The 72,089-nt window shown below is 35.4% G+C and overlaps 4 protein-coding genes, 1 non-coding gene and 1 pseudogene across 7 annotated transcripts in view; 2 read left to right on the top strand and 4 right to left on the bottom strand.

Annotated features, from left to right (window-relative positions):
- LOC132299407 (protein LNK2) overlaps nucleotides 1–8,160 on the bottom strand; it is a 14,597-nt gene extending 6,437 nt beyond the window's left edge. For both annotated transcript variants that reach the window (XM_059795976.1, XM_059795977.1), the window contains exons 1-5: nucleotides 7,920–8,160; nucleotides 3,873–4,236; nucleotides 3,656–3,785; nucleotides 2,628–2,946; nucleotides 2,395–2,481 (exon numbers count right to left, since the gene is read on the bottom strand). In XM_059795976.1, the coding sequence (XP_059651959.1) occupies nucleotides 2,395–2,481; nucleotides 2,628–2,946; nucleotides 3,656–3,785; nucleotides 3,873–4,236; nucleotides 7,920–7,943 (924 nt within the window). In that variant the 5' untranslated portion in view covers nucleotides 7,944–8,160. The remainder of the gene's footprint in view (nucleotides 1–2,394; nucleotides 2,482–2,627; nucleotides 2,947–3,655; nucleotides 3,786–3,872; nucleotides 4,237–7,919) is intronic.
- A 1,723-nt stretch (nucleotides 8,161–9,883) lies between these two features.
- Nucleotides 9,884–9,956, bottom strand: TRNAR-ACG (transfer RNA arginine (anticodon ACG)). Its single transcript has one exon. It is a non-coding gene; the product is annotated as a tRNA-Arg (tRNA).
- Nucleotides 9,957–14,892: 4,936 nt separating this feature from the next.
- On the bottom strand, nucleotides 14,893–23,173 carry LOC132301090 (uncharacterized; annotated as a pseudogene).
- A 2,171-nt stretch (nucleotides 23,174–25,344) lies between these two features.
- Nucleotides 25,345–47,500, bottom strand: LOC132299406 (CSC1-like protein At3g54510). Its single transcript, XM_059795975.1, has 10 exons — nucleotides 47,217–47,500; nucleotides 43,509–43,649; nucleotides 40,083–40,146; nucleotides 36,988–37,200; nucleotides 34,076–34,267; nucleotides 30,571–30,869; nucleotides 29,534–29,813; nucleotides 28,943–29,221; nucleotides 27,369–27,602; nucleotides 25,345–25,969 (listed from the first exon to the last, which is right to left on the bottom strand). The coding sequence occupies exons 1-10, from the start codon at nucleotides 47,498–47,500 to the stop codon at nucleotides 25,811–25,813; spliced, it is 2,145 nt and encodes a 714-aa protein (XP_059651958.1). The 3' UTR covers nucleotides 25,345–25,810.
- Nucleotides 47,501–48,855: 1,355 nt separating this feature from the next.
- Nucleotides 48,856–54,564, top strand: LOC132299405 (U-box domain-containing protein 44-like). 2 transcript variants are annotated; one of them, XM_059795974.1, is made up of 4 exons: nucleotides 48,856–50,203; nucleotides 50,472–50,772; nucleotides 52,457–53,925; nucleotides 54,392–54,564. In XM_059795974.1, exons 1-3 carry the CDS (start codon nucleotides 49,481–49,483, stop codon nucleotides 53,908–53,910), a joined length of 2,478 nt encoding a protein of 825 aa, XP_059651957.1. In that variant the 5' UTR covers nucleotides 48,856–49,480; the 3' UTR covers nucleotides 53,911–53,925; nucleotides 54,392–54,564. The 2 variants fall into 2 exon arrangements, with proteins under 2 accessions (XP_059651957.1, XP_059651955.1); XM_059795972.1 differs by having other exon boundaries at nucleotides 52,457–54,564.
- Nucleotides 54,565–56,739: 2,175 nt separating this feature from the next.
- Nucleotides 56,740–69,773, top strand: LOC132299404 (uncharacterized). Its single transcript, XM_059795971.1, has 9 exons — nucleotides 56,740–56,972; nucleotides 57,126–57,209; nucleotides 58,296–58,405; nucleotides 58,569–58,619; nucleotides 59,958–60,101; nucleotides 60,193–60,282; nucleotides 66,032–66,138; nucleotides 67,264–67,348; nucleotides 69,285–69,773. Exons 1-9 carry the CDS (start codon nucleotides 56,861–56,863, stop codon nucleotides 69,381–69,383), a joined length of 882 nt encoding a protein of 293 aa, XP_059651954.1. The 5' UTR covers nucleotides 56,740–56,860; the 3' UTR covers nucleotides 69,384–69,773.
- Nucleotides 69,774–72,089: the final 2,316 nt, after the last annotated feature.

Raw genomic sequence — 72,089 nt, 5'->3', positions numbered from 1 at the left:
AGAGAGAAAGGGATTTAAAAAAAGAGATTGTAAATTAGTTAGGGATGATGACATATCTTGATTAAGAAGGGGTTACGCCTAGTATTCCTTTGATGTTTGAACAAGTTTAGGGATGATGACATATCTTAACTAACAAATATTAAAAAACAATGTTTCATGAGTGGTGAAGAAGTAAAGAGAAAGAAAAATTAAAAGTTGTACAGATAAAAAGTGGTACAAAATTAATAGGTCATAATATCAAATTCTGCAGGAGACTTGCCAAGTCAATTAAGACTTCAAATAACAATATATAAAAATCAATCTGAGTTTCTGTCAGCAGATCAATGATGGAAGCTATCTACTGGACAGAGAGTGACAAAATGGCAAAAATGGAAGAAAAAAGATCTTCATATGATCCTTATGGAATTGTTTGAAAGGATAAAAATATAATAAGGAAGGTTTAAAAATGAAACGAGTCATGAACAAATATTGATATGATATGTGGCATACTTGATAGAGCTTGGACCATAATAAGAATAACAGTAAGATACACAATTGAAGTTTCTATTGGTGTACACCCACGTTAGGGATCAATGTTAAGTCTATAATTTTTTTGCATTAAACATTCAAGACAAGATTCCACATTCCGATATAATCTAAATTAGATGTTTTAGAGAGAAGCTCTACAGTCGTGAGGATTTAGCAAAACTAGGAACAAGACTAGGAACAAAACTAGGAATATGAATATGGATATATTGAAGATTGAGGGTTAAGAAATGCCAAAAAGTGAAGATTTTTGATAGACAAGCTCAACCACTCACAAGGAGGAAGAAATTCGATATGATGTAATTAAACAACACATGATGAGTTAAGTGGAGTGCTTCTAGCATATTGTGTAATCGACATATACCTCCAAAACAAAAAAAGTAGAATCAATAAAACAGCTTTTAGACCAACCATGGTATTTGGAAAAAGCTGCTAAGTAATTACAAACAGCATGTTTATAAATAAGTATGACTGAAATGCGGATGTGATATGGATATATTGATAAGAGAAAAAAAAAAAGATTAGGAATGATTACGAGACAATGAAAGTGTAGTCATCTGATAAGTCTGATATACAAGAGAGAAAGCCAATGAAGATGGTTTAGTAATGAGAAACAAATACCAGTAACTTTACTTGTGAGAAGGAAGTGACATACTCCATATAAAGGAAAGGCTAGAAGAAGGAAAAAACTAAAATTATTTCAAGTTAAATTGTTTTGCGCCTAGAATACTCGAATGACCAATCTGCAAAGATGGTCAAACTCTTTAATATGGTTGCATAAACCTTTAGTTTGAGCCTTCTTTCCAGTTATAGTGTTTCCATGCCAAGAGAAATCACATTTCAAGGGTCCAAAATTTGTCAATCACATGCTGACGAGTGTTTGCCTGCTTAAAACTCAAAATTTTAATTTTTAGATCATGAACAAGTCACTATCGAAGAAACCTGAGAAATGTCAGCGTTCAACACCTTCTAGGCATGCACATGATTCCTTTTAAAAGTGTCCATGCTTCTGAGGTTGAAACTCCATCTAGTACAACTCTTAAAGTTAGGATCACCTCAAACACAGTTTGTGCCAAAGAATGTAGAAAGAAGAAAATGTGGTAATTGTTTATACTAACCTGCTTTTTATATTATTATCCCCACAAAAGCCTTGCACAGTCTTTCAGTAATAGTTGCATTAGACTTTTTTTTTTTTTTTTTCATACACTTTGGCTTCACAGTTTTCACTAAAAAAGGACAAGCTTTTTATCTTTGGAAGTACAATATATTTAACAAGTTTGAAGGAATGGTATTTCATAAAGCATAAAGAAAACGAAAGGAAAAAAGATTTTTACATCAATAATACGTGTGAGCATGTTTTTTTCTTTTCTTTTTTTTTTTTCTTTTTTTTTTGATAAGTAATCCGTGTGCACATGTTAGCATGAAAGATCCTTGTTTCTAGCCCCACTTTTTCCAACGACGCTTGTTTCTATTACAACAAGTGTCTGCAACAAGCCTATCAAATGTTGAGCCCTAAGGCCACAACAGATTATTTGATTTTGGGCATTAAAGAGAGAATCATCCATAACTAAGAGATGATTTTCATGCATGTACAATGGAAGTCAAAATCAATGCTGCAAAATATATCAATGTTACTCTTAGATAGTATGGAACTTATATATGCATAAAAGTACGCTAATTTAGCGTAGATCATATTTGGGCCTGCATTATTCTTCTTTTTATTTATTTATTTGTTTGTTTGTGCGCCCAGACCTAGCTGATCATTGAATGAGTCCAAAATTTTAACTCAGACCTGAAAAACTAGAAGCTGTTGATTAAGGAATTAAAAGTCAGTTTCTTTTTTCTGAAACAGAAGATAAAAACGATTACCTTGTCCACAAAATCATTTGAAGTTCCAACAGCATCGAGATGAGAGTTGACAAATTCTGAGGTATCCCCAACCATATCCAAATCTGTCTGTGTGAAAGCCAACAAACAAGTAAATGCTTTCTTCATTGAACTCATTCAAATGAAAGATAAGACTATGACTGGGACAATTTGACAGCATATATTATCCCATAAAACATATATTAAACAAATTACACCACATCAACAGTTACTACCTTCTCCTTCTTCAAGGTCTTGCTTTCACTTCCAGTATATTCTATGTGACTCATGTTTGCCTGTCCATTCTGTTGAGGATGAGAAGTGGGGTGATTTATTTTCTCATAAGCTGGGGTAAATGACTGGTCTGGATACAGCATATGTTCTGTTTTAATTTCAAAATTCTCGGTTGTTCTGTTCAATGCTCCTGACCCCAAATTTGGAGAGTCCATAGACAAGGGAAAAGACTTCTCTTGGGTACTAGTTACATCATTGGAAGACGACCATAGCTCATCTGCATTAGCAAGGCTTACATGTCCAAACATTGAGTCATCGTTGCTGCAAAATATCACTTGTGAGGATATTGAGTCAGATAGGTGCAGGTAGAACTGTTACATTAGTCACAAATGGTATTTAAAAATTAAAAAGGATAGAAATAACTAAAACTAAATTTTAGGAGACATTTCTGTAAAATTATTAAGATAATAAAATGGAATTTTAGTTCTTAATTAAATATTTCTTGGTATTGAATGGTAATATGCACCGAAGCACACAATCATGCTCGTTGTTCAACTGAAACAGATACAACTGTTCTATCTATAAATGAAAGGGGAGAATGATGCAATCCATTTTTCAGAACTGAGATTATCTTAATATTTGGTATATTTTTTTTTTTTTACTGAAACCTCTATGCAGAAGGTGCTGTTGTATATCTAATGATTACCTTCCAAGATAAAAAAAAAAAAAAAAAAAAAAAAAAAAACACATCATCAGATATTTAAAATGTCATTTGTGTTTCAGCAACTTCCCATCTTTAAAGGGTGACAGAGATCGTATTCAAATTAAAGTTCATTCTTTAAGCAGAAGGTGGGACCAATATCATGTTTGAGGAAGAAAAAATCATATAATTTCCCTAAATCATGTTTTTCAGGATTTCCCTTATGTTTGGTGGCATATAATGATGCACATTGTTGCATCAAGAAAGAATATAAGGGTTCCAACTCAGAATACCGGCATGATGATGTTTCATCAGGAAGACTAAAATTACCTGAAAATTCTATCAAGATCATCAAAGCTTCCAATATTAGCCCAGCCATAGTCAACAAAATCACCTTGCTCTCTATCTTCATGCTGATTTTGGAATACCTCAGAACCACTATCTGCTAGAGCTGCCCGGTCTGTCAAAAAAAAAAAAAAATTGCACAATCAGAACTAATAAAGTTAAGTTAGACTAATTTTTTTCCTTTAACTGATGTGTGCACCACCTCTTGAGGAATCATATTTGGCAATTTCAGTTAAATTGTTAGATACTTCAGCACCCATGGAATCCTTATCACTTTTGGCAGCATTTGATAAAGATAAAGCAGGCCATGAGTCAATGCCATATCCATCTGGTGGAATTCCTTCATTTGTGTCACACTGGGAATTGCTCTCCAGTTTAACCCCATGCAATTCAGTTTTAGCAATACGTTTCTTCTGCTCAGTTGGTATAATGCTAGCAGCTTCCTGATTCACTTCCGCCTTAATTCGATCTCCACATAAACCTGGAGGTTTCTCTTCATTGCCCTTGGGATAAGGCACAATATGATCATCACTCTCACCAGTCTCACCCCATATTATATTTTCTAGCTGAAAAAAGTAAAAAGAAAATCAAATATCATCAATACACGAGTTAAGCACTGCAACACTATAATCAACGTGAATTCAATCAATTGTCAATCCATAGGATCAAAGAACAACTACAAATTGGAGTGATGCATGGGTGCATGCTTCATTGTGTGTGGGGTGTGTGTGTGTGTGTGTGTGTGAGTGAGAGAGAGAGAGAGAGGGTGTTAGAGCTTGGTATATATAGTTGGGCCCACTACATAACAACTTAAGCTTCCGATAGACTTGGTTGTCTATTAAGGTATCAGAGGCAGGTTCTAATAGGTATCAATTATGTTCAATCTGCATATGTGGTCCAGTCACTCAAAATAACAGTGATGGGACCACCATTGAACTCTTTTGAAGTAAAACACAATAGAGAGACAAGGAGATAAACTATATCCCATATATCTTCATAAGAAAATTCTTTGTCATCACTCATCAGAAACACCCTATAATTTCTTTAACCAAGATACCCAAAATAATTGTAATAATGGCACAATGCGACAACAATTTAGGTCCTTCCCCAAGCCAATATCCCACCATTTCTCAAGCAAGGAACAACTAACAAGGGGACAACAATTTCCTCTCATTGAAGTGTAAACTCTAATATCAATCATAGCTTCTAAATCAAGCAAATGCTGAACATGGTCATGCAACATAGACATCATGAAATCCATATTAGCTTCCTGACATTTCATGAACGATGTTACCATTGAAAGAAAGAAAACCCAATAACATGCAACTATAGTTTCATGAACAACACATGCAACAGTAGCTTGAAGAAGAACTAGTTATAATAATGTAAACAATAATAAACTTAAATTTCCCCCAAGTAAGCTTTTGATTTTAGAATACAGATCAATCAAGTCTAACTAACATAAGAACCACCATGAATGTTTGGAGAACCCAAATAACTATCATGAATGTTTGGAGCTTGAGGTAAATTGTTGAGCCCATTCTACAACAGCTGAAATTTTTGGGCGAATTGGTATTTTAAAAGGGTATTGAGCTTTTGATTCTGAGAGGTCTTGGTTCAAATCTTCATCTTTGCATTTGTTCCCAGGTTTTTGTTTTTAACCTTAATTTGGTTCCCCGGTTTGATATGCAAGTTTGCCCTTGTCTGGGTTTTGGTTTGGTGAGCTTGTCTCACCATGTGCAAAAACAGAGTTGCACGTGAGAGAGGCTACTGGAGCTTGATATACATTCTTTTGATTCATTCTCTAACTGCTAAAATATTTGAGGAAACTGATGTTCTAACATGGTTCTGAGTGTTGGTTTTGACAGATGTTGGGTTCAAGTCTCCATCTCTGTATTTGTTCCACGGTTCAATGTGGTAGTCTGCTTTTGTTCTGATCTTGGTATCATTTGTTTGTCCTGCCACATGCAAAACATGATCACATGTGAGGGACCGTATTGGAGCTTGATATATATTTTTGGGCATACAAAATGTCCTGGCCCAGTGGGTTTACACCCTGCCCCTAATAGGCTTGGTATGGTAAAGTTTTAAATGGAAAACGGGCAGGTAAATGATCGGTTTGGTTCTACGGTTTTGGACTTTATATATATATATATATATATATATATATATATATATATATTCATATTAATCAAATGAAAAATCAAAATTTGAGAATTATATATGCGTGTGCGTGTGATTATACTATGTATTGTAGCGTATGGTAAGTTATATTATCTGCATGTCTACCAACAAAAATCGATCATTTGTATTACATAAATAATATAAATATCTATGTTACATGGACCCGGATATTGTGTCGGGTACGGGTATGCATCCATGCGTCGGACATGTCAAATTCCCAAACAAAAGGACACCTAGACACTGCTAAATATTCATTTTATTTAATATTTTTATTTTTTTTAGAGTAAAAAATATGTTTATGTAGCAGTAACATAGAATTCAAAATTGGCATTTACTCTTTCAAAAATAATAATATAATAAAAGAATTACTGAAAAAAAAATTTAGGTGCATGTCCAACCAAAAGTGTCAGACACATATCCCATACCTAAGTCCAAGTAATATGTGTTGGTAACTCACTTACTTTTGAAGAGTTCATGTAACATATATATATATATATTAAGTTATCTCTAATAGTTTGGTTCAATCCCAAACCAAAACCGAATTTTATCAACAGTTATTTAATTTTTAGATACGGAACTGAACCATTCCATCACAGAACTAAACCAAACCGTACAGCTCGGTCAAGACCGGCTTACCGACTCTTACAGTTTTTTGGGCACCTGTAGATCAAACTAATTTATTTAGTCTTTCTAAGGTTGATTTACCTGTGTCCTAGATATGCGATTGAAGATGTGAATTTCTCACTGTATTCTTTGCAAATCTTCGTCTGCAATGTCTTCAATAGTTGTACTCATAAGCCTCATGACACTTTGAGGCATTACAACCAAAGTTTTGAGTATGATATTTCCAACACATGATTCTTATTCCTAACAATTTACAGAAAAGTAAAAAATAAATGTTATATATATTTAAAAGTTAACTCAAAAGCTCATGTAAAGTCATTCTTTAATCTTACCTGATATTAAATAATCTCATGTTCACTCCATTGTATTTTTTTCTTAAAACTACTGCAATTCTTCCCTAGTCTAATATTACATAAAAAAACATAGATGTCTCTCTCAAGCCTTATTTATGTCTTATCTTGTTGCATACATCATCAAGAAACCTTGTTAGCTTCTGACGTCATTTGTGAATTATAGTATTCACCTAATACACCCACACATATATTATAGTACATATTGTTTACATTCTAATCTTCCTTAAAAACTCTCCTTGCTCACACACACAAACATTGACCACTTTTAAATATCAATTAATTGAGTTGCTACTTGCAAAGTGGTAATTAACTGATGATTCAATTCCTCAAACCAAGATCAAAATACCGTCCACCTCTCGTAACTCCAGCACATGGTGACATGAAGCAAAACAGTCTACCTATCGAACTGTGAATTTATATTTATTTATTTATTTATTTTTATTTTTTTGGAAAACACCCCTAATTAAGTCCTAAATAAATATTCCCAATAACATATCTTTTTCAATAAAAAGCAATATGGAGAACTTTAAACTATAATTAACTTTTGAAATTCCTAAATAATCAAGACAATAGAACTCCAAGAACTATTGAATAAAAATAAAATAAACAGAGATACCAGAAATCCAATTCAAATTCGACGCTCTGTTTCTGCACATATAAGCTTTTCATACGTTTTTAACTATCAGAAACTTACAAGAACCGGCCCTCCTGTTTGGTCGCCAAGAAAATGTAGGATGCAAGTGAACTCTAAGATTTGGAAAGTTGGAATTTTATTATACCCGATGTGTGGTTACTGAGGATATATAAGAAGAAAAACAAAAATAAATAATTTTATAAATCTCAATCATAAACTAACTTATCGAGTGCTCCCTTTGTAGCTGGAAAAATATTGCAGAATAAAAGAAAAATCTTGAAACACAAACCACATAACTTATCCAATGAACTGTATAAAAAATAACAATAAATTATCTTCAAGTAAACGAAACAACTCAAAATTTTATACTCTTCTGTGTTCTTTTCCACTTGTTTCCCAGTAACCAAACAGGACTAAGAAATAAATTAAAAAGAAAAAGAAGGAAATTGCTTACCTCCTCGTCGTTCCAATCAAACATAGCTAAAGAAACGGCAACAGATCTTCGCAACAAAACACAATTCGACTAAGCACTCGTGAATTGATCCAACCATCGCCGAATTTCACAGCGATTATCGCATCAAAACTTCTCCAGATGAGAGAGAAACTTTCTCTGTAAAACAACTTTACCGAGTTTTCCACAGAGAGAAAGAGAGGGGAGGTGTGTAGGGCTGTGTCCACGTGGCTTCTCGTGGATGGAATGACAGATCGTATTTGAATCAGTGGAGTAGAGAGTAAAAATTGTGTGACACGTGTGAGAGAGCGTATCTAAAGTTGTGGTTAGGAAGGGACGATCTATTGCTGAGACGTGATTGGTAAAGGACTAGATTTGAATTTCATTTGGGTTTCATTTCGGGACTGGTTCTGTGGTGCTCGTCTTTTTGGAGGTCGCTTTCGTTTGTCGGCGGGCCGTCCAAGTTGAAATTTCTTCCTTTTGTGGTTGAAATGGTTTCTATGAGTATGCGTTTGTTTTTGTTTTTTATTTATTTATTTTTGAGTTGTTATAGTGTTGATATTGATAATAAAAATATGTTTAATACAGTTTTATTTTATTTTATAAAATGCTAAAATACTTTGTGAATAGTGGTCTAAACCAAAATACCCAAAAGTTTTTTTTTTTATTTTTTTTTTATAACTATTCATGGCCCAAAACTATAACGGTTCATATTTTTGTTTTTGACATTTTCACATCAAAATATCGCTCTCAAATTTTTTCTAAAATACTCCTATAACAAAAATACTATTTATGTTTTAGGCAAAAACAAAAAAAGCCTAAAACAAGGTTTCATTTGTCAACTATTTCTAACTTGAATTTTTTTTATTTTTTACGAAATATAAGGTTGGACTTGTTTGGTTTAGTTTTGTAGTTTTATTTTTTGATAATAGAAAAATAATTTTTTTTTTGGTCAAATATCTATTTAATTGACAATTTTTTAAGCTATTTTTAAAAACTTTAGTTAACAAAACTATTTTTATTTTTTTAAAAATAGATTTTCATCCCCTCAGCTATTGAGAACTGTTTTTGGATAAGTGAACAAAGCATCCCCTAAACATATTTAGTACAGTAACTAATTTATTGCAAAATTTATATTTTAAAATATATATATTTAAATGATTGTAAGAAAAATGTAGTATATATTTACACTATGTTGGCTTTTTGTTAAAAAAAAATAATATTTGAAGATGGTAAGAAAATATGGTATATACATTATAATGAAAACATCTTTTTCTTTTTTTTTTTTCTTTTTTTTACTTTTAAATTTAGGCCTTTCTGGACTAGATGTGTCATTCTCCGCAATACGTAGCAAATGTTATAACAACATGATTTCATTATTTGTTTATGTTTTTTAGTGGTTTGACCACAAAAACACAAGTAAAACGGTTGCCAAATAAGTCCAATTCAACACTTTAAAATTGAAATTGAAATAAATTTTATAAGTAATTATACAAATAATTCAACAAGTAATACTTGATAACCATAAAAAGGAACTTGATACCCATATTATTTTATCCATAACATTCAATCTAATAATTACTATTTTTTTTTTTAATGTTTTTTTTTTTTTTCGGTGAGAGGTTGTGTAACTCTTATTATTATAATGAAGCGTATTGCATATCTAAAGCCATACGAAAGAGGGTAGAGTTGATAAAGCCATATGTTTTGAAATTTTAAGTGCAGTTTGTTCAATCCATTAATATGGGTTGCATGTTTTTTTGGACCAAAATAATTTGTAGAACCCAATTTTTTGAATTAAATTTTGAATTTCTTTTTTTTTAAAACTTTAAATTTTGGGCATTTTTAGATGTAACTTATTTTCTTAATTAATATCTAAATTGTATTGTGACTATTGTCAAAATATTCAACATAATAAAGTGCAATTTGTTCAGTCCAAAAAAAAATAAAAAATCAAATAACTGGTACGACTCCACTGGGGATCGAACCCAGAGTCTCTGGTTTCGTAGACCAGCGCCTTATCCATTGGGCCATGGAGTCCCTTGCGTCGTCTGGATTCACATTTTAGTGTATGACCAAGAACTTTAATTGGGTGGAAGGCAGAAAAATGATATTGTTTTACCAACAAACCCTTGAATAAAAAGTATAAACATTTCTCCCTCGTCTTTTCATTCACGTGGTATGATATTGTTCAATTTAAGTCTGAACTTGCACAATTTTGCTATTAAATTTTACCTTAAAAGGCCTCGTATTATTTAGAGATAACACTACCACATATAAACACTTCATCATGCAGGATTGTGCACCCCGTAACTCGTCAAGTGTGATAGTCTGTCAGTGTCTCGCACCCAACCACAACACACCCGCCCACAAGATTTTCACCCTACCAAACAATGGTTAAGATGCAAAGGTAGAAAATAAAATCTTGGTTAGTCAAGTTTTCAAAGTAGCCTTCTCTTCAAGTTTGCTAATGGACACGGTACGCTAATATACCAAACAAGTTGAGCTGACAAGGTAAAAATTTAGGTTTGAGTTATCCGTAACTCATCATGTTGTGGGTTAATTGGTGGATGATAAAACTTCAAATGAATAAAATTGAGAATTTGGATCAACGTATCACAGTACTTTCTCTCATAAGTTTTTGGGAGCAAAATATTTAAATAAGGTGAGTTAATGAAGGTTAGAAATGTAGATTTGAGTTCAATAGGTACACCGTTGTACTCATTAACAAGTGCAATGGTAAAATTTTAAAGGGAAATAATAAAATTGGCGGGACACACGACTAGTTGGTGTCTCGTACAGTCGTGAAATCCATGATAATAGTTGTGGTAAAGTTTTAAAGGATAATAATAAAATTGGTAACATATGATTAATCGGGTGTCTCACACAATCGTGAAATACATGACAATAATTATAGTACAACGTCAAAGAGAAATAATAAAATTGGCAACACATGACTAGTCGGGTGTCTCACACAGTCATGAAGTCCATGACAATAATTGTGGTAAAACTTCACAAGAAAATAATAAATTTGGCGCCATCTGACAAGTCGAGTCTTGATTACTATAGTAGTACTTAATATAAAAGTGAAAATGTTGGTCTGTGGGTTTTTTTTTTTTTTTATCCAAAATTTTCAGATACAAAAATAAGAATGTGTTTCAGAGTGGTTTTTAGGGAACAAAAAAATACAGTACTTAATATAAAAGTGAAAATGTTGGTCGATTTTTTTATTTTTATTTTTTTCAGATACAAAAATAAGAATTGTTTAAGTGGTTTTAAGGGAACAAAACATTTGCTTGATAAGATTTTTTTTTTTTTCCTTTCCAGCAAGTGTATCGACCCTACAACATACGCACCATTTACGTCAGAAGTGCGGTTCGAAAGTAAAACCTTAAGGACTTGTCTGCTACTATGCCCATGTGGGCATAATCTCAATAAGATGAGAAAGGGTAATTTATTTGCTTTTTATTCCGGTTGGAACATAATTGCCAAAACATTTGGAGAATGACAATCACAATTTTCTTATTTCATTGTAACGACAATTACGTAGATTCTATATATAGAGGAATGATCTCTTATTCACCTGTGAGTAAGAAATTCATCAGCACCATACATGATATAACTATTGGATGTTAAAAATGTAGTTATCAAAATAACATAACAATCACATCTAACAGTCACCATGCATAGTTTGAATAAATTTCTTACTCACCGGTAAACAAAATATCAGTTCTCTATATATAATTAACAGGCGTAAATTAATTATTTCTGCCGCAATACATTTTCAATTCCGTGGAAAAAAATAGACAAATTGTATCAAGGTCAATTAATAACTTGAGACCATTAAAAGCATTTCAATAACGTAAATGAAAATAAGCATCACATTTGAAAAGATTAGAAGGCTTTGTCACATTTGCTGGTCTTCTTTCTCAGTGGGCTGTCTTGGTTGGACCAGTTGGGCCATTGTCTTGGAAAACCGATCCACAGAAAGTAAAGGGTCCAAATTGTAATAATATAATTCTAATGAAAAAAAAAAAAAAAACAAATACATGAATGTACGTCCATATATAAAAAAACAAGTGAGATCTATCACATTGTGTTGAAGGAAGAAAAGGTGGCGTTTAAAGAGGGAGAGCCCAAGTCTTTGTTGTAATCCCATGCTGTACAATTTTTCACACAATATATTTACTTTTCACGAGCAATTTTTATCACATTATATCTGTTTTTCAATCCATTATATCTGGGTGAAAAAAGTAGATATAAAAGTGTTGAAAACAGATGTAATTGTGTTGAAAATCACTACAACACCAAAATTTACAGAGCCGAGCATCCAGGCGTATAGAAGGCAACCAAGGTGAAAGAGGAAGGGCTTGATTTTGCTCTTTCATATGTATCGAAACACAACTACATCCAACTATTGTACCCTTGTCATGAGTGGTAATTAGAAAGAAACACAAGAAGCTAGAGTCAAGAAGATAGAGTTCATAAAATGTTCAGATAGCTCTCATATGATTTTTATACATTGGCACACCTGTCCATGATTTACTGTTCTGAAGGAAGTGTTTGAATTCATTCTCTTTTTCAAATATAAATTTAAATGAAGCAAGTCGTGTCTAGCTACCAAGATCTTTTGCAGCTTCTTCCCAAGAGGTGGCCTCAAGAGATTGTAATTTTCAGACTATGTTGCTTTCTCTTTCAACTCCAAGAAATTGTGTGACCTGCAACACATAAGAAGAGAATAGAAATAGTTTCTAATACTAAATGGTGGTAACAGATATTGAATCTTTTAAACCAGTTACAGCAATTGATAAGTAGGTTCTGAGTGCCAACAATTTGATTGATATTGAAATGACATTAGCAATACGTTAGGAGACCACGAAGACTTCCTTCTGAACTTGCTCCGATGAAAACACCTACACATGCCTACATTTCTTAAATTTATCAATAAAGTTCGGTTGCTTTTGATGTTTCTCTTTGAACAAATCCGCATGTTGCCCACAAAATTTAGGGCTACCTACATAAATGTTGCTCAAGAACCTTGTTTAGAGTAGCTTCATGCATAAATACGCTACGAATCCTGAGGGGTGCTTTTGTTCTTTCAATGAAATGCTGTCCAAACTGCTACATATGGCTTCAGAAATGAGGGACTAATATCAATGCTCGTTGCATCGACTTCAATCCAAGCCTTATTAGGATCAACAGAACGTAAAATAGAAGAATTTACCGCTTGTAATTTTCTCCAGATTATTTTTGAGCGGAGAAGCAAATGTGTGTTCAAACTAAGTAGATAAATAAAGATTGGATAGCAAACTAGATATCATCAAAGATTGTGTGAATTTGAATGATTACCAAACAAATTGTCGCAGCAATATATTCAGCAAATTAAAAAAAAAAAAAAATTGAATCTAAAGCAAGACATGACCTATAGTAGCAAAATATAAACCAGAGTATGATTTTCTTATGGAAAAGCTGCATTCTGGTAAGCTTTAAAACAACAAAGAGAACTATATTCAACTCCACCAGAAAAATCAATAAATTCTAAAATCATGCGCTCAATATATATAATATAGAACAAGCATCTTCCTATGAAATTGAAAGTCAATTTAATACTTGACAATAGACAAAATTTGGGGAAAATGTCCTAGGATTGTGTAAAAAGGTAGTTTAAAGAATAAATTAAAAACCTCATAAACAAGGAAAGAGTTTTGATCGCCACACCTTGTCCAAGAAAAATGAACAGGAAGGTCCAAGCTGCAGGCTTCAGTCAGAACAAAGAACAAAATACTATGGTATAGCAAGCTTTTGTAGTTTATATCAACACATCAGAATTTTCATGATAATATCAATCACAATACACAAATTGTTGTCAAAAGAATAAATACAGTACATACAATAATAATTAAACATAGAATTAAGTCTTTAGCAAGAGGTCAGCTCATCGATTATATGAAATGATATAAATGGGATGAGTTCAAACCAAACAACTTCAGACACTATACACAAATGATGCAAGTTATGTGAAAACAAATTATCAGTCTCTTTTTATGAATTACATAATCAACACTCGAGATTTGAGAAATTGTTAGTAGCCGGAACAGAGCAACTCAACATCTTCCATGACATTCACTAACAAGAAATCAGAATATAAAGTCGGATCATTTCCTTGGAGAGATGGAAATAAATTTGAGAGCTAATTAGTCCCATATAGCATCATTCATTACATACTATTTTCATATAATTGCATCCCCAGATACTAGAATTTATAAATGAGAATAAGAAAACATTTCGTGAATAGTGATCAAAAGTCGAAACCAATTTGATCTTTTATATATACTCTATTTTTATCAAACCTGCAACATTTTTTTACCAAACATATATTTATATTTTTGCTTCCAATTTTTATTTTTATTTTTTTTTTAACAAATAGACATTACCAAACATGTTTTCTGTTACTCTTCAAAACACTATATAACAAAAGACTTTTTTTGTTTTGTCCAAGGTAGTAGTTTGATTCTATAAACTCTTTCAACAAAAAATTAAACTTATGCATAATCACCCAGACATTTCCAATTTCTATATCATTTTAGGTATGAGAGATGATAAGAAAGAAACCCTTTCGTAATTTAACCCTATCACACTCCCCCATTGAGTATAAAAAAGAAACATAACCTTACCACCATTGTTAAGAAACAAGATTAGAGCCCAAAAAAAAAAAAAAATGTACTTTTTCTATTTTCCTCACTCAACTATATATCTCAGATGATAAAACGTTTGAAGACAAAATTGGCACATGGAAATCAATATTTTTTTTTTCAGTAAATTTAATTTTTTTAAAAAGTTAAAAAAAAAAAAAAAATGGCAACCAAAATCAATATATTTGTTCACGTTTAATTCCTAAATGATGATAATTGCCCTAGAAATATGGAACAAAGAACACACATGCATTCTCGTGCTGTTGTAAGTCCAACTAAATGAGTTCAATTGTAACCATATGACTAGTTTATATAAAACAACCCACCAGCTTTTCTAAATGAGCATCAAGTAACAATACAATACTAATTACTAAAGAGCTAACCATATGCAATTTCTACATTTCTCCCAAAATATGGAGAGAAAGGATTAAAATAAAATATAAGAAAAAAGGGGATTTCCTTCTACTAAATGCCATTTAAACAGCTACAGATGGCCTCAGAAATGAGGGAGGCTAAGTTCTCATCAGAAGTGCTAATAACAGTACTAGTTGCATCGACTTCAATTAAAGCCTTGTTGGGCTCAATAACACGTACAATTAAAGCATTTTCTGATTCAACACCACCCGTGCCTCGTTCAACTGATCCACTGATTCCCATCTTCTGCAATGCTGTCAGAAGACTGTCCAAATCAGGCGTGCCCCAGTGCAGCAGTGGCCTCGTCTGCGAAGAAGTTATTTGTTCATTTCCAGGCAGTAGCCGATGCTTGCTGTGCTCCATAAAAAGTTCTCCGTTTAATCTTGCAATATTCATGTTTTTCTGTTTTGAGTTTGTCCAATGGAGCTGTGAAGCCAAGTCTGTCGGAACATCAAACTCAGAACTGTCCTTCAAGCTTGGTATATGCAGCAATTCGTTTTCACGGTAATGAATGAATGAGAATTCTCTTGTACTTGAAGACCCAAAATAACGCTTCAAATTTTCAGGGAACTATCAAGAGTTGAAAAGAAAAAAGGAGTTCATTAATAAAAGTGGTATGTTGCATAGCAAATTAGATATCATGAAAAATCGTGTCAGTACGAAGAAACGCTAGGTTCCTAAATAAAAGTTTAAATGATTACCAAAACTTTGGCTGTAATGTCTTCAGCAAAGGTTGAACTTTCTGCAACCTGAAAAACAAAGGATGAAAACACCAATAATATATAGAAGAAATATTTAAACCAGAGAGGTTTTCAGTGGAGAAGTTGCATTCTGTAATTCTTAATACTGCAGCAAGTCCTAAAAACTAACAGAAAAAAATCAAGCCTAAGAAAGAATATATGAATAAAATCATAATATGTATATAACACTCTTTTGCTCACATGAAGTATCTACTTAGAGGCCAGCTCATTTAGTGTCTCAAAGCCAAGTTCAGGTAGATCTAGTTGTCATCCAAAAATGACTAAATGACAAGATAATAGTTTTATGCCATCTAATTTGATGCCTTTTTTTCCCCCTTCTTTTGGTTAAGTAAGCAACTCACAGATTGGTTTTATCTTTTCCTTGTATATTGGTAGTTTAGCCTTTTCCTTGTATATTGGTAGTTTAGTCTTTTCCTTGTATATGAGATAATTTGACTTCCACCCAAATAATGTCCAAAAAAATCGGTATCATAAAGAAAACAAAGATCACCAATTGGTGCATAAGACCATATATTAGCGGGACCGGACGCTCTCATCTCGCAGTTTATTTATGGTACATAAAAATTTTAAATTTCAATTTCTACTTAATAAAACGTCTACATAGAAAAAGTGATATAAAGGCCTTCGAATTAACTTTCAAGATCCAGATGCAATATACAATAGGCATAATTTATTTGAGAGTTGTGCAAATAAATGCCAAAGGATAGTTTTGCATCCAATCTACCACTCCCAGCACCCTCAATTAACGGGGACCACATTAAGTAATGATGTATTCATGACTCATATGGACAAAAATCACAAACACACACCACATAAACACACATACAGAGGAGGAGGGGAGAGAATGAGCTCAAAATTGAAATCAATAAAATACACAAAGTGGACAATTTATAAAAGAAAAAGGAGTAATCCTTACTTTATTCCAGATAGAAATGAACATTGCAAGACTTTCATTGCCATTGGCTTGAAAGGTAAGAGGGCCAAATCTGCATCCACCCTTCCTGCAGAATGTGCAATGATCGAGTGATTTACTAAATATCTATCCAAATTGTACAAGATCAAGCTGAATTTTAGACATAACACGCTAGGATAATTCATTGGGCAAAAGGGACCTCCATAACAAGTAAAGAGTTATGATCTCCACGCCATCGTCGAAGAAAATGAACAACAGGTCCAAACCGCAAGCTCCAGTGAGGGCAAAATACTATGCATGGTTCCTGCCAAATTGTTCTGTGCACAGAAAGAGCAGTTTTTAGGGGTGAGAGAACAGACCAAAATTAGGTAATCACAAGCACAAGTTGACAGTGCATGCAAAAGTAACCTCCAGGGGTGGTTTGGATGCATTTCTTTTTCAATGCATTTTTAGAAGAAAATGTTTCTTATGATATATAAATGTTCTCGGATACAATACTGTACAGCTATGTTAGCAAGTGATTTTCTTACATCTGAAGAGAAGGAAATATCTTACAATAGTTTATGAGAAAGAACTGCAGGAAACATATGAAGCTTTTTCTCTTTTATAAGCTCTACATGTGCAAACAATGGCTCGCCAGAATAAAGCTGCAAGACCAAACAACAAAGAAATTAGTTTGCAAACCATACAATTCTGCTTTTATAAGGCACTCAATATATGTACTTTTTCTTGTCGCTGCTTGCATAACCATTCTGGTATCGTATTGGAGAATGCCAATAATTCTTCTGCTACAGAAGAGATAATAAATATGGGCACCTGCAGAACGAGTAAAATGATTATAATTTAGGGAATATGACTTGGAGGTGAAAAATGAAATAAAAAAAAAAAAAAAAAAAATTTAGAATATTATCCCTGCCAATTGTAAAGGGGGTCCTGTGTTTGGATTAATTGGATAAAGGTCACACTCGGGACTACCTAGAAAACTGTGAAGGAAATTTCAGAGCTGAGGATTGGGAGAGAAAGAAGACAAAAGGAATATCAGATGGAAGGGGCCCTTGAATGCTCTGTCTCCCTATGTCACAAGACTCACAAGTACCCTGGATGCTTATAAGGCTTCTGACGCAGATCCTTGACAGTTATCATCCTACGTGGCACATGTTATTGCGCCACGTGTAGGTTACATTATTCCTTCTGATCAGCCCAGGAGCACCCATATGAAACCCCTGTGAGTCACTTTAGTGACCCTCATGAGTCCCCCTGTTATGACCCTGGTGAGCCACCTGTGCTCCAGTCTGACAAGCCCTTCTATCAATCCACCATGCCTCAACAACCCAATTTCCTGTTGCAGGACGATGACCCCACAGTCCACACGCACCAATGTGACAACATAGCCGCACAGGCTGTGGCACAGCATCGTTTGTGTCGACAATGACATGTTACCAATCCTTCTTGTGAAGCAAAATCGGTGGAAAGCTCTTGTGGTGCCTGCTGCGGAGAGTACTATCCAGATTTGCAGGCTATAGCATAGACAACTACCTCGACAATACCTCTCCCAATCAGTCTATTGATTTAGCAAAGTATTCTTGGGTAATCTCACTAGAGCCACGCCACGCTATTTCAGTCAAGTGTACTCTCTCGTGACTTGGGATATTCCGAGAGTCTACCTTGAGCCTCCTGCCCTCCGTGGGTAGGAGTTATCTTAGAAAACTAAGACATGCCCACTGAGGACCAGCCCCTCTAGAGGCTCTCCTAGAACCCGCGAGGTTGTCTTGTCCCGGGCTTCGGCAACAGCGCAACCCTTGCCTGTTTGCTTGTTCTTGCGAGCCTTGGTTACTCACAGGAACTCCCTCTTTACACCAATTAGGATATTTTGACCTAAATTTTCTTCCAAAAGACTTCCATTACTCACTTTTTCCCTTTAATTAACACGGATTAAAGGGAACTGACTACAACTTTTGGGTGCCGAGGCAACAAAGTAGCTTGCTCCTAACTAATTAAAATTATTGAGTTCATAACTCTGGCCATTGAGTATATCTTCCATTCAGAAGTATAAATGAGTAACCCAAAAAATAAAAAATAAAATAAAAATTTTAAAAAAGGTAATTTTAAGCATGTAGATCCAGAGGTATAAGAACAATGATAATAATTGTGTAGTTGTGCAGTGCAAGCACCAATAACCATTTAAACCTTTTGGAACCCCAGTGGTTGGATTAGTACAGTTGAAGTCGCCCAGACATAACTACGACCCCTTCAGACCAACGTGTCAACAAGAAGGATAAGTAATTGCAAAGATCACCAATTTTTTTTCTGCCATGAGTCAGCAGCACTATGGGACCTCAACCATTCCAAATCAACAAGTGGCATGGCCAAGAGTAATGCTGATAGGGTAAAGCACAAGTACAACCTGAAGCACCAAGTGGGTGACACCTTAGCTGGTGACAATCAACAACCGAGGCATCGAACTATTTACCGAAACTATACTTTGTCGCATAGATAGATTACCCCAGTCAAATTAGTAAACGTTCACTTTTTGTTGCAGTATTGGTTCTTTATCATGGTGAACAACTAAAACAAGCCACCCCATCTAAGAATTCAAGGGAAAATTTAAGTCACTTGTATAGTCACAAAAAAGAGAGTTTCAGAATAAATGACACTATACCTTCAAAGTCAAAGATTCTAATGAGAAAGACATCTGCTCCAAAAGCTGCAGAAAAATCCCAGGCCGTCCAATGGGAATAAGCACTGAACCTCCAGCCTTGACAGAATCCATGGCACATGAGCATATAAAAGCTAATTTCTCCATCTCTTCTAAACTCTCATCAGTATTAAGCAAAGATTCAGTGATTTCTTCCCAATCATCATTGTTATCACTGCCACTATATGAAACTGAGAAATTTTTATTCAACATTTCCAGGAATTTGATCTCAATGTAATTTTTGGCCGCAGTGACGCTATAAAAAATATATAAATAGTCCAGCTTGATATATAGTTAGAGATGTGTAAAGTAGAAATACCTGAGAGTTGATAAATTGTTGGTAGATGGACCAGAACAACTATCATCCTCAACGTCTTCCGTCACATTCAGGAATGAAAAATCAGAATATAAAATTAGATCACTTCCCTGAAGAGCATGGAAATCAAAATTCATTGCATGAGCAGAGACAAAGACTGAGCTGGAAAGGCATGTGATGTTTCTTTTTGGACCACTTATAGTCCAGTTACATGCTCCTATTTCCAGACCAGAACTGAATGCCTTAATTATCAATGTGCCATTGTAGCAGGCTTCTTCAGCATATTTAACAGCCTGAACTTTCTGCATGCAATCCTTTGCATCAGCTGCACTGAGAAATATCCATCATTACAACCAGCCAAAAATAATAATAAAAAAAATCCACGTTGTTCGAAAAGTACCGTCTATGCAAATGAAATTCTAGCATATTCATCACAAATTTCATTAAAAGATGCTCTAGGAAAGAAATCAATGACAAGTTTTGAACTCCAATAAACTTATATCAGATCTAAAAATTTCTTCTTTTCCATAATATAACACAAAACACAAAAAATACATAAATTTTGGAATTAAATTTCCCCACAAGGCAAGGCAAGGCAAGGCAAGGCAAAGGGCATTTCCTTGCAGAAATGATAAAATAGGTGAAAATACACAAAAAAAAAAAAAAAAAAAAAAAAAAAGAAAAAAAAAAAAAGAAAAAGAAAAAAGAAAAAAGAAAAAGGAAAACAGATAGAGACACTACAAATATTAAACTGGAAAACAATATAACTATAGCAAATCTTCTGAAGGTTTCTGATAGCTATCGGGCCAAATAAATAAACAAGTCAACAAACTTAAAGAACAATTACCCAAGTCAACAAACTAAAAGAACAATACAGTGCATTTGGTGGAATGGACAAAAAATAAGTACAAGTCTGTTATCTAACAAATGAACACTGTTACCTGCACAAGGGCATCCAACCTCCAAGCTCCACCCCATTGCTTCCTAAAGCCATATCTTTCAGTGCTGATGAAAGCGCTTCAAGATTTTCCCATTTCATCCATTTAGGGAAACCAGTGTCCTCAGGACCATAGAACTGCCTGAACTCCATGTGCATTTTAACAAGATCTTCCATCATCAGCTGACCAAGTCTTGCTGTTGCTTCAGTCGCATATATCTGACCCAATATATTCTGCCTTCTTACTTACCTTGGCACAGAAACCCTTATTGCAAGTTAAAAATGGTAAACCAAGTATACCCATCGGACTTGAGACCAACACAATGTCAATAAAAGAAACATTATACAGATGTAAGTTTTTAACAGTTCTATAGCATGGCTCTGCGTGTATTAAACTGCTTGCATCAAGGGTTTTTTCAATTTTCTGTCTCTTTTGACAAACAGATTCAGAACAATCAGAAGTTTCTTTGTCTGGACTCACATAAGAATCCACAGGAATAGGAGAGAAGATCGTTAGAGCTGAAAGGTCAAGAGGGCAATCAAGTAAGACCTGGAACCCACAAATATTGAGTATATGGCATGGTGGGAAATGGAAACCCCTGCCTTTGCTCAAACATGTATGCAGAAAACAAACTCAATCAATTCCGGAACAAAAACCTAAAACAGATATGCACACAATCACCCATATGCACAACCTCATGAGAAAGAGAGAGACTTACAAACTTCATAGTTACAAACAGGAAGGAAATTCCTCGATGCAGAAACCAGCAACTGACAGCTGTTTACCTGCAAAAACCAGTTTCGAATTAAGCATGTGTTCATTCAAAAATTTCATATGACTCACCTAGTGCATAGGAATATGCAACCAACACTAATGGGCAGTCTCATAGTGCTCATTTAGAAGAAAACAGTACGCAAGAGGCAAATTATTTTCAAGACAATCAAGCTTCATAAAACATCAAGTCAATATCCAAAGTTAAAATTAATTTAGTTTTGAACATTGCAACAAAAGTATAAAAATACCTGAAAAGCACACTATTAAAGGTTTATCAACTATAAAAACCAATTGATTTGAGCAGAAAAGATAATTTAGCAAATAAAGCTTAAAATCAAATAACCAAACCGTATAATAGAATCATTCCATGCATTTTCTATTAAGCCTTATACCTTTTTTTTTTTGATAAGTAAAATTTTATAAAGAAAGCGCTTAGAAGGGGAGCGAAACCCAAAGACCAAAAAAAGGCCAAGAAGCGCCTCAAGCCTTCAAAGAGGCCAAAAAACAACAATCTCCTCTTCAGATCTATAATCTCTCCCTGAAACCCAACAAAAAAGAGTGAAAATAATAAAAAAAACTTAAGTAGAAGAAGGCTTCTCCTTTCCATCGAAATAGCGCCGATTTCTCTCGAGCCAAATACACCACCAAATACAAAGAGGTGTAGCCCTCCAAGCATCCTGAATGAGAGCCCCCACTGAGAAACCTCTCCAAACCTCAATCAATCCTCTAGAAGAGGGAGGCATGACCCAAAGGATCCCAAACAAACCAAGCATTAAATCCCAACAGTCCCTAGCCATGCTGCAATGTAACAGAAGATGATCCACAGTCTCCTCGTTGCTCCGACACAAATAACATGGATTAACCACCACCTGATTCCTTCTCCTCAAATTATCCTAAGTAAGAATCTTACCCAAGACAGAGGTCCAAGCAAAGAAAGCCACCTTGAGAGGGGCCTTAGACTGCTAAATAGACTTCCAAGGGAAAGGACCTCCAAAGCCAAGCGTAAGACACCTGAAAAAGGATTGAACCTCGAAACGACCCTCAGAGTTAGGATCCCAAAGCCAACAATCCGAATCTCCAGCTGTAATCACCTGGCGGTACAACAAATCCAAAAAGCGAGTGACTTCTTCAATCTCCCAGTCCTGAAAATGCCTCTTAAACTGAATTTCCCAAGTCAGTCTCCCGTTATCAAGATGATAACAGTCAACCACCATGGCCTGTCTATGAAAAGCTATCCAAAAGAGCCGAGGGAAAGCAAGAGCAAGAGGACGCTCTCCACACCAAAGATCCTCCTACCATCCCGAATCCAAAAACGAACATGTTTGCTGAACTCATCCCACCCCTTTCGGATGAAAGACCACACCCCCACCCCTCTAGGACCACGCACCTCAAGAGAACTCCAACCTCCAATACTCTCTCCAAATTTGATCGCAATAGCCCTCCTCCAAAGCCAACTACTCTCAACCCCAAACCTCTAAAGCCATTTCCCAAGGAGAGCCTTGTTGAAAGGCAGCAATCTCCTAATTCCTAAACCTCCACTCCGAATCGGACAACACACTTGGAGAGGTACTGCTTCTTCCATCCCGCCAATCTCTTCTCAAATCTTTCCACAACCGGATCCCAGCTTCCCACACACCTTGAAGGAGCTCACAACCCCAAGTAAGAAATGGAAAAAGAGCCAGTGCGACATTCAAGAGCAAACATCTCGATTTCAGAGACCTCCCCAACCGGCACAAGAATGCTCTTTCCGACATTAATCTTTAGCCCAGAGATCTTGATCTTGATTGTTCATACTTTCCAAGAGGGTCATTTGAATGAAGGCATTAAAAATATACTTGAATTAAACAAAATAGAAAATTAATCTCAGAAGCATAAGTTCTTTCCTTCAGAAGATGAAAGAAGACCTTTAGCAATCTGATTGCAAAAGCTGTTTTTTTAATTAAAAAAAACCCAAATATTTTTTTCCTTCGCTCAATTAAAAGGAGATGTTTGAAGAATATGTTTCTAAATTAAGAACTAAGTGAAAATCAAACAAAAATGAGTGCTAGAAGTTGAATGAAAAGTACAGATATTTTATATACACTAGTGAAAGACATTCACTTATGCATTTTAACAAACAATTGCCATACAAACATAAAGTGGTAGGAAAGAATAAGCTTATGCTGGGAAAAATAAAATCATCTTTATTCTCTACAACAAAGGAGTGACAGTGGATTTGATATAGAATAATGTTATATATGTGTGTTACCTAAGCTAAAACAGTGAACCAAAAATAGCTCGGAATCAAACCTAGAAGACTCTGAGAGTGCACTGTGGAAGAAAAGAGTAACTATACCTTTGAACCCAAAAACTGAGAGCTGGTTTCTGATGATTATGTGTGTGTAAAGAGGGAAATATAGGGAGAGAGAATTGGGTGTGATAGCAAGCGAACGCCCAGGTCGTGGCGACGACTATCGAGAGCAGGGGGTTGCGGCAGCCTTTCAAAAAAATTTAGGTTAATATGGCGGGTTAATTATATCATTGATATATAGGATCTTGGCTCATCCGAATCGAATTTCAAAAGGAATTTGACTTGAGAAGGAATTTTATTCAATGTTTTAACTGCTTCACAAATCATTTTTTCTCATATCTAACGTCTCTTATCCAAAATGGTAAGAAATTTATTTTTTCTAAAATTTATTTCTTCTAAAATTTCTTTTTACAAATTTCACTTTATTCCAAATTATAAATATAATTTTATTTTAGTTAAAATTCAATTCCTTTTTCAATTCTAATTCTAAATATCAAAAAAAAAAAAAAAAAAAAAATGGTTGCTATTATTAATAATATTATTATTTTAAAGGTAAAGTGCAAAAAAAAAAAAAAAAAAAAAAAAAAAAAAAAAAAAAAAACTCCAACTAATTCGCTATATAAAAAATACATAAGAAATGTGCATATAAATCTTTGTATTTTTAAAATTTGGAGCAAATTACCTTCTGGTCTTCAATTTTGACCAATTTTTAATAAAAATTCCAAAATAGCCATAAGGAAATTTTAGGTATTTCTTTTTTTTTTTTTTTAATAAATTAAAAAAGACAAATAAAACAGAAAAATTAATAAATAAATAACTTTTGAGAGATTTTTAAAATATGCCCTTATTTTATTTATTTATTTATTTATATTTGTTTGAAGGGCATTTTAGGTATTTCAATATCCAAATTGAAGAATTGTAATTTTTCGCTCAGTTTGAAAAATATATGGTAGCTGTTTCCCTTATTTATTATTATTTTTAACTATTTGAATTGTGAAATAATTTATAACACAACCAATCACTAATCACACATATCATTTAAGCTACATCCTTAAATTAATAATTTTGAGTACAAAAATGCAACCAGGTATTCAAATATGTTTTGTCTCAATAGCTTTTTCTTTATAAAAATAAATGTTTTATATCAAAATACTTTAAAATAAGATCATTTTTCTTTTCAAAATTAAATCATATTAACTAGCCAAAATAATCTTCAGTTTCGTCAAAAGAAATAGCACATATACTCAAAAATGAATTTTGATACACTCAACTGATTCTAATGTTAAACAATAAATTACCAATAATTGACATGGGTCCTCTCTAATGCATTTCACGACAGATCATACTTTGGGCGCGCCAAATTATTACAATGAGACATAACTTGCACTGTTCACTTTAATGTGAAAATGCTATTATTGTAATTTTTTTTTGTTAATTTATATTATTGTAATTCAATTCGTGATAATCAAGCATAAGGAACATTTGTATCATTTAAACATCTTGGTAGTAAATTACAAGATATCAAAAACTTAACAAATAAAAGTACCACAATATATTATATTTGAAAGTGTTACTGATTACTTGAATCAATTAAATCAATAAGAGGATTCAGTAATTCTTTCAATAACTTTCAGCCACTGCTCTTATTTCATTGCACATAACAAACATCAGTATGTAATAATTTAGACATGCCTGTAATTACAATTTATAAACCTGGTAAGAGGTCACTCTGGAAAATCTCTGCAGCCGAGCAACGATGTTGGTCATGGCTTTTTTTAGGGGCAAAAGCTACAACAGAATGGATGATCTATACAAAACCCAGTCCATAACACATGATAGCTTGGACTAAGCATCAAAATTGCTATCGGCATCTACATTCATGGTTTGTACACTGCTAAGTCTTCGTCGAGCGATATTGACTATCCCTTAATTCACGCATTTTCCTTTTGTCCCCAGCAACCATTTGTCACATAAGAACAGAGCATATAGAAGCGTCGATTGCAATCTCATTGGGAGGGAACTCCTAACAAGGAACTTCGGAAAGATGGTGAAAAGGATCATAACACAAAAGAAAAAGAACACACACAACCATTTGTACAACTTAATATGAATTCAGTAGTGGTAGTGTAGTAGAGCTTGATTCCATAGATGTCAAGTTCACCGGCCGCAAACAAGGCGGGCAATACGCATCAAGAGCATTCTCGTAATTAGCATTCATCATACCATTCGTCTCATCAAGTTCATCATTTTTCAAAGCATCCTGGCCACAAAGGTACCTCAGTTATTATCGTAAAAATTAGATCATAGATTCACTTTGCAACATCGTCAACGACATATCACACTACCATATAAAGCTTAAATTACCAAGTATTAGCCCCACATACAATGCAATACCCTAGATTTTCGTTAAACTTCTTCATTTAGTATTATGGGTTACAAAAATTATTTAAACTAATCACTTGAAATCGAATTAGCAATTTCAATTAAATTCAGCAAAAAAAGTCAATTGATACTCTTTGCTTTGACTTCATTTTGACGCCTCAATTAATATATTTCTCATATTTTATCACACGTTTGTAATCTTTCATTTTTAAAAGAGGTGGTTATCGTAAACAAAATTAAGAGAGAATATAATGAAGAGAAGTAGCCCTTTGGGCTTGGTGTTCCGTGGATATAGGCTGTAATGGCTGAACCACCTTATATTCTTGTGTTCATGCTTAATTTCTCTCTTCAATTTTATTTTTCTTGACCAAAAAAAAAAAAAAACTACTCCCAAAGGTGGGGTAGATTTAGAAAATCTTTGAGATAATGGCACACCATAGAATAGGTAATGTCAACACTCAAACATGCTCTTTGAAACTCAGTCAGCTATATTGTCGGGAGGAATGGAAAGATAACCTTGAGAAACAAACACTTGAAGACTTAAATGAATATAGCTAAATATTATTTACTCAAACAAATTTCCTAGAATCCCCAAGCCAAATTGAGCGACTAGAGACTCTCCCATAAGCTCTTTTTTATGTGCCAGTAAATAATAAGAACATTTTATTTTCCAGGATTTTGACAGACTGTCTATTTGCTTTTCAGAAATTGTCACATTCTTGTGAAAGATTTCTCTATACGGTATCATCCTGATGTCAATCAAGTTGTCAGTTGCCAATCAAACTGGATGGCAAAGTATTCGGCCTTCTCAATACCGAAACTCAAATTGCTCTATTCGAACTCCTTCATTTTATATTACAATAAGAGAACAGTGTTGGAAATTATAATTTTTGGTTTTCTAAAGTTGTCCAAAATTGTAGGATTAGCTGAAAAATATTCTTTTGGCAGCAAATTTTCTTTTGTTGGAAATTCTTATTCTACCCCATGGTTTTCAGCAAACAAAGAACACCGAAGGCATAATCTTTTTCCACATTGGCTATTTTGAAGGTGGTACATGGAGCTCGGGGGCTCAAAAACCTTAATATCACAGTAACAGAAGGATAGATATGTAGTTATACAGATGAATGACACCACAAGCGCAATATTAAACAAACAACAGTACAAATTAAATTGAATTGAAGTGGTGGATTATTTACCTTTATGGGGTCATTTCTAGAATATGCATTCTAAATTTATTCAAATAACTGAACAAAAAAACAATAAAGATTCAATTTTACCTGGAGTGAGAGATAGTAAAATGTAGGTTGGAAACGGAACTTGCAGTACTCGTTGAACAGTAGAGTTAACAATAGCAATGGTATGGTTGCAAAGGATGCAGAGGGCTTTGACTTCAGTCCAAAGAGACCAATCATAGTGATTTGCGCAAGTATTATTGCAGAAAGTATCTGGTGATGAATGTGTGGCCAATATTGCCCACATGTCTCATAAACAGTTTCATATACATCTTGGACCTGCAAGGAAATATATCATAACCAATGTTGTTGTCAGCATTCTAATGTTATCATCATTATCATAATATAGAACATTTATACACGTAGATGAGAAGACCTGACAAATAAAAACATAACCACATAAAGAAAAGAAAAAAGACTGTGCACTATGAAATGAGCGGATTAAAATGCTGCTCACACCCAGAAATAGAACTGCTTATTACACTGAAGTGTGCAAAAAAAAAAAATTTGATTACACTGAAGTGAAAATGGTTTTCTAATGGTGACAATGTGGAATTAGTTTTCAGCAGAACTTAAATTATATTACATTTAAAAAGTTTTTAGAGTTTAGATTTAACTTAATAATATTTCAGCAACAGTGAAATGGTCCCTGTAAGTTCCACTTCCAGGGTTTATAAAATGAAATCAACAACATTTAGAGCACAATTGCCTTGAGGAAAGAAAATGTTTCTCATTCAAAGATGTGCCAGTGTCATAGATTTTTGATGTTGTTAATTAAGAGTATATTGAAGCTCATGCACTACATAAATTTGAATTTATTCAATCAGGATAGACATGTATTATTGACCGAGAACAATGCTACGGAATGAAATTCAATTTATTTTTGGTTTAAAAGAAATTCAAGGGATACCAGAGCAAAAATATAGGGCCTTAAAGAAGGCATATGAGTAAAAAGGTGGAACTGCAGTCCTGCTCTTTCTTTTTTCCTTCTTCTGCTGAAGTTTTGGGTTATGAAACAGAACATGATACCAATAAGGCAACACAAACAGTAATTGATTATCATGTTATATATAATATAACTAACAGTCCCTTATTAAAAGAAATAGCTATGACAAACAAATTTAAAAACTTTGGATTAAATTAGAATCAATACATCTCATTATATTTCAATTTTTATTTCATGAATAAGTTCTAAATATTTGGAGTCCTCCTTTGATCTTCCTAACAATTGTACTATAATATCACACTTAGAAAAGGAGCGTTTTTATGTTCAGAACTGGTTAGGCATATGTCCCGAAGTATCAGATACGTGATCAGAGTATTTGTAAGAGCACGAAATATGTGGTAGAAATAAAAAATAATAAGAAGAAAAAAAAACTATTTTAATTTATGGATACATTTAAGTATATGACACGTATCTACGACTATCTGAGGTCCACTAAGTCCACCTCGTAGAAGTGTCCATGACATCAATTTCACACCACTAAAGCAAGAATGTAGCTTAGGGGGGAAAAGTACTCAATCAAAGCAGCTAATTACATGCATTAAAATAAAACTAGGAAGGAACTCTAAAAGTGCGACGTATTAAATTTGCTTATTTGAAGAGCGAAAAATTCTACCTGGTTGATAAACACGACGTAGCCTAGAAGGAAGTAGCCAATTAGAAATGGGAGAATCAATGGTGTGATGACTGCGTATACCATACCAATCAGTATCATGAGGGAAACAAAAGGAAGCACTCTAAAATAAGGTAGTGAAAAAAGGTAAGGGTTTTTCTTCTTTCTACGGCCCCATGTATGTGATTTTACAGTATCCCAAATGAGTAATCCAGGCTGAATAATCTCCAGAGAAAATCCTGCCAGTCCATTGGTTAAGATGTATGTGATAAAAAAGTCTGCCTGAAAGAAAAACAAAAGTACTACCACATCTGTAAGTCATTTTCTAAATCCATTACTGAGTTAACAAATAGAAAATTATAAAACCAATACAATAGTTCATTAAAGCATCCAAATACGAATTTTATTTTAATCAGGATATTTAGTCAATATGTAAACACTGGGAAATACTTATTTCATGTGCTATTTTTATTAATATTGCCATTTTGTATTAAATAAGCCAAAATTCAGACCAGAGTATCATACAATAGGTGGAAAGTGAAAGAAAGGTAACATAACATAAAAAGACAGTCAATCAAGGCCAATAAAACGTACTTGGGCAGAAACAGCGCTAGCAAGATGACTAGGAATATCTTTAGGATGACTGAAAGATTCTCCAATTTGATCAAGTAAAGACCCCGATAACAAGCTTAAGAAGAATACGTTTCCCACTAGAAAATAAAAGATCATGTTGCAAACTTCAATCTCCCTTTTACTCCTTGAGATATAACCTGCCAGTTTCGCCATTGCAAGCAAGGCAAAGGGAACTACGTATATAAATCCACTGAGAATGGCACTTGGAAGATACCCTGTCACAATAGACCTTAATCCAGGTCTGTAAGATATAACATATGTCAGAGAAAAACTACTGGAAGATCAATTAATATTCATCTAATGTCCACCAAACATATTATTCAATCAGGACAGAATGCATAAAAGTACTCAAACACCAGATAAATACGTACAAACAAAGAAATTCCCAACTTATATAAAATAATTGATCCTTAACAAAATTATTGAAAGTCTTCCTCCAAATACCAAAAGAACTTGCAGCTCTGGTTGAAAAACTTTAATAATATTAAATGTGTAATACTAACTGGAAAATGAAACACAACATCTACATAAATCAGAAAGGAAAAGAACACTAGAATACATAAATCACACATAATTTTTCCATTCCGTTGTTTTCTTGTAGCATAATTTTCTTGCTTTTGGTCCTATATCATGGCTACGTTGCATTCAACAAATAGAGTCATGTACAGTTTTTCAACTAGAACCATATCTTGTACAGGAACTTGCCAATACATAACCCAATATGCAACAATGTTACTTACATATTTCTCCAGAAAAGTGACCAACAAATGTTCTTGTTTTTAGTCCTTTATCATGGCCATTTTGCATTTCCATCTTTCAAGGAGTAGTAAATATTAGTAGGAAGTAATTAAGCATTCAACCCCAAGGGGTTGGCTCAAGTGATAAGTCACTTGGCCCTGGTGCCTCATGAAGCATCATGTCTAGGGTTCAACACTACGGCAAAAAATATTTCTTACATATTCAAAATGTTTTAAAGATACAAGAAGAGGAGTCCTTACATCAACTCCACTGCCATTACTGGAGGAAACCATTTCCTTAATCTTTCAAATTTTGCTATTCCTTGAACTGCTGTGACTGGGAAAGCAAAAAATATTGTAAGAAGTGATGCTGCAACAAGAACTCCAATTCTATATAGGGGCACATGCCGATGTGGAATTGCTAGATTCCTCCACAAGACATCCCTTGGTTCAGGAGCCATTTCGGTGATCCATAAAAGTGGATCTGAGCTCTGCTTGGATTGGGCAGCTAGTGCAGCACCCCATCGGGACCTGAATGTAACAAAAGCAACAGGCAACTCCTACAAAAGCAAGAAACTCAGAAATCATACTTTGATTTATTCCCAAAACATTCAATGGGAAGATGACTATAGTGGACAATCAAGGTGTATGTTTGCGATTATAGTGTAATCATGCTAGTTTCATTTACAGACCCATGCATTCCTCATTGAATAACCACTACCAGACTCCTAAAAACATCATGCCGCTGCCCACACTGACACAGCAATGTCACTGCGACAAGTGTTGCACAACCGCCGCATCAGCAATAAATGAATTGCAGTCACTTCCACCAACACACATGATTTTGAATTACACTTCCAGAAATGGTTTCAAGCAGCAAACCAAAACCTACTGACCACATTCCTCAGATTGCGATGTTAGAAATCAGAACCATGACCAATGATACAAACATCAGAGTCTTGCAAATGGACTTAGCAATTGGTCAGGCTTGTGAATGTTTTAAATTCAGGTTAAATTCAGGAGAATTTAAAATCAACTAACCAATTAATTTGTTCAGCTGAATTTAATAGAAGAAATAACCAGTGGAAGAATATCAGATGTTACAGTCCATTTACCAGTACAATTACTAACCTAACTATTGAAGATTTAATGGAGGAATCAGTGGAGGAAAATCTTTCAGTAATTGATGTTGTTTCCTATTATTGAAGATTTGGTGTTACTAGAGGAATCAACGGAGAAAAATCCTTCTTGTTTCCTATTTTCTAATTCTTTCCATTCTCATAATTTCTTCTCCTATATAAAGGAGCCTCCACCATTGTATTATGTATGAATTGAGAGAGTATTATAAAAGTAATGTAGCCCTTTGGGCTCTTTGTGTCGTGGATGTAGGCCCTAGTGGCTGAACCATGTAATATCTGTGTGTTCTACTTGTTTAATTTCTCTTCTCTTCCGTTATATGCTTTACAACACTAACCATTAATATTAACACATATTACCTCCTTATAAATTATTCTTTTTTTTGATAAGTACCTCCTTATAAATTATTCTTAAAGCACACTATTTCAAAATTTGGTGCATGAATGATATTGTGGTTGCCTAAAAAACTACCCAGACTCTGCTTAGCGGGGACTTAATAAAGCTCCTCAGAATGTGCAGTTTGTTTATTAAAAGACCAACTTAACCAATTGAGGTTAAGCAGGAATGTTTCCCATATTTTTATTATTATTATTATTTTTTTTTCTTTTGCCAAAAATGAAGGGTAAAGAAAAAGGGACCTAAAAGACCAACTTAACCAAATGAGGTTAAGCATGAATGTTTCCTATATTTTGTGTTTTTGTTCATGGCATACTAATGAAGGGTACAGAAAAAGGGAGCTCTATTAGCTATTCTTCAATGATGGCAAGCTAATTTACATAACTCTTCTAATTGGTGAAGTACACAAGTGGGGGCACAAGAAGACGCCTAAATATGAGATATGCAAACAACATGTCTGGTTAGACATGCAACTAAAAGGCACAATTCAAGTTTGTGTAATTGTGCTTAAAACTCCCGTATCATGTTCCTCTTCTAACATCATTGTTTAAAAACGAAAGATTTGTCCATCCTAAACATTATTTTTTACAGAAGGGCAACATTTTATCCTAGAGAATTAGAGAAATATATTAAACTTTATGAATATCTAAGTATGTCCATATAATTTGGGTTATCATGGACAAAAACACACATGGGTATGTACACAAGGCCATGTAACATAGATGACTAGTAAACCATGTAAGCAGCCTATGTCTGTTTTCTTTTTCTTATTTATTTTTTTCTTTTTGCAGTGCAACCTATTCAAAGGATTGACGCAAAAAAATGCTACTGCAATAAATTAAGGTATGCCAATTCCTAACTCAACTATTAAGGGTGGCCTTTGGTGCAACAATAAGGTGCTCCATTGTGATGCAGAGGTCACAGATTTGAAAATGGAATCAGCCTCTTCGAATGTGAAGGTAAGGCTATGTACATATGATCCTCCCTGGACCCCCAACGGAAGGAGCCTTCTGCACTAGGCTAGCCCTTTTTTTTATTTTTTATTTTTATTTTTTTATGGGTGATTTTATAAAATAAAATAAAATAAAAAAAAAAACGGGCTAGCCCTTTTAAAATTAACCATTATGAAGTAATCCACAGAGTTAAAACTAAACTAAAATTTTTGATTCCCCAATCTGACTTATCCCAACTACTAGATTTTTGTAAACTAAAGAAAGTGTATTATAATATAATCAAAACATTCACCCTCCTAGCTCATAAGAATGATAGGAAATAATCTGGTAATGATGAAAGTATTTCATTCTCAAGGTTATGGTGCTCCTACCCACATTCGCAACTGCACAAGGCAGCAAGAGTGACAGCTTAAACTGGGGCAACAACGTCAGACCCAAAAGAAGAAAAAAAGGCTCTTTCAAGAAAATGTACTTTTTTTTATAAGTAAGGCAATTGTATAGAAGCGCTCAAGAAAATGTACTTTCTGTTGAGACTGAACATTGTGTTGCTATAAATGTTTCTCAGATTGGCCTTAGTTCCTCCATGTTATTTGGCTAGAACTTTTGTGCTCCATTGATGGTGTAGTATGTTCTAATAGCTCTGCCCAATATATCAACATTTGCTTGTTTAATACTCGTATTATTTGTTGCTTCATCTGTACAAGTTTCTTCAAGTTGAAAATGGATAGATCATTAATTACTGGGGGAAAAAAAGACATCGGATAGATCATTTAATTTAATAATACATGCGAAAAGTTAAAAAAAAAGAAGTAATGGTTACTTTCAACAGTTCTCAAGATCTCACAATAGACAATCAACAAAAGACTGCACAAACAGAAGCACTTTGTGCTACCATTATACAAGCAATTATACTAATGTAAATAGAATAGCTGAAGTGATGAAGCTGAATTTCCTGGTAACTTTGATTAGCTAAATAGGATATATGAAAGCAAAAATTTGTTTCAACTTCCAGTATACCAAGAGTTCAGGGTAAACAAGTCCACCATGCACTGAGACTCCCCCCCTCCCCAAAGGTAAAAAGAAAAGAAAAGAAAACAAGGAAAAAAGTAAAAGATACTTTTAGATTGATTTCAAATAAGAAAGCCGTATCTAAAAGATCAGTAACACTCAGAATATTTTCACGATATAAATACAAATATGAACTCAATGCTCTCGTCGTCAAACTGTTAATGTACCAATTGTGATGCTAATGAAGAACAGTTTCCAGAGAGAATAATTACCTTCTCTTCGAGCATCTTTTTGCACTGAATATGGCGTATCTTATGACATAGTTCTTGAAGGCTTTCCTCAAGCCGGCCTATTTTTGCATTACCTTTAAACACATCTGAGAGTGAAAAATCTCCAGAATTTTTCTTTGCCAAGATCCGTTGTCTCAAGTCCTCAATCTTTCTTGCAATACATTTTGCTTGATTCTACAAGTAATAATAAGATTTCAATGATGTTTTTAGGGAGAGCGGGGATGGGGGAAGATCTAAAAAGATAGCCACTTTGTATCCATAGTGAAGACAACTTGGTTTCTTGTACATCATAATTATCATCCAGTTTAATGCACTAATAGAGTAATATCATTGGGACAATGCTTGGGTCCTCCACTAGGAGGATGAGCTTTGTCCTACAGCTGATGTGGTCTAAGGAAATTTAGACACTCGTTTAAAAAAAAAAAAAAAAAAAAAAAATCAAAATGGGTCATTACCCATATTCTTACAGCTCGAACAGGAAATTGCGTTTTTTTTTTTTTTCTTTTTTTTTTGGGGTGGGGGAAGGGGGGTATTTTTCCATAGCCAACCTCCATCAGAAGCCCTAATCTTCCTCCTCCACTACTTATCACGGGCTTCCTCCCCTGCTTCTTGTGTCTACTTGCTCAGACCCAAAGTATAGAGATTCACTTATCGATACTTGGGTCTGTCATCTCTGAACACCTGCAACGTCCTAGCACAATATACTAAATTTTTTACTTGAATTTTCTTTATAATTCTCCATGATCCATGCAATTCCAGTGTTTGCTTTAAGGAACAACAATTGCTTATGTGTATATATTGTGGCTGAAATTCATTTATTGGATTAAATAATTTATTGTGGATACTAATGGATTTTGTATGTAATGAGACAATCAAATAGTGGGTGTTCAGCATTGAGTAGAGAAGGAAAGAGGATGGGTATGGAGATTAGCTTTGCTGTGGAGAAGAGAGTTAAGAGGGAGAGAAGAATCGCGATCGTGATTCACAAGAAGAAAAAAAAAAAAAACAGGTTTACCCGTAAGATGGGTAATAACCCATCTTTTAACTTTATAAAATTTTAGACAACTGGCTAAAATTTATTGGACCGCATCAGTTTGTCCTCCTAAGGGGAGGACCCAAGCATTGTCCATTTCATTGGACACAGTCAATGCTGTAAGAGCACTGGACCAGTTACTGTTATCACCACTAGTTTATACTTGTAGTTTTATGTCATTCGTTGTAATTAAACGACTGAAACGTGCAAAATAAAAGGAACAAACACACTAATTTTTTTTTTTTATGTTGGCTTCTCAAACACCACACACACTTGACAACCCCCAAAACAGCAATGTTAGAAATATTTCAAGGCCATTAACAGTGGTGAAGCTGAACTCATCATTTTCAATTGTGACAGAAGTACATGTGAGCATGCTTTCAAAGAAAACTTTCGATACTCCAAAACTATTGTTAGTGGTCCATAAAAAATCTAAAGATAGAATTACTGAGAATGTTTGGGACCACAAGAAGGAAGCTATGATGTTCCTTAAATGGACAGAGAGACTGAATTGATTTCAGTGAAGGAAAACCTTGTGTTACTGTATTATAAATATTCCAGTGGACACCGTATTTCAAAAATATGTATTCATCATGAGGCCACCAAACAAAAAGTGGGCACCTATTGTCCCCATTTAATTTTTTATTTTATTTTTTTGTTAAAATGGAAGGACGTATAAAAGTGAAAGAATCAAAGGATCCAATTATCTTTCAACATCATGTTTCTCCCAATCATCCCATGAAATCTAATAAATTCAAAAAATGTCATGCAAAATAGAACTGGCAGCAAGGCTCAGAAACAGCTGAATATTTGTGTTCCTTTGTAAAATAAAACAAAAAATGGATGGATAACTAAAATTTATGTTTATAATTGAAACAAAAAAATTCCATTCAACATGCCAAAAGAATGGAAAATGTTGTCTGTGTTGACAGCAAAAAGGCTTATAAAAGGTAGTATTTGTTCTTTCTTTTTAATAAATAAAAAAAGAAAAGAAAAAGGAAAGGGAAATATTGGATGATTGAAATTCAAAACCAAAGCAAGATATCTTTCGGTTTCCTAATAAATAGCATATAAGAGGTAGAATAAAAGGAAAAAGACTGGAATTGGAGAAGAGATCATTGTAATACTTACTTACAATTGTAACTCAACTCACTAGTTTTAGTTCATCTATACTTCTAACTCGTGTCAAAAGTATTCTTCTTTAGTTCTTGCCAATTAATATCATTGTCTCGTATTTGATTAGAGAAGTTCAACATCAATTGAAAAATCGGCCTTACAATCTTCTTATATTTGCTTTATACTCTAAATGTGCTTTATACTAGTAGAATTGTTTGACATTGTTTTGGTAGCTGATTTACATTTATCTTTAATTCCACTATAATCTCTTCTCATGTGGATAAATGGAGAAATAAGTAGGCTGATAAATACAATTTATCAATTCTCTAGAAAATGCTTGCTTGTTAGTAAATCTATTACTACGTTTCAAGCATTTCCAATTTTTCAACCATTTTTATTGCACTTCTAAAACATTTTAAAAATATTTCCATTTCCAAGATAATTGAATGTGCTGTGAAATGAAAATATTTTATCCTTGTTGAAAAAGTATAGGCTTTCTCATGTTCTAGTATGGTAAAAATTATAATACTTGAAGCCACGAATGGCATATTTTGCAAGGTTTAGCATAACTACTGAGACCACTGATACACTAAGAGCTTAAAATTATGTTTTATGTGTATGGAAGTAACTATATCAAATATAATAAACAGCACAACATTTTTAACATAGTACTTTTCATGCAAGCTAGTACAGCAAAATTGAGGAACTCATGCATAAGATGCCTGGTACTGATATAAATCCTTACCAACAACTGTTCAAGATCCTTGCCATCATATAAAATTTGATAAGATCGATAAGCATATGGATGGTGCTTAGAGAAAAAATGATCTACGCAGCACCCATGGGCATTGTGTTCAGTGCAGAGGGGAATTTCTCGAACTAAAACAGTGAACTGATCAGGCCGATCCCTTAAATTACGAAGTTGCTGAATCCTTTTCATCAATATATCATTAAATTCCTGGAAATAAGCGCAGGTTGTCACCTTCATGAAAATATCAATGTTCATAATAAAAAGCGAGAAAAATGTGTAATAGTTCAATCTGTTGCTCATCCATATTTACATGCAAACAATTTACTTGTTCCATTCCATAAGCATATTAAAAGGGCACATCATATTTAAAATTATATGTATTGAGACATCTCTAGACACTTCTAAACTCACGATACATCCATCAGCATACTCTTCAGAGTACATTAATAGTTTTTGGACTTTCTACAATGCTTCTTAGGTCTATTGCTTTCATAAATCTCTTCTTGCAGATATGAATGTGAATGCAGTCGAAATTGCACCAAAAGCCACAGAGGCAATCAATTCTTCCAACATTTTAGTGAATTCAGAACACACACACAATCTGATCTTTTAATTGGCCAAATACCTCTTGGATGGATCATCAAGCCCAAACGTACCAATAGAATAGATAACAGCTTACAAAACAATTGAAGTGCCAAATCACGTAAATCAAACATGCTTACAATCATCAACTCTGATAGGAGGCAAATCTCAACAATAGAAAATTAAGTCAACAAAAAAAGTTCTTGTATATTTTGACAAAACCAAGAATATATTCAACCTAGATAGTATAGAATTTCCTTGGCTACGAGACCACAAAGACCCCGTGCTCAACTAAAAAGCAATCCATCAAACTATGGAATCAATAGACACTGAAATCACTCATAGCTGCCATCAATTGAATGCAAAGGAAGGAATCGAACCCCATAAAAGTCACCCTATGCACCATGGAAATTCCCATTGTAGGTTCTCATAATTGAGTAGCAAACAAAGATATTGCATGTAATATACAAGAGATCCCAGAGGGATTGAACTAGATGGAAGCTGAGCTGACTCACCACAGAGTGAGATTCGCAGTCGAGGTCACATAAGATGTCTCGGGGTAAGGGTTCAATTAAGGCCCTCAAGGGTTAAAGTTGGTCTTCAAAGGAGGGGCTAATTTTCCATATTTCTCTTAAAATATTAACCATACCAGAGTCTGAATTTATTCTCCTGTCTTATACTATAAACAAAGTAGAGATTGAACCATAGTTAGTGACAAGAAGCAGTGCTCATGCTGACATGATGGTCTCATTAGGTCAGAATGCACACCTCTACACAAGAATAAGATGCTTCCATGTGCATTGGAACTGTCTAATTAGGTAATGATCAGTGTAACACTTCAGCCATAAGTGACAGCCCGTGTGGCACAGTATGCACCAAGAGACGGGATTCTCCAATAAACTTCACCGCTGTCTAACAGAGTGCCTCCACATGTTGATGATATAGTCCTTGGGCAGTGGCTGTGTAGGTCATAGGTGGTCCATTATGGTTATGCATTGACATAGGGAGATATTTCATCCAGGTACCATGCCATTTCTCTCTTTCCAAGCCAGCATGAGGCGTGTAAAATCCTTGAGGAGAGATCAACTAAACAAACCTTGGACATTAACCACCAAGTCAAGTTCTTCCAAGAATCACACAAGACTGTCCCTAGGGATGTCAATTTATCCTGTCCCGCCGGGCCCAGCCCCGTTCTGCCCCAAATGGGATGGGTTTGGGATCACCCAATAGGGTTAGGGCCAAGTAAGGGGGGAGAGTTCAATACTCGTAAAGCCCCGACCCGGCCCCAAGCCCAATAAATAAATAAATATTCTTTTGTAAGTTATAGTTTACATTTTACTTCATTCCTAATCATAATTTTAAATTTTAACAGCATTTGTGCTATTATAATTGTTAAATATTTGACTTGATTTAATTTTTTTACAAAATTTATCTTAAATTTGTTTAAACTTGAATTGAATTTCTTAAAAAATATGTCTAGCAGGGCACCCCAAACCCACCCCGACTCCGATGCAAGATGAGGCGGGTTGGGAAAGATTTTTACTTGTGGGACAGGTTTGGGAAAGGGGCGCCCCGTCCCGAACCCACCCCCTTGACATCCCTAATCATCACAGGCCTCTACCTCAAGGGTGACTATGATGATATAGAGTGAGCTATAACATATCCATGTACCCCAATATATCAAGGATGCCTGTGGAGAAGGTAGCAAGGTTACATGAGAAAAGGAGGTCCTCACAGCAACTTATATGAGGAAATAGGTGCTTGTTTTTCTAATTCATTATATTCAACAATCAACACTATGGCCACATTTACCTGTTGACGATGCACAACAAACAAAAAGCAGAGCAAGCACAAGAGGAGAATGCTCAAGTGCAAAAAGAAAGTTTGCACAAAAGGAGCACGTTGATAGTTGTGTAGACTACAAAAGAAAGAAAGAAAACCAGATTGATATCTATGTTAATTGATTATCTCAAGATCAATGAAAGTCCTTCGGTGATAGAGCCTCACCGGGTTCATAGAGCACTTGAAGAGCACACTGACGTATAATTTTGCTCTAAATGATACTTGATAATCCATACAAGGACGAGATCTTTACAGATTGGGAATTTGAACATATTCATACAACTAAAACTTATTAATTAGGCTAAGACACTGTGAATGATTACATTCATATTATCTAGAGTACAGGGTGGTGCAAATGAATAATTGAATGATGACTTCTATGTGACTTCTAATTAGAATAGCAGCAGCTCCTGAGTCCTGACCTAGTTTAACTTAGTATACAAGTTTCCTGGAAGCACACCGCCTGAAAATCTGAAAAATAAGGAGCACATATAAAAAACATTTAGCTATTACTATGATGAAAAAATCCAAGTCAACTAGTTAGCTATGTGCGCAAACACTTCTGCAATTTTAAACAGGAAGAAACATCATTGTTCTAATAATCCACTATCACAACTTTAATCTGTCTATGCATAGTAAACAATAACATGCCACTAATGCCTCACCTTGTACAGTAGGTATAATCCATAACAAGATATAAACCATAAGCATGTAAAATGCGCCCAAAGCCTGTGAAAAAAAAAATTAATAATTTGGTAAGTGCCAAGTGTTAAGTCAGACCGTCAAGGTGGATAACTTAGTTTGCAACTAACAAATATTTAACTTTTCTCATCAGGCAGAACTTAAAAAAGACAGTTTTATGAATATTAACATACATGATCTTATTTACGCCCGTACCACAAAAATGCTTCATGAACTAAACTGTAGTTTGGAGAATCACAACTTCTGTTTTGCTAAAACAAGGTTTTTCTTAACAATAATACAGTTCATAGGCCACCGACTCAATGTAGAAATTTCAGAAATAGAATCACTTGGAATTGTACGTATATCAAACAATTGTCCAGAACTCAATTGATCATATTCCCTTTGAATTTTATGTTTTGACAAGCCAGACTCAAACTAAAACGTGTTCTACATTATCAGTTAACTTTTACCAAATGGAAAAGGCCGAATAACTTAATATTACTCCATCCATCTTGATCAACTCAAGTGATGACTACCTCTCAATCTATGAGAACATTAAAATAATACCATATTTCTTTCCCATTTCAAGAGTGTGGAACAAAAGAAATAAGCAGATGGATGATAAAAATCAAAGGCCACAGATGAATTTATTATATACTTCTCTAGATGGAACCCAAACTAGGCAAGAGCAACATTTAGACCTTGACATAGTGACATATTTGTTCTAAAATGTTAAGAGGGTGGCAGAGCACAGATAAAGGTTTGTTTGGAATATGAGGCAAGAGGGCATACATTTCAGTGTTTTCTCTCATTAGATCTTTGATCATAGATAATAAAAAAGGAAAATAGCAAAATTGAGAAGTTCAGATTTGAATCTGAAAAATATGGCAATTTTTTCTTTTTGGATCTTCGTCGGATGCAATCTACTACATAAGTGACAACCAGACTATAATCTCTCACCCTTTTTGTGTGAATAGGATCATTACTGGAATCTTTCAGCCGTAGAACCACAAGATCTCTGCACTCATGTCCACGCCCCACTAATTTCCTAGACTGCTTTCCAAGTTATGCATACAACAAATTCTCTAGACACAAATCTTTTAGTTAAGTCTGTAGGGCTCATTGCATGGTGCAATAATAAAATGCTTAGGCAGTTGAGCGTGAGAACACATTTGAATCCTGAGAGCAGCCACTGTGCAAGGAATGCTAGAGATTAAGTCTGTATCCAGCTGCCCCTCCCAACATCCACGACAATGTGGACCACACTATGAAATCACCCTTTACAATTCCTTAGTTAAAGGATGCTCAACACTATAAGACCCACAGAAAATTCTCACATCCACTATTCCATTTATAACGGTTTCTTAATTGGCAAAAATATAGATTAAAAAAGATACTCAGCTAGTCAAATAGCATACTATGGTGACAAAGTTGCAATCCATCAGGCACAAGAAGAAGAAGCTATAAAATCATTAACACAGCAGGATAGTAAGAAAATGTTAAGTCAGTCACACAATTTGTATACATTTTCATAACACTCCAAAAAAATGCAATTACATTTATGGTTATTGCAAAATTAATGTGGACATGCATGTAAGTACATTATTTTCCCTGCAACATAAAAAAGTTGGCCATAACATTTCTGAACCCATCAGTTGTTATTGACAGACACAAAACGAAGTGACAGCCACAAGCATTCAGAATGTGAAACTCATTATACCAATCGTTTGGTTGGGTGCCCTTAGTCGTCACAGAGTAGTTTGCTTACCCATGTGAGATATAAATTTGTAATTGGCAAATTTCGTTGTCAAAATGAGTCTGATTGAGTTGTAAATTTTCAGTTAGATTTGTCAAGAATCAAGATCGGAAGCGGAATTGAAGAAGTGATCGTGTTCATACTTCGATACACTTCGGGATGATGAGAACAACGCTTTAGGAAGGTAAGAGAGTGCGTGAGGACACTTTGGAGGTTTAAAATTAAGCTTTTGGGAAGTTTTACATTCTACCCAACTTGAACAGGTTCAACTTTTGAGGCTTTTTGGTGTTTTTCAAGTCTGGCCAACTTGAACCAGTTCAAGCTCCCTGAACCGGTTCAAGATTTGCACAGTTTTGGTAACTGTTTCCTACTCTATTTTGACTTCCTATTGTGCATAGCCTTTTACTATATTGGTCATGCACGAAATTGACTTGTTTTCCAAGTTAAATTAGGTTTTCAGAAGTTTATAAAAACATGTTTTCTTAGTTAGGGTTTCACAGATTTTTGCATATAAATTTATGATTTTAATTAAGAGCCATCTTTGTGAGATTTTTCATTGAGAGCATACACATTATATACACACGAGTGATTTAGGGTGTTGTTCTTATTCTGATCGAAGTACGAGTTTGAAGATATCATTAACATCGCTAAGAGAAAGTAGAAGTCGTTCATTTTACAACAAATTCGGATTTGAAGAAGAAAGGTGTTTAGATCACACTTTGAAGGGGTCAAGCCCAAGGTTCTTTGCTAAGTGTTGTTGATCTACCAGTAATCCTTCTACAAGGTTCGAGAAGTAAGTCTGAAGTCAAGAGCTGTTGGACGGGGAAGTCGTAAGCCATGGGCGTTCAGCGAGTTAGGTCTTGGTAGAGTGAATGGGTGTGAGCCTGAGTCAAAGTTCGGTATACTTTGCTTCATACATAATGGATCTTTTTACGCTTGGGATAACGAGGTCTTCCAATTGGTTTCTTTGCTAAAATCCGGTGTCACTCTAACTTTACTTGCATTTATTTTTGCTTTGTGCGTTTGATTAATTTACTTTTATTTCGGTAAATTTAATTTAAGCAAAAATCAGATAAAATAGCAAGTTGAACATATTCACCCCCCTCTAGGTTGCTAATCCATATTATATTCCACAACCATTCCGCATTGTGCAACTCACAACCCACCCCCTATTTGAGTAAGGCTGGAAAGATAGTGGCACTTGCTCTATGAAACTTCAACCTTCTTTCTTCCACTGGAGTACAAATTCTGAAAAATAAAAGAAGAAAAAATAGGTGCAAGATGGACATAAATTTATTTTCCCCCCTTCTTGTTAGGAGATGTTATGTTGGATAACATCATTATAGTTGTAATTAAATCACTCCTTGACATAATATTGATGTGAGTAAATCATGGGAGGGATTTTAGGAATCTTTCTTGTATCAAATTTATCACATGTTTGTATTCTTTCACCTATAAGTAGAGGTAATCATTGTATGCAAAAACTAAGAGAGAATTTAATGAAAGAGATGTAGCCCTTTGGGCTTTGTGAGTCGTGAATGTAAGCCCTAGTGACTGAACCACGTCATATTCTTGCGTTCTTCATTTTATATTTCTCTCTTCAATTTCAACATTTCCTTTTAATTAGATTATATGATAATTTAAACCTAACCTGTTAGAGCCTCCACTTATGTTTGATATTGCAAAAGAATCCATGGAATGGGACCTCCTAGATGGCCCATTTTGGCCAGTATAATTGAGAGGGAGAAGTATCAAGAATCCAACAAGAGAGCAGACCACGAAGAAGTTAATCCTACAAAACGAGATTGGTTAGAATGAATTGAAGGATTTCATTACATATACATCGTCATAAAAGCAAAATACTGGAACATATTCTACTTATGCTTCAGATTGTGTGCCATAAATTCCATACATCAATATAAAAAATTTATGGCATTTCTTAAAATCTAATCCAGGTACTCTTTTTCAGTACAAACATTAGCAATACAGCCTCATATCATATAGAAGAAAAAAAAAAGTACAAAAAAATCAGCCCAAGGTGTTTAACTTTGAAATCACCGCAACAATCATATACATATGAAGAAGTTAAAAACAAAATGAGTAGTGGTTTAATTCACTAGAGTAGATCAATAAAGTTCTGATTCTCAATTTTATTGCATTAGAGAAAAATAATTTTAGCAATTTATAGGATTTTATACCTTTTTTTTTTTTTTTTTGATAAGTAAAATGTATTAGAAAGCGTTCAAAAGGGGAACGCGTCCCGAGATATACACAAAAAGAATCTATGAACTCAAAGAACCCAAAAAGTCCACAATGTCCTCTAAAGAAGAATAATCCCTCCCCCAACCCCAACAAAAAAGTGTACAAATAATAGAAAATTTCAGCTCTCCAATAGAGGACTCCTTCCCATCAAAAGATCTTCTGTTCCGCTCTTTCCAAAGACTCCACCAAACGCAAAGAGGGGTCACCCTCCAGAAGTCTCTAGCCTGAGCCCCCACCCATTGGCCCCTCCAGATATCTAGCAATCCTCGAGAAGTCTGAGGCATGACCCAATGGATGCCATACAAACCAAGCAAAAGACTCCAACATTCATAAGCAACAGGACAATGCAGCAGAAGGTGATCCACGGACTCCCCAACACACTTGCAAAGACAACACTGGTTAACAATGATATGTCTTCTCTTCCGTAAATTGTCCAAAGTCAGAATCTTACTCCAAGCTGCAGTCCACACAAAAAAGGCCACCCTAAGGGGCGCCTTAGAGAGCCACAACGTCTTCCACGGGAAGGGCAACCCATGAAACCCAGAGAGGCGCACAAAGAATGACCGGACCTTGAACATCCCATTAGAAGAAGGCACCCAAAACAAGGAATCCACACCAGTGCCATCCAGTTCCTGTCTATACAAAAGGGCCAACAAGCCAGTAACATCATCCAACTCCCAATCCTGAAAAGGTCGCCTGAATCGCACATCCCAAGACAACGTCCCGCTATCAAGACGATAGCAGTCAGCAACCATAGCATGTTTGTCAACAGCAATCCTAAACAATCTTGGAAACAACAGAGCCAAAGGCCTATTTTCGCACCAGGAATCCTCCCAAAATCTGACAAATCTTCCATCCCGAACTCTGAATCTAATGTGTTTGAAGAATTCATCCCACCCCTTCCCAATGGACCTCCACACCCCCACACCCCCACACCATAAGCAGCCCTAACAGGCCTAGCTGACCCCCCCTCTCTCTTCCCCAAAACGACAAGAAATGACCTTTCTCCATAATCTATGTCTTTCACTGCCGAACCTCCAAAGCCACTTGCCTAGAAGAACATTATTAAAAGGGGCCAGTCTTCTAATTCCGAGGCTACCAAGCTGAAGAGGCTTGCAAACCTGATCCCATTTGACAAGATGATATTTAAACTCCTCCCCACCCCCCCAAAGGAAATTCCGTTGGAGCATCTCCAGTCTTCCCACAATAGAGGCTGGAATCCTAAAAAGCGAGAGAAAGTATGTTGGAAGGCTTGACAAAACACTCTTCACTAAAGTGACTTTTCCACCCTTGGAGAGATATTGCTTTTTCCAACCAGCCAATCTTCTCTCGACCCGCTCAATCACCGGGTCCCAACTTCCCACCCTCCTTGCCGAGTCCCCCAGCGGTAGACCCAAATAAGAAATAGGGAAGCGTTGCGTCCCACAGCCTAAAACAGCAGCCAGAGAATCCACATCCTGCACCTCCCCCACAGGGACAAGCACACTTTTACCCACATTGACTTTCAGACCAGAGACAACCTGAAAACAAACCAAAACACATCTCAAATACTGCAACTGGGACACCTCAGCCTCACAGAAAACAATAGTATCATCCGCAAAAAGAAGGTGAGAAATCTCCATCTGCTGAACCGATTCAGGGCCGAGCTTGAAACCCCTAATAAACCCCAAATCCACAGCCCTTCTCATCAGCCTACTAAGGGCCTCCATAACAATAATAAACAAAAATGGGGAAAGAGGGTCCCCCTGCCTCAGACCTCGAGAACTACCAAAGAATCCCGTAGGAGACCCATTAACCAGAATCGAAAATCTGACAGTGGAAATACATGTAGTAATCCATTTCCTCCATTTCGCACCAAAGCCCATCCTCTCCAACCGAAACAACAGGAAATTCCAACTGACATGATCGTAGGCTTTTTCGATATCCAGCTTACAAAGAACACCAGGAACACCACTACTAAGTCTAGAATCCACGCATTCACTGGCAATGAGAGCCGAGTCCAAAATCTGTCTACCCCCAATAAAGGCATTCTGAGACTCAGAAACAACTCCATCAAGCACCTCCCTCAGCCTAAGCGCAAGGACTTTCGCAATGATCTTTTAGATACACCCAATCAGACTAATTGGTCTAAAGTCCTTGACATTAGAAGCACCACCCTTCTTAGGAATAACAATAAAGGATGCGTTCAGTGATTTCTCAAATCTCCCCGTGGAATGAAACTCATGAAAAGTGCTCATAATCTCAAGCCTAACCACCTCCCAACTTTCCAGCAAAAATCTCATAGTAAAACCATCGGGCCTGGAGCCTTATCGCCATTACAACTCTTGAGAGCCTTTAGCACGTCCTCCTCCGAAAAAGGAACCTCCAACCCATCCCTTTCCAAAACAGAAATAGAGTCAAAATGAAGGTCATCAAGCCTTGGGAGCACCAAATGGATGCCTTGGGTTTGGAATCGGAAGAAATTCAGCTCAAGGTTTAAACTAAATTTCCTCCAAAATGCTGATTCAGTGCTCCAAACGCATGGTTAAATTAAATTAGAAATCCCTTATAACATTCGGTTTATATGTGCACAATTGAATAATCAATACACCACTAAATACATAGCAAAATAAGGTTGGTACAAGTGAGCCGTCCACAGATTACGGCAAGGACTAAAATATACAAACACATATAGATAGAGAGATTGGGGAACTATTAATACTACCTTTCTCCATTATTCTAAGTTATTTCTTAATGTTTCATCTACTCATAATCATGTGTCTGTTACTAATTAACAGTAAATACATATATATATATATATATATATATATATATAAATATATATTGTGTATATATATAAATTTTTATTCATTCCCATTTTTGGAGGATAAAGGTAACAAAATCATTAGCATTCACTCACTACTGTAAGTCTATAACAATCTCTGTCTGTACGAGAAATACTGAGGAAAAAAATCAAAGAAAAAAGAATAGAGCAACAAACACAAAAGAAATGTACTTGAATTCCGATACTCGAAAACCCTAGAAGTTCAGAAACATGAAGAGAAATGCAAAAACAGAGATATACACACACAATATATACACATATGTATAATCTCACCCGAATTTGAAGAGTCTGATCATGACGAGAGCATCGAGGCCGTTGGTTTCGAGGATTTGGTCTTCGGTGACGCGAATGGCGCGGGAAATCCAAGAGAGGGAAGGGAGCAATCGGAAGAAAGTGAAGGACTGATCGAAAGGGATATAATGCTTGAGAGCGAGACGACGAGCGTAGTATATGCGGGCGTTGGAGGGCTGTTTCTTGAGAATGGAGAAGAGTGAGAGGATGATCATGGCGAAACCTATGTTAATGGCCGCCGAAGCAAGCAGGCTCTCTGCATTCATCCCTAGAGAGAGAGAAAGAGAGAGAGTGTTGTGGCAATTTCTGATCTGACATGTGTGTGCATGTATGTGTATTGTGTGTGTTTGAGAGAGAAGTTGCTGCCACCTTTAATGGGACGTGGCATGTTTTTTTGAAGGAAAGGAGGATTGTTAGAGCAAACGTAACCGTTTTTGGCTGCATGTACGAGTAATTTTTTTTTTATACTGGCTCATATAAATTGCAGTGTGTATTATTAATTTATTGCATGCATGAACATGATACATTCGAATCAAAATCACTTCCGTAAATTTTTTTTTTTAATTATCAATTAAAACAATAAGATTTATAATTTAAAATGATAAAATTTAAAGTACAAAATGGTGTAACTTTAATAATTGGGTGACATTATGTTTTTTTTTTTTTTTTTTTTTTTTTTTTTTTTTTTTTTTTTTTGCTTTATTAAAATTGTACAACAAAGTATCATGATTATGAAAAATCTTACTGAAATTTCACTATCTTTACTATAAAATAATAATAATAATAATTTATGTATTAAAGTTGAGAAATTCATATTTTAAATTGATAATAAAACTGTGTCACTTTATTTGCATGTCATCGAATTTAAACAATAAGGTTTTACACAATTTAGGTATTCATCAATTCATGATAATGAAAAATTCAACGTTACACAATCTTTCTCAACATGTGTCGCTTTCATACTTCGAGCACGCTCTCGTTCTCACGTTCCGCGAACACTTTCGCTCAAATTCTCATTATTAATTTATAGCTTAATTCTCCTCTTTCACGCTCTCGCTATCAAACTCTCGCTCTCGCTTTCTATGACTTAAGAAAAATCTATCAAGGCTATTAGCACGGTGATTCCATACAAAATGAGGCGTAAGAACTTTTTATTTGTTAGATAGACAAGGGTTATATTATATCTATAGCTTTTGAATAAATATGTATCAAAAAATATATGTAATGATTTAATTTTATTATATTATTATTTTACTATGAGTGAAATATGAATATTAAATACTATTTAATATCAAAGTAAATTGTATAAATAAAAATGGAAATGTTAGATAATATAAAAAATAATAATAAAAAGTAAATAAAAATTCCTAGTCCAAAATGTTTTGAAATTTACAATTGGTACAGGGCTTAACACGGCCTTGTATTTCTGGGAAAGGTCAGCGTTGAAGTTGAGAGAAGACCAGATTAATCTGAGCACGAGAAAATCATTTCTAGACAAACCCAGATACTGGGCTAACCAGACCATATATATATATATATATATATATATTTTTTTTTTCTTTCAACCAACCAGAGCTCATTGGGCACTCTTTTGACCCAACAAACCCAGCCATCGTGACCGTTCAAAGCATAGTTTGAAAGTTGACTTCGTCTTCCTCTCCTCCTTTCAATGGAAGTTGAGACGAAGATGTCTTCTTTGTACGAGTCAGAGTTTCAGAGAGAGAAAGCGACGACTGACAGTGACCCAATAGATGCCATCCTTCAAAACCGTCCAAACAGAAAACCTCCATTTCCTCTCTTTTTCTCTCTAAAACCATACTCTCTCTCTCTCTACATATATTTATATATGTTTATGTATACACCTTGTATTTCACGTTAATGCGACAAAGGGAAGAAAACAAGCATGCGTTTACAAGAACAAAGCCGATTCTCAGTCTTCTCTCATTCGCCTCTTCTTTGATTCTCTCTCTACATGTGTTTTTGTATTTGTATATATTATTTCTTTTTTTCCCGTCCAAAACGATGAATTTCATCGAAAAGACCCGCAATCACAGTCGTCTCTCAAGTCTCAGTTGCTTCTTCAAGTTTCAATTGCTCATTATTTTCTTTCTCATTCTTTGATCAAATAATTCACCGTTCAAAGTCTTTCGAATTCTCAATTATATATAGCGTTCACCAAATATAATTGTGTATATATATAGATATCTGTGTGTGTGTGTCAGTGTGTGTTTTATTTTTTCCAAAATATGGATACTAAGACCTTTTCGGAGCTGATTTCGGAGATACTAACATCGGCGGACGAAGTGGCTTCGATGGCGAAAGGTTCCGAAGTCGAGAGCGAAACTATCACTGAATTCTCAGTTTTCGTGGAGAAATTGACTCCGATTCTGAGTGAATTGAAGGACAAGAAGGTATTGGACACGCCTCCGATTCGGAAAGCGGTGGAATCGTTCGAAACCGATCTCCGGCGAGCCAAGGCCTTGATAAGCAGCCCTAATTGTTCGTCGCCGGCGAAGCAGATCGAAGACGTGACACACGATTTGGGAAGGTCTTTAGGGCTAGTGCTCTTCGCGAGTCATGATGTGACAGTGGATGGCAAAGAAAAGATTGAGACTCTACGTAGAGAGATGATGAATGCGAGGTTTGATTCGAGTTCAGACCGCGAATCGGAGTTTGTGAATGATGTGGAAACGGAGGAGGATTCAGGGGATGAGATAGTAGAGGAGAGAATTAGTCTAGATGTTGATGATGTTGTATTGCAGCTCAAGTATGGAAATGATGAAGAGTTCAAATGTGCACTTTTGGGGTTAAATGCCCTAATTAGGGATCAAATGATCACAGATGAATGGACTAATGATGAAGGTATAATCCCAGTTCTGTTCAATCGATTGGGTTCGAGTAAGCCAAACAATCGGTTGACTATAATTCGAATATTGAGAAGCCTTGCTGCAGAGAATACTGAAAACAAGGTACTTTGGATATGAATTATATTAAATTGTTGAAATTTGTAGAACTAATACTTCTTGTTTTGTCTGACATAGTTAAGTAGTGTACAGAAGGTAAGTTAAGATATGAATTATATTAAATTGTTGAAATTTGAGGAACTAATACTTGTTGCTTTGTGTCTGACATAGTGAAGTATTGTACGGGGGGGTAACTTAGGGTATGAACTATTTTAAATTGTTGAAATTTGAAGAACTAGTTGTTTTGTGTCTGACATAGTTAATTAGTGTACAGGAAAAGATGGCAGATGTTGGGTGTTTGTCGACGCTGGTGAAGTCCTTGACGCGGGATGTGGAGGAACAGAAGGAAGCAGTGGGGCTGTTGTTAAGTCTCTCGGATCTGTCTGCGGTCAGAAGAAGGATTGGGAGAATTCAAGGGTGTATAGTTATGTTGGTTACCATTTTCAATGGAGATGATCCAGTCGGTTCGAATGATGCAGGGATGTTGTTAAATGCTTTGTCAAGCAATACTCAGAATGCTCTTCATATGGCAGAGGCAGGTTACTTCAAGCCACTAGTTCAATACCTCAGGGAAGGTAAATTTCACTTGCTTTCCATCTTTTCATACCTATTCACAATGTTTTCTCTGCAAGTCCATTGAATAGCATATATATTTTATTTTAGCAATGTGAAGGGTTTTAGCATTGGGATCGCCTATCGCTTTATCCATAGGTTTTAGTCATGTATTCTGGTTATAATCATTTGTTAATGAGTAGAAGCAATATGGTAACATTTTATTCCAAAAGCATGATAAAATTTGTATTCACAAAGCGATTATTAATCTAGTAGCGAAACAGCTTGGAATAACCATAGTTATGTGCACACTTTTTCTGTGTAGTTACCAATAGGAGCTTTTGGATCTCAATCCACCACTTCTATTCTTCCCCTAGCACATCATCTGTCTCCATAGACCCCCCAAAAGTACCTAGTGTTATTCATTTAATAATAATGCTCTTGATAACCATCATTCTTCTTTCTTCCATCTATCCTCAACTTGCATTCTTTGTCGATCTCTTTCCCTAATCCAAGCTCTCTCATTCCCCATCTACGTTTTCTTTGTTTCCTTGTTTAGTTGGAAATGCTACCTCAATTTCATTGCTACCAAATAGAATTTGTTAGAAGAGAGTAGTCAAAATCCATGTGGTGAGATTTGTAAGGAAATGGTTGACTGTTAAACATCTCCAATTGCTATGCTCTTGGGCGATAAATATCTGGTTTGGTAGTTAGCTGCACTTATCGGTATCTAAGTTTCAGATGCTCAGATTTACTTGATCAGCATATGAAGCTTAAAGGTCCTAAGTCTATCTCCGGACAAGAATGGTAATTGTTGTTTTCTATCTGCTGGTTTTATTGAAAGAAGCCCTTAAACTGTCTGCGGATTTAGGTTCATTGAGGTCTCATCTCCTTTCGCCTTATTTCTCTGTGCTCATTGGTCTCCTCACTCCCCCCTTTGTAGGGTGAATTCTAGTCAACACTGACGGTGCCCTGAAGAGAAGCCAGGAGGGTTGCTTGCTAGTATTCCCCTTTCAATCTGACTATGGAATCTGATTCTGAAGCATTTATGAAAGCTGTTTAAAATGAAATTTTCTTGGGAAATTAGTATAGAATTGTTTTTAAACCTCAGTAGTTTTGATTTTGCGAGTTTCAAAGCCTGGCAGAAAACATGATGGCTCACTGCATGGCAAATTCATGCATCAAGGAGGGTCTTCCCCCTGGATGGATAGATGTAGTTCCCCAAGACATATCTTTGTTGCTTTCAGCTGCTTTTAGTTCTAGTATTACATATATATATATATGTATGTATGTATGTAAATATGTGTATATATATATATTTGTAATTTCCTTCTTGTTTTTCATGGCCAAAAAGAAAATTCTAACCCTAATTTCCCGTAAATTCTGGTCTTGGATTATCAATCTTGATGATTTATTTAGAGTTATCCAATTACAGCTTTCATGATACAAAGAGGTAGTGGCTTTTCACTTGCTTGTTACATAATTCCATGTGACGAATTCTTTTGCTGCTATATTACTGGCGAAGATGTGCTAATGTAATGGCTGCTTCTTGTTCTCTACCTTTTTAGTTCAGTGAATGAACCTTTTTAGCTCAGTGAATGAACCTTTTTAGCTCAGTGAATGAACTCTCACTAGAATCTTATTTTAAATTCTGTTGTCTATCAGACTTGTCAATTCCAGAGTTCATAATTGTCTTGTTCTTTGCAGGTTCAGACATGAGTAAGATTCTCATGGCAACTGCACTTTCGAGGATGGAGCTAACTGATCAAAGTAGTGATTCCCTTGGAGAAAATGGAGCAATTGAACCCCTGGTCAAAATGTTTAATGCCGGAAAGCTAGAAGCCAAGCTATCTGCTTTAAGTGCACTGCAAAATCTGTCCAGCTTGAAAGAGAACATACAACGTTTGATCAATTCAGGCATTGTAGTAGCTCTACTTCAGCTCCTTTTCTCCGTGACATCAGTGCTCATGACTCTTCGGGAACCAGCATCAGCAATTCTTGCAAGGATTGCCCAGTCCGAATCTATTCTTGTAAACCAAGATGTTGCTCAGCAGATGCTCTCACTTCTAAACCTGTCTAGTCCAATAATCCAATACCACCTCTTACAAGCACTGAATGGTATTGTTTCCCATTCTAGTGCATCCAAAGTTCGAAGGAAAATGAAGGAAAATGGTGCAATTCAACTTCTCCTACCCTTCCTGGCTGAAACTTATTCTAAAACCAGGATTGGTGCCTTAAATTTAATTTATACTCTCACTAAAGATTTACCAGGAGATATAACAGAACAGCTAGGAGAAACCCACCTAAATACTATTGTAAATATTATCTCTTCATCGATGACCGAGATTGAAAAGGCTGCTGCCATTGGTATACTTAGCAACCTTCCAGTTAGTGACAAGAAAGCAACAGAAACACTTAAGAAGGCACACTTACTACCCATTCTGATCTCCATAATGAATTCATGCCCTGCAACTTCAACTCCCACAACATGTTGGTTAAATGAGAGTATAGCAGGTGTATTAATTCGTTTTACTGTTCCTACTGATAAGAAACTGCAGCAGTTTTCTGCTGAACATGGAGTGATTCCTTTGCTTGTGAAGTTACTCTCAATTGGGTCGCCAGTTGCTAAATGTAGAGCTGCGGCGTCACTGGCTCAATTATCTCAGAATTCTCTTTCTCTTAGAAAGTCCAGAACATCACGGTGGATGTGTGTCCCGCCTTCTGTAGAGGCATTTTGTGAAGTTCATGATGGTTACTGCTTTGTCAAAAACACATTTTGTTTGGTCAAGGCAGGCGCTGTTTCTCCATTGGTCCAAATTTTGGAAGGTAATGAAAGGGAAGCAGATGAAGCCATTCTTGATGCACTCGGCACTCTTCTGCAAGATGAAATTTGTGAAAATGGAACCAATTACATAGCCAAAATGTCAGGTGTTGAAGCCATTGTTAAAGTTCTGGAATCAGGGACGGTCAAAGCTCAAGATAAAGCACTATGGGTATTGGAGAGGATTTTCAGAGTCGAGTCTCACAGGGTACAGTATGGGGTATCTGCTCAGGTGGTGCTTGTTGATCTAGCACAGAGTGGTGATCCAAAATTGAAACCAAAGACTGCTAAATTATTGGCACAACTTGAGCTCTTGCAAACTCAATCTAGTTACTTTTGAGACATTACGCGTCAAGTAAGCAAGATTGTTAGTGTGCATTTTTTATATATTTTTTTTCACATTGTTTTTGTTAATTATTCTTCATTTATATCTTTTGATTCTTCGTGATATATAGCGCCATGAAAAGAATTATTGTAAGATTCCAGAATAACAATGTACCTAAAGATAATAATATTACTGGAGATGCACATGAAAGGTTCTGAGTGGTATATATTAAACATTACAATTAGCTGTTGGTTTCTGGCACAAGTCCTCCCTCTTACTTCTCATTGCGACTCCTCTTTCCATGTTTCATTCTCTAACTTTGGATGTTTTATATATTTTGCTAAAATCAAGTAGTCTGAGAACATAAGAGTTGATTAATCTTCCATAAAATATTATTGCAGAAAGAAATATCACAATCATCTTGATTATGGATACTAATTGTTTGAGTCGAACTACTATGATATTGATGCTGATATGTTATCCCTATGTTCATCAGAAGCAGGCATCGCAGAGCCAACAGCAGCACAAAGCAAAGAGGCTGCAAGATAGACACAGCATGACATGCATGTTACGTATAAACCGTATAGTTTTAAAAACAATAGTATGTACTACGAGACCCTGAATTGAATTCGTTTTAGTTGAAAACAGATGAAACAGAGATTTGCAGCATTTGGTTTTTGGGAAAACAGGTGATACGTGAATTGAAAGATAAAACTTTGTATTTAAATGAGTTGAAAAGAAAAATAGACTCGCCATCCTTCGATGAAGCCTCTATCCCCCTTCTTTGTAGACTTTGTTGCATTCAAACAACATTTCTTGCTACTTTCTGCTGTGTGTTCTGAAAAACATATTAGATTCAATTCGGTATCATTCGAAAAAATAGTTTCAAAAACATGTGCTTGCACACACACACACACACACACACACACACACAGATTCTTGGCACCTGTTTCTTGAGTCATGGACTGCAGTATGGGAGCTGCTTTGTGTTTGTCAGCCATACGCAATTTTAGATGAAAAGAGCACTGATAGAGGGAAGACTAGGCCTTCTGATGAAAAGGTTGTAATGAGCATCTCTCTGCCCTTGTTTATATGTAATACATACATATATACAAACATGTATATGCATGCTTTGGTGATTGAACTTTGCCGGTGGAACAAATAAATAATATCAGATTATGCAGGCTAGCTTTTCTTCTTTACCCACAAAACTTGGAATCAGAATCTGAAGTCTAATGGTGTGAAAGGAACAAAATATGGACAAAGAGGATAATATCACAAGCTCTATAAGCATTGAAATATTGATAAAATTACAATCATGTATCGACATTGCAAATTCTTCGAAAATCCGTTAGCACCTGAAAACCCCAAATTACTAATAGAATATGAAAAGAAACAAAGGAAGGAGGAGGGAAGTTCATCAAACAATGCTTCTTGATTTGATGCTTTTCAACATGAAATAATTTGAATGATTTTTTTTTTTTTTTTTAAATGATATACACACACACACACACATACGTATTAAATAAATAAAAAAGATGTGAAAGATTATGAAAGGAAAAATGCTTTCTTTAGTAGGGTGAAGTAGGTATATACCTTCCTTGCTTCAAATAAAGTTTCTCTCTTGTTTTGAAAAACAATGTCATTGGTTTTGATGCTTCAACAAGAAATAATGAATAAAGAATGTAAAAGAAAAGGAGATGTAAAGATAATGCAAGGAATGTGAAACCCTAAGGATTTTGTTTAGAATTTATACTCTTATGTAGTTGTTGTCATATGAAAAGAGTGGTCATTAATTTAAAGTGATCCACCAATAAATTTTGACGAGAATCTTGGAGAAATGTTTATTTCACTTCAAAAGTTACCCTTCGGACCTTAACCACCCCGACCCCATCCCCAAAAACACACACACACACACACACACACAGAGTAACCTTTGGAAACCAACCATCCATTTTTAAAGAAATGAAAAGTTTTATATTTGTTTTGACATGAAATATATTTTAAAAATATTTTTAGAATTTGATTGTGCTTATAATATTTTATAACATTAAAAAAAAAAATTAAATTAACTTTACAAATTTTGTAAATGACTTGAGACTTGCTGGGTTTTGTTTTCAAACAATAATTTTTTGTTTTATTAGAATTTAAAATAAAAATACTGTACAAAAATTGGGTGACATTTTCTGAAAATTGAATTAAAAAATAGCTTTTTCCCGATGTCTTTAATAATTCTTGGAAACAATTTTCTAATTTTTGAGTTCTTGTTTTTAAAAAACTCAACCAAAATATACCTTTAATTTCTTTTCATAAACACACTTTTATATCCAAAGAATGAACATGTCCAATATGTCAGTCTATTGTGCCATTAGCATCATGCTCCATTTCTGGATTTTTGTTTCTGGAATCAAACTCCTACTCTCTCTCATGCTTGGCCAAGATCTGAATTCCAACTTTGCACATGTTTTTGAAACTATTTTTGTTTCCTTCAACTTACTGATTTGTTGCGATGTCAAAGAAATTGAAAAGGGGTTATAATACGACCTACTTAAATTGATGAGTATCTGTTCCATCAACTAATTGTAACATTTTTATTTAGCTGGTCTTTTATCATTACATGTTAATATTTAATAAATTGTTGGTATCATACTATTACTACAGTAGACATTAAGAAGGAATTCTCGTCTCGTTCGAATCAACTTCTTCTCGAAACTGAGTAATGGGCCTTACTTTGCCTAGTGACCCATTAACATAAAGTCCTGAAGCCCATATCTGTACCAATAGTCGGGCCGGGTTTGTCTGGGGTATTACACTAACGACACCGTTGCGTTCTGCCGATATTCGTTAACCTAAAACCCTTCCCCTCTTCTTCCACTGTACCTGTATCTGCATCTCTCTCTCTCACACATACAATCACAATCACACACATATACAGAGGGACTAAACTAGGGTTTGTGTCAAAGCTATGTTGCGAAGGAACGTTAGGCTGAGGAGAGAGTATCTCTACAGAAAGAGCTTGGAGGGAAAGGAGCGTTTGCTATATGAGAAGAAGAGGAAGATAAAAGAAGCCTTAGAAGGTATTTTATTTTTATTATCAGTGAATAAACGATTCATTCAGAATTTGCTTTGAAATATGAATATATGTATATTCGATAGCTTCATATATATTTATATCATTGTCTTTATGTTTATGATGTGAACATTTTTTAATTTTGGTTATTATTTTTCAGAGGGGAAACCAATCCCTACCGAGCTCAGGAATGAAGAGGCAGCCCTTCGCCAAGAAATTGATCTCGAAGACGAACAAACAGCTGGTATAGTATTCTCTTTCTCATGTGTATGTGTGTGTACTTGTGTGGGTATTGGATTCATTTAATCAATATGAAAGTTGCATTTCCCTGGGGTGAGTTTCAATGGTTTTGTTGGGTTGCTGAGGAAGTAAAGGAAAATAAAAAATATTGAATCTTTATGGACCCAATAGAACAGAATCCTCTGCCTAATAGCACCAATCAATGTAACTTAAGCACCAATCTTCTTCTTCCTCTCTTTCTCTCTTCCCTTTGAGGTCGCTTCTCTTATTAAATTGTGAAAATTGAACTTTGTTTGGGGTGTTGGTTTGAAATTGAGGGTGGGCCTTGGCGCAACGGTAAGGACCATAAGGTTGCTCCATTGTGACATGGTGGTCTTGGGTTCGACACTGAAAACAGCTTCTGCATGCGGAGGTAATACTGCTTACATTTGACCCTCCCTAGACCCCGCAATGGCGGGAGCCTTGTGCATTGGGCTAGCCCTTTGTGTTAGTTTGAAATTGTTCTCTGTTGTTGAAGCAAAAATGTAGATATAAAAAGGAAATAAGCTTTATTTTAGACTTTTCAATATTCTGGACCAAAATAAAACAAAGCCCTTTTTATTTTTTATTTTATTAATTTTTCCAAGTTATCCTCTTACATCTATACGGACACACACATCAGAGAGAGTTGAGAAAACTTCAAGAACTTCATCTGAACTTCTTTTGTTCTGTTACACTGATTGTATGCATTTTGGTCCTTTTTATGTTACCTGATGAAGTATGAGCATTTGAGACTCTGTGTGAACTACACACACGCATATGCACACATACTTCATTTGCTTGGTCCACTGGTACCATAGGATTTCTGTGGAGAAGAATCCATGTTCTTGTGCATAATTTAAGGTCCAATGTATGGATGTTGAATATGTGTTCATGTGTCAAAAACTGATTGCAGTTTGATTTATATCACTATTTGCATTGTTTATTAGATAATAGTTCTGTTAGTGGTTTAATTTTTCTAATATCTTATCTTACTTTTCTCTGTATGCTTCACAATAGTTTTTCTGTCCATGAAACTAATGTATTGTTTCATTTGATATCTTAATTGTAGTTCCAAGGACACACATTGATGATGAATATGCAAATGCATCAGAACAAGATCCTAAAATTTTGCTAACCACATCCCGCAATCCAAGTGCTCCTCTTACACAGTTCGTAAAGGTTGGTGCATGAGTTCACTGAAATTTTAGTTTTCTCATTTCTAACCTGGGCTTTCATTTATTTGTTTTTTTTGGTCATTACCTTGGTTTATTGATTTTTGAGGTTCATATGTATTTAATTAGCCTGGGACATCCATTCTAATTTATTTGATTTTTTTTGGCAGGAATTAAAGATCGTGTTTCCTAATGCACAACGAATGAATCGTGGTGGTCAAGTTAGTTTGTTGTGTTGATTCATTTTACTTTTACTTTTACTTTTCTTATGTGCAGGTGTAATTTCCTGCTGACACATTGCATGAGGTTGATAATAAATTTTCATAATAAATATTAATAATAATAATTATTATTATTTTTATAATGTTAGTCTGTTTCTTATTTATTAATGAGAGTTTTACTCTGGAAGTTTGATTTTTTCTAGAAATCAGTGTAATTTCAAATTTATGTTACTCCCATTTAAATTTTGAACTATTTCTTTGCTACCATAATGAATTCAGTAAAAGACATTTGTTGGTTCCCACTACCTGTTGCCTTTCAGGTGGCTTTTCTTATTCCTATAAATCTCTCTTTCAAGTTTCAAGGAGACTTGAGAGTATAGGTGTTTATCTTCTTTTTTTTGCTTTGTATATAGATTTCTACACATGGCTCTTTTAATGAATTATATTTATTTAGTGAACAAGAAAAAGAAAATAAATTCAACTAAAGAGCAACCAGTTAAGTGCATGGTTCCATAATGTTAAGAAGCATGGACATTTGTGAGGAAATGTGTCCATGTTGGACGTGCTTGCAATATCAATACTTCTCGAAATCTTGGGCATTCATGGAACTTGTTTGACACATCTTGATCTTGTATGTCATTTAAAAGTAAAATTTTGGACACTTGGCCAATATTTTTTGACACCGATAAATAAGTGATCAATGAATGTTGGATGTTTGGTATGCCTTCATTTTAGCATACTGCAGAGAGTAATTTAAGAAAAAGAAAATCAAATATGTATCTAATATTTCTAAAATGTTTGACCATATATAAAAAATAAAAACTCAAATATAGAAATGTGTTGTTAAATGTATCACCATGCGAATAGAGAGAGGAGTCCTCATAAGTATGCTTGCACATATGAACATACATATGGATATATAAACATAGAATATACATATACACACATTTGTTTGTCACTGCTACATCATGTCTATAAGGCAGAGCTAATTGACTTTGATTATTTTTTCACAAAGTTTTGCTTAATATGATTCATAAGTTACATAATTCATACAATGGGATTAAGGCGAGGATGATGATGATGAGGAAGTTACATATTTCACGTTACTATGAAAATATTAGATCTGTTACAAGTAATTGTTGTAGATATTATAGATAAATATACATTTTGCTGACATGTCCTTGCCGTGTGATTTTCCATGTTGTGTATATCTTTTTAGTATGTCCTTGTGTATGATACATAAACCAAAAATACATTTTATTGTTATCTTAATTGGGGTAAAGCTTGGAAGGTTTTCAAACAAATATTATGTAATGGCATTTCTACATACCTTTGCAGGTTATTTCTGAAATTATTGAAACATGCCGTGCACATGATTTTACGGATGTTGTGTTGGTTCATGAGCATCGTGGTGTGCCAGATGGTATAATTATTAGCCATTTACCTTTTGGTCCAACTGCCTACTTCGGATTACTCAATGTGGTAAGTAGGTTTTCCCCTCTAATGTCCTTTGGAAATTATTTTGGGCCTATTGGTTTTTGGCTTTTATCTCTTATCTATTACTTGCCTGTAGGTTACAAGACATGATATTAAGGACAAAAAAGCCATTGGAACAATGCCTGAGGCTTACCCACATTTGATTCTTAACAACTTCTCAACCAAGGTAGAAATATCCAAGTGTTCAGATATCCATCTTACAATTAGAAAATTTTAATTTATAGTCTAAACATAATCCCAGGTGCTTTTGTATTGTCAAGAAAAATTTATCTTACTTATGAGTTATGGATGCAGTTCAACTATGCATATGCATTAGGCCGCGATTCTATGTTTGCAAAGATAGGACTTTCTGTATTTATGCCATTGGATATATAACAAAATGGCACATTAATAGTTTAGCACATTAATAGGTGTGGAAAAATACCTCCTTGATTAGTGGTAGGTTAGCACTAGAATTGTGTAAATATTTTTTTCCTAGAGTTTAGGGATTTGTGTAAATATTTGTTTTCTAGAGTTTAGGGATTTGATTGATAGAGAATCAGGGATTCCTGATTATAGGGATTTCAAAATTAAGTTAGTTACTGATTTTTCTCTTTGTAATTTCTTATATATAGCCCAACAGAGGCTCTTGTAAAATTAATTAACAGATTCAATATAATTGAATTCATTTCTCCACATGGTATCAGAGCTTTAAGGCTTGGATTTCCTGAAGAAAAAAAAAATTCAGCGTTTTTATTTTTTATTTTATTTTATCTGTTCAGGCCTTCATAGCCAATTTTCTTTGTGACTTGCCTTCATCGCAGTCATTCTCTAGCAATTTCTTTTGCCAATTTTCGCATAACCCTTCTGTCCGGCCTTCATAGCCGATTGTTAAAGAATGTTAGAAACTACTGTTCAACCATCCTAATCACCCGAGGAAGAGCAGGTTCAGCGCCCCACAAGTGAACTGCAGAATATTCAACCGGCGTACCGACTTAATGGAAGGAACTACTTGAAATGGTCTCAATTGGTTCGAACTTTTCTGAAAGGAAAAGGGAAACTAAGTCACTTGCTAGGAGCGGGACCAAAGAAAGTTGATGCAGGTTTCGAAGCGTGGGACGAGGAGGACTCAATGGTCATGTCCTGGTTGTGGAATTCCATGACACCTGAAATCAGCGATACATGCATGTTCCTACCAACTGCGAAGGCCATCTGGGACGCTCTCAACCAGACTTACTCCAAGGTTCATGATGCGGCGCAAGTATACGAGATCAAGACAAAGACAACGTCTACAAAATAGGGGAACAAGTCCGTGACTGAGTATGCCAATTTTCTGCAAAACCAGTGGCAAGAACTGGATTACTACCGGGTGATTGATTTGAAGTGCAGCGAATGCGCTGTAATTATCAAAAATTTCATTGAAAAAGATCGAGTTTATGATTTTCTCGCTGGCCTAAACTCTGAATTTGATCAAGTCAGAATTCAAATTTTGGGCAAGGAGGAGGTACCATCTCTTAATGAGGTGATTTCTTTGATTCGGGCTGAAGAGAGTCGGAGAGGAATCATGCTTGAACCTCAGTCGATTGACAGCTCAGCACTCGTAGTCTCTGGTGACAACAAGCGAGGTTTCACTCTAGAACAACCACAAAAAGCTGAATAGGGAAAGGCGGAATTATCAAAGGGGGCAAACCGAGATAATCTTTGGTGTACATACTGTAAAAAGTCGCGACAGACCAGGGATCGTTGCTGGAAATTACATGGGAAACCACCCACATCCAGCTGAGAATGGGGAAACAAAGGAGGACAGCAACAACGACAACAAGGACAAGCCTATATGACCTCACACGTGGGTCAGGGCCAGGCAAAAGAATATGGAGGATTCGACGGTGAAGAAATAGAGAAGTTAAGAAATCTGCTGGGAACCCTTGAGAAACCATCTTCTGGTGCTTGTTCTTTAGCCCTCTCAGGTGAGTCTTTATTCTCCCTTGGATTAAATGTTTCTGATAAATTGTTTGTGGATTCATGGATCATAGACTCGGGAGCCACAGACCACATGACACATGCCTCAAACCAGTTCAGTACTTGTACCCCATGTCCTAGCAATAGGAAAATCATTGTTGTTGATGGAACCACAACCACGGTTGCTGGTGTAGGAGATATCCATATCACCCCTAGTCTTGTTCTTAAAAATGTTTTACATGTTCCTAAATTGTCCGCTAACCTTGTGTCCATTCAAAGGCTTACTAGAGACTTACATTGTCATGTTACGTTTTATCCCTCTTATTGTAAGGAAAAGGAAGGACTCTACTACCTTGAGACACCGAGCCTTCCGAGTATGATCAGGACAAATTTATCCTCTTCGTTTCTCTCTTCTTCCAATAAAGATGTCATATGGTTGCATCATATTCGTCTCGGACATCCTTCTTTTGCAATTCTAAAAATCATGTTTCCTTCTTTGTTTAAGGGATTAAATATTGGGACATTTCATTGTGATATTTGTGAGTATGCAAAACACACTCGTGTAGCTTTTCCCATTAGCAATAAAAGAAGTTCCTCCCCTTTCTATTTAATTCACAGTGATATATGGGGACCCTCCACAGTCCCAAATGTTTCTGGTTCACGGTGGTTTGTGTTCTTTATCGATGATTGCACTAGAGTCTCTTGGATATTTTTACTCGAAAACAAATCAGATGTGAGTAATATCTTTCTCAATTTCCATACAATGATCCACAATTAGTTTGGTACCAAAATAAAGAGGTTTAGGTCTGATAATGCGAGGGATTACTTCAATCAAGTCTTGTCACCCTTCTTTCAAAAGGAAGGAATTATTCATGAGTCATCTTGCATTAATACTCCACAACAAAACGGAGTAGCTGAAAGGAAAAACGGTCATCTCCTTAACACTACTAGAGCACTCTTGTTTCATCAAAATGTACCAAAACACTATTGGGGGGAAGCAGTACTTACATCTGCCTACATCATAAACAGACTTCCTTCACGGGTTTTAGGGTCAAGAAGTCCAATGGAAGTCCTTTCTAAATTCTACCCCGACCTTAGTACCACAAACAAACCTTACCCCTAGAATATTTGGGTGCACTTCATTTGTTCATGTCCATCGTAACAACTGGGGCAAATTAGATCCTAGAGCCATTAAGTGTGTGTTTGTAGGATACTCGTCCACACAAAAAGGTTACAAATGTTTTCATCCTCCTACCAGGAAACTTTATATCTCAGCTGATGTCACTTTTGCGGAAGGAAAACCGTATTTTATTGAACCTTATCTTCAGGGGGAGTCCTCTATCATAGAAGATAAGGATTTTTTCCAGCTCGCTTTGCCGTCACCATCTCTCTTACCTGTATCAAACACTCCATCCAACTCAGTACCTGAGCCTGAATTTCCTGTTTTGTCACCTATATCTCCTGTTGTGTCTCCTGTGAAGGATAATATGACTCTTGATCACGTAGGGTATGGGAAAGGGAAGGTGTACTCGAGGAAGCAAGGTCCAGCTCCTGATCTGATGCAGGCCCAAACCTCTAACCTGACTCCTGAGAATGAGGTAACAGTATATGAACCTACTCCACTTATAGAACACCAGCTCCCTGGACCTCAAATAACTGACCAGGATTTGTCCATAGCCGTGAGGAAAGGAACTCGAGAGTGTACCAAACGACCATTATACCCTCTATCTCATTATGTATCCTTAAAGAAATTCTCACCAGCCCATAGGAGTTTTCTCATGAGTCTAAATGAAATCTCTATTCCAAACACTTTATCTGAGGCATTATCCAATGAAGAATGGAGGAAAGCAATGAGAGTTGAGATGGACGCATTGGAAAAAAATGGGACGTGGGAGGTGGTTGATCTACCAAAAGAAAAGAAGGCAGTAGGGTGTAAGTGGGTTTTTACCTTGAAATATAAGGCTGATGGATCGTTAGAGCGCTACAAAGCAAGGCTAGTTGCTAAGGGGTACACTCAGACATATGGAGTTGATTACCAAGAGACCTTCGCTCCAGTTGCAAAAATGAACACTGTGAGGATCTTGTTGTCATTAGCAGCCAATTTTAATTGGGAATTACAGCAGTACGATGTGAAGAACGCCTTTCTACATGGTGACTTGGAAGAAGAAATCTATATGAGCATCCCGCCAGGATTTGGAGGAGTTGAAGGGAACAAGGTATGTAAGTTAAAGAAGCCCTTATACGGTTTAAAACAATCGCCTCGTGCCTGGTTTGGTAGATTTACTAAAGTGATGTTAGCTACAGGATACAAGCAGAGTCAGGGAGATCACACTCTTTTCATCAAACACTCAGTTTCAGGGAAAGTCACGGCCTTGATAGTCTATGCAGACGACATAATTATGACTGGAAATGATGAGAAGGAGAAGCAAGCCTTGAAACAATGTTTGATCAAAGAATTCGAGATAAAAGATTTGGGGAGATTGAAGTATTTTCTAGGGATAGAAGTGGCTCATTCTAGACCAGGTATCTTCATCTCGCAGCAAAAGTATGTCACCGATCTTCTTAAGAAAACAGGAATGCTCGTAAGCAAACCAGCTACAACACCTATACAGCCGAACCATAGACTTGGAGAGGCTATTGGAGATCAAGCAGTAGATAGAGAGATGTACCAGAGATTAGTTGGCAAACTCATTTATCTTGCCCACACCTAGCCGGACATAGCATATTCTGTTAGCGTCATCAGCCAATTCATGCATGACCCCAGGAGATTCATCTTCAAGCTGCCTACCGTGTGCTTCATTACTTGAAAGCTAATCCTGGGAAGGGGATAATGTTCAAGAGAAATTCTGAGCTTATCCTTGAAGCCTACACAGATGCAGATTATGCGGGGGCCCCTATGGATTGGAGGTCTACTTCAGGTTATTGTACATTCCTTGGAGGCAATTTGGTAACATGGCGAAGCAAGAAGCAAAATGTTGTAGCCCGGTCAAGTGCAGAAGCTAAGTTTAGAGCAATGGCACAAGGTGTCTGTGAGTTGTTATGGCTGAAGATTATACTGGAAAACTTGAAGATTAAATGGAGTGGGCCAATGAGACTCTACTGTGACAATAAATCAGCAATCAACATTGTACATAATCCAGTGCAACACGAACGAACTAAGCACATTGAGATAGACAGGCATTTTATCAAGGAAAAACTAGAAAGCGGATTAATTTGCACACCATACGTTCCCACGGGAGGTCAATTGGCAGATGTTCTTACAAAGGGGCTCAACCGTGTTATCTTCCAAGAAATTATTTCCAAGCTGGGAATGGTTGACACCTATTCACCAGCTTGAGGGGGAGTGTGGAAAAATACCTCCTTGATTAGTGGTAGGTTAGCACTAGAATTGTGTAAATATTTGTTTCCTAGAGTTTAGGGATTTGTGTAAATATTTGTTTCCTAGAGTTTAGGGATTTGATTGATAGAGAATCAGGGATTCCTGATTATAGGGATTTCAAAATTAAGTTAGTTGCTGATTTTTCTCTTTGTAATTTCTTATATATAGCCCAACAGAGGCTCTTGTAAAATTAATTAACAGATTCAATATAATTGAATTCATTTCTCCACAGTTTTCATATTAGAAGAAAATCTATTTCACTGTTTTCATATTGAACCTATCTAAAAATGACTTGAATATTCATAAATAAGTAACCATTTGAAAATTTGTAAAATTTGAAATACAATAGGATTTCTTACTCTGTTAGTGTTACTTTCTGTAGTGCTAATAGTCTCTCTCTCTCCCCCATTTCCTCCCTAATTTGTGATTTTTTTTTTTTTTTTTTTTTGGGTTCATTCTTATAGCACTGTAGATAAGTTCGTGCTGCTATCAATTTGGCACTACTAACCAATTTGTTATATGTTGTGGGGTTGATTTATCTATAACGGGTAATGTTCTGAGCATTCGTAATACTTTTGGATCCGTTGACTGCTGACAGCTTGGTGAAAGGACAGCAACCATTTTAAAGCATCTATTTCCAGTGCCCAAGCCTGATACAAAACGTATAATCACTTTTGCTAATCAGTCGGACTATATTTCCTTCAGGTTGGTTCCTTGTTGCATATTCTGATATGTGCATGTTGGATGCTTAACTAGTATAGTTTTAATTTATCAGATGTGTCTATTGCTATTATTCCGTGTATCTTTCAAGATGAAACTTTTCATACTTAACCACCATTATCCTCTTGGATATCCTATATGCATGATCGCTATCATGGATCTGAACAACTTTGATGTTATATACTCGATAGGTGAACTCTATAGTTTCTTGAGGACTACAAAGTCATTAATCTTCAAGCTTCTTACTTTTTTTTTAACACGGATGAAATCATTTTACATGGAGTTGTGAAGGGATTTTGATATAAATTTAGTATCCAGTTTCGGAGTTACTTAAATTGTTTTAAGGTGAAAGATGTAGTAAAGTTTCTAGGTAGTTGTATCAAAGACTTGGGTTCAAATCCCCCTTCATCAGGTTTTGAGGCTTTATGATAAGGGAGGGCTACCCGGTTTGTGTAGCCATGCGTTGGACCAAAACTGAAAGAAAAAAAGATTGTAGAATTTTGGAATTTTAATTACCTCAGTGCTGATTAGTCTGTCTAACCACGCTGAGTAATGACACACTCTAGCAACGTCTTGGTGAGGTGTGCAATGCTGCAAATAAACCAATCTGTTCATACTCAACTTAAGTTGAGCCCCAATGTGGGCTCACTCAAGCTCATCAATTTATCAAGTAAACTGAATCCAGGCCTTGTAGAGCAGTCTGAGCACCATTTAGTTTTCCTGCAGGCTTAACAGCATTGTCATCTAAAGCAGTGCCAGTGGTTACTCTATCTACTGTTTTATTGTCTGCTATAATAAGATGTAGCAGTCTCAGCACCATTTAGTTTTCCGGCAGGCTTAACAGCATTGCTATCTAAAGCAGTGCCAGTGGTTACTCTATCTACTGTTTTATTGTCTGCCATAATTGTCAGAAAAAAAGGGGCTAAAATATCTTCAGAACTTCCCTCTATCGTTCATCACGGTTCATAGGAATCCAATTATTTTTTCTGTTCCATCGGTGGATGATATTGATTGAACAATCATGAAAGTAATATCCTCAATGAAATGAACAGTGTAGCTTTTGTATGTTATTCTGTTTGAATTTCTTTTCTCCTTTTTCTAAACATGCAGGCATCATATTTATGAGAAACGCGGAGGTCCTAAATCGATTGAGCTGAAGGAGATTGGTCCTCGGTTTGAATTGCGGTTGTACCAGGTATTTTCCTTTCAATTCAAAACTGCAACGACAATTAAAGCCTTTTCCCAACTACTTGGGGTCGGCTACATGAATTCAAGTCGCCTTACAACCCAATTTGTTAGATCTATTGCTTCTGGCATTGTTGTACTTTCCTGCCAATTGCCGGGCTGTGTTCTTTAATCTAGAAATGGCAAAAATTGTCTGGTTTTTTATTACCTTCTATATGCTTAAATGCTTGACACCCCTAACAGCCATCGTCAGATCTGTCTGGTCTCCAGTCCTAAAAGAAAAAATATGCAGAATTCTTGTTGGTGGCAAATTCATGTCTTATATTTACTATAAAGGAATATCCCTCAAACCATAATCATAACCATTATCCTACACATTTTTTTTGTTGTTTTTGTTCAGTTAATTGATGCTGTTGCATAAAAGATCTGCCGTCAAAAAACTGGGTGGGATTTCATATTCTTTACTAAGCAATCACACTTAAATTATTTATATAAAAGAAATCACACAAAATTTTTTAGGGAGAGTATTTTTTAGAAATATGCCTCTTTGGTGGTGATATAGTGTGTTTGCTCATAAATTGGGTGGCAATTCGTGTTAAATGGTTGTGTTGAGATGAGGACGTTCAGGTATATATGTCAACCCTAACACTATCTGTTTATTATTAATGTCCAGATGTCTTTAGTTGAACACGAACTGCCATGACTCCAGTGACTTATTTAATTAAAAAAATTATAATTATGTAACATGTAACATGACACGGCTTGTATAATAACCTGGTTAATATTTTTATTAATTAATAAAATGAAAATATCAAAGATGAATAAAAAACCCAAAATATTAGATGAAATATTTGAATTTGGAGTGAACATTTATGTCTAGGGTTATTATGGTTGACAAATATGCCCGTTTAATTTAAATATAATTACTTATATAAGTTTAGACAAGTGATGAATATATTCACGCTGACTAGATACATTTAGTTAAAGAGATAGAGTCCCTAAACCCGAACACAATTTGTTTAGTTTAACGGATGAACAGGTTGACATGCTTAGAGTTGACCCACACCTGCCAACTTCATGTTTGCTTTGAGTCATATTGGCAGGTAGTGACAAGATTTGTCACCTCTACCCAGAAAGAAACGCAAGAGTATTTTGCATCCAAAACAAAAAAGACATGGTCTTTGGATCTCAATATGCAAGAGATATTTACCCGGACTATCCACAGGTGTTTTCATGAGGAGTTAGATTTGGAACTAGCCCTTTGTACCGACTGATCATTAATTATCCTGCTAAAATCACTTGTTGTTAGTTAGCTAATGATTCTTGGATGAGTTTATGTGAAGGTTGCAATGTCATATTGACTTATCAAAAAAAAAGAAAAGGTATGTAATGTCATATTGTAATGTGGATCCAGTAACATATTTCTCAAGTTACCTTGCTAAGTTTCTCTCCCGAGTTTCGAAGAGCCAAAGGTTTTTTTAAATACAGAAATGTTGATCCAAACATGAGATTTGCTGGAGTCTTGATTGTCTTTTGAGTGATTCTTGGTCTTGGATTGTGTTTCTGTCGAACTGTTGCTGTAGATATAAATTCATTTCCTGGATAAAAAGATGGGTGATTCTTCTTCATTCACGGAATGAAGTCCTGTATTCATGCTCTTTTAAAGCAAAATCGATTTTGAACCAGTTTGTTTCTTGACAAGGAATTTAAGGTGTAATTAAAGATGATGTTGATAGCATCTAGTCTCTTCTGATCCTTTTCGTCTTCTGAGATTATTTATGTTGATTTGCATTTTGTTATACTTCTTGAAAAACTCTGTGTTCTTGGTTCTTGGTTTAGTATTCTGCCAAGATTTGTATGCTTTATTCATGCCCTCATTGTGGTGTATTTCTTTGTTTGACAATCGCGGGTTGATTTTCTTGTTTTCGCTTCTTCTGATGTTTCAGATTAAGCTAGGAACAATGGATCAAGGTGAAGCTCAAACTGAATGGGTCATTAGACCATACATGAACACATCCAAAAAACGGAAGATTCTTGGGGATTGAGTCAACCTCAAAGCAATTTCAAGATTTCCCCCTCTGATTTGTAATGTGTACGAGGAAACTGATCCTTTTTCTGCTTAAGCTGACAATTATATTCCAATTCCAATTGGTAGTTTCATCACCATTAAAATCCGCATATCTTTTGCCAGTTACATGCATGGATAGTTGATTAAAAACCTTCCACACTAGAGCTGTCTTCTTTATTTTCCTTCTGCATCGGTGTCATGAAGCTGGATGGTTACATGATGGTATCGTCAAACTACTGACCTCTGTTTAGAGCATCGACTGCTCACATTCCCCGAATGATACATTTTGCAATCGCCTGTTACTCGAATTCTAAGGTCATTTTTCTGTATGTTCAAGCATAAATAATCCATTTGGTAGTTTTGATAATGCATGCATCACCGTTTTATCTCCGCCAACAGAGATGGGAAGGGGGTTAATGGAGTTTCAAGATCTTCAGTCCAATCTCTCCCTGCAGTATACGGCTCCTCTCCAGTACTGAATCTCTCCACTAGCTTCTGCTGGTCAGTAAGTAGATGGAGTTCAGCATGGGGAAGTTGTAGGAGATTTTTATTTTATTTCTATTGATTTTAGGGCAGTATATTAAGTTGCAGAATGCACGATCCTGTCCATGACGTTGCACAATTGGTTATGAGGTCTGTGAGTGCTTCATGTAGAATTCACCTCATTTTCTTTTCGTTTCTGTTTTTTTGGTTTTTACAAGCTCACCAAGGACCTACTTGTCATCCCTATCCTTAATACTTAGTCTTGCCTTTTTTCTTTTCGTTTCTGTTTTTTTCCCACTCACCAAGGACCCACTTGAGGAGAGTAGCCTTTATTAATCCTTCAATTATTTGGGGTGTTGCACATGGTCTTGCTTTTTTTTTTTTGTCCTTGAATTGTCAATTTCCATCACTAGATTATGAAACATTGGGTAGGACTTGTCCAACATCTCAACAAAAAAAAAAAAAAATTTATTGATCGTCTACTCCATCTCTTAAAGAAGAATGATTGAAAAGAAATTCCCTGTAAGTAAATTATTACGAGTTCCTGAATTATTGGTTTTGGTAAGATCAACACTTAGACACGTGGTGAATAAATGTATAAGAATGGCATAAGTTTTATTTAGATTTTATTTATGATAAAGTTCACGTTTCTCTTGAATCTTGAATCTTTGACCTCTCTTTAGGAAGTAAGATGCTAATACTGCTATGTTTGTGGCCCGTTGGTAAAGTATATATGTTTATTTTATAAGAGCATACCTGTATAATCATATCTGCGCCCCTTTTGGTCAGTGCTCTTGGACAGACCTTGCTGTGCCGATGTTGATGGAGAATTGGGCGCATAAACCCCAACAGAGTGGCAGTCACAAAGAGATATGAAGAGAGAGAAAGGGTAGTTAGGTCATTTTGTATCAAATTTTCAGGTCAACATCAACTTTTTATAAAATTTTATTTATTTGAAAAATTAAAGTTTGACTGTAACTTTTTACCTATAAAATTTTATTTTTTTGAAATTATCCCATAGAAAAATTCATCATAAAAATATTCACCGTGGGATTGAGATCACCACCACATTTTCATCCCTATGGTCTGGCTTTACGACTCACCAACTTTTTCTTTTCGTTTTTGTATTTTTGTTTTTTTCCCACTCACCAAGGACCCACTTGAGGAGACTAGACTTCATTAATCCTTCAATTATTTGGGGAGCTGCACATGGTCTTGCCTTTTTTTCATCCTTGAATTGTCTGTTTCCATCACTAGATTATGAAACATTGAGTAGGACTTATCCAACATCTCAACCAAAAATAATAATTATTGACCATCTACTCCATCTCTTAAAGAAGAATGATTGAAACAATTCCCTGAGAGTAAATTATTACAAAAGCAAATTTTCAGAGAGACGTCTTACTAAGAGAGAACTTTAAAAAGAGATATAGATGATAAGGGCAATTTTGGCTTTTTCCAAATAATAATAATAAAAAAGTAAGAACAATGTGTTTGTAAATTAAGCTAATTCCATCTTAGTTTGAAATATGAAATGAAAAAAAAAAAAAAAAATACTAATATATATATTTTTATCGGACAATGTTAGATGATTAGAGTTAACGGCTAGAGGTGAGAGGATAAAGCAAGAAATGATGGACACTAAATATAGACCACTCATTTATTTTCGAAATTTTTTAAGGGCTTGAAACTTTCATTAGAGAGTCGGGCAAATCAACCACACTTCATTGTCATCAAAATTACAATGATAGTTTGAGCTGTATTATGTTTCACACAATTACAAGTCAGTGAGGATTTTGCAATCAGTGAGGCGGTGGGGTGGGGAAGAGCGATCAATTATTTGAAGAGTTTCACGTGATTGTGAGGTCACTTGTGATTGTGGAGACTAGTCATTAATTATTTAAAGAGTTTTACGTGGTTGTAAGGCCACTTGTAGAGACTGGTCATCAATTATTTGAAAAGTTTCACGTAGTTGTGTGCAAGGACGGATCCATAATTTTATTTTTTAGCATTCTACCCTTATAGTTTGTTCATTTTCAATAATATAACCATGAAATATTATATTTGCCTCTCCTACCCCCCTATCTTACATCCTTGTTCCGTCCCTGGTCTTGTGGCCCAATTCCTATTACCTTTATTTTCATCACACTCCATTATAAAACGTCATGCAAGCCTTGTCTAACAAGTTGCATTTTTCACA

This window comes from Cornus florida, unplaced genomic scaffold, assembly GCF_030987335.1.
Source record: "Cornus florida cultivar Cherokee Brave unplaced genomic scaffold, ASM3098733v1 CherokeeBrave_3.0.0_Hap2_Chr03, whole genome shotgun sequence".
Classification (NCBI taxonomy): Eukaryota; Viridiplantae; Streptophyta; class Magnoliopsida; order Cornales; family Cornaceae; genus Cornus; species Cornus florida.
The sequence above is the reverse complement of the archived record's forward strand: the minus strand, read 5'-3'. Positions and strand labels throughout refer to the sequence as shown.

Coding starts and splice junctions, on each gene's coding strand:
- LOC132299406 (XM_059795975.1), bottom strand. CDS start 47,500: ATGAATGCAGAGAGCCTGCTTGCTTCGGCGGCCATTAACATAGGTTTC. Junction 40,147..43,508: donor ATAAGTGGAGGCTCTAACAG/GTTAGGTTTAAA, acceptor TTTTTTTCACAG/GCTTTGGGCGCATTTTACAT. Junction 34,268..36,987: donor AGGATCTTGAACAGTTGTTG/GTAAGGATTTAT, acceptor TATTACTTGTAG/AATCAAGCAAAATGTATTGC.
- LOC132299405 (XM_059795974.1), top strand. CDS start 49,481: ATGGATACTAAGACCTTTTCGGAGCTGATTTCGGAGATACTAACATCG. Junction 50,204..50,471: donor CAGAGAATACTGAAAACAAG/GTACTTTGGATA, acceptor ATTAGTGTACAG/GAAAAGATGGCAGATGTTGG. Junction 50,773..52,456: donor AGTTCAATACCTCAGGGAAG/GTAAATTTCACT, acceptor TGTTCTTTGCAG/GTTCAGACATGAGTAAGATT.
- LOC132299404 (XM_059795971.1), top strand. CDS start 56,861: ATGTTGCGAAGGAACGTTAGGCTGAGGAGAGAGTATCTCTACAGAAAG. Junction 58,620..59,957: donor GAATGAATCGTGGTGGTCAA/GTTAGTTTGTTG, acceptor ATACCTTTGCAG/GTTATTTCTGAAATTATTGA. Junction 60,102..60,192: donor ACTTCGGATTACTCAATGTG/GTAAGTAGGTTT, acceptor ACTTGCCTGTAG/GTTACAAGACATGATATTAA.